Here is a 72089-nt window from a genome sequence, read left to right on the forward strand (position 1 = left end):
GTCCCTGTGCTCAGTACATCCAATCTAATTGTGCTGAATAAAAATTCTTAAGTATACTGATTCTGGTGCTAATGGTCACATGGGATGTAATACTTTCCCTTCATAGGCAATGTTCTTTGACATTTCTAGGAATTGTGCTTTCTACAGTTACAGCATTAATGAAGAAGAGGAATGGAACACACAGAAAGATTTATATTACTAATTCCATAGAGTTGGGATGGACTTTATCATTATACAGTAGGATCCTGGTTTATGACAAGAATTACTATGATATACTATAACGCTAATAAAATTCACATGCGTTATAGAATTTCAGAAGTAATCAAAATACCAAGAAATACCTCCTCCATTGCTGCTTTATGAATGAATCATCATGCTGCATTGCCAGATGCATAATAACAAAATTCTGGTAACTAAATGCATGATAATTTTGTTTAGCCAGCTAATGCTTTCCAGTTTATAAATCAAGTGACAGCAGGAGGCAACAACACATTCCAGAGAAAATGAAATTGCCGTAGATAATGTTCTCCTGAAGAGATGACCTTTACCTATAATGCCAAGACTACATCTGTAAATGGTGACAGCTTAATGAAAAAAGGTTGGAGTTGAAGCCCACTGCAAACTTACATTTTGCCTGTTAACTCAGTGGTGCCTTCCACAGGAGTCAATAGACATTTTACATATAAAAGCTTTTCGCAACATGAACCCAAGTCTCACAGAACACCACAGAAACTCAGGTGTAAACACTGCCTCCACCTATGGTGTGCTTTCAGCTCTGCACCTCAGGCCCAGATGTGAGTCACACTATTTACACCCTTTTTCTGAAGTAAACCTGTGATAAGGCAACCATAACCTGGCCTGCATGGGTAGCTGCAGACTTCTTTTTGCCTTAGCAGTGATACAATACTATTAAGCAAGAGGAATCAAAATGGAAACCTCTGATACCAGGAAAACCACATATTTTTTTCCATGATACTACAGTTATGTTTGTCCGAAAGATCTTTGGACACCAAGGATCAGGTTTTCTCCTCTTGAGAGATGAGATTTAGATTTCCATATCAGGTTCTGGCAAAACTAAAAGAAGTTTCTTCTTAAAGTTAAAACAGATCTGCTCGATTTTTCCCTTAAAGGAATTTTGCATAGTCTAGGAAATTTGATTGCTTCTTTTTTGAATGGCTCAGCAATGTGGCCTGCAGCCTTCACTAAGGCTTTTAAAATAATCTCTAAGTAAATTGTAGGGCACCAGAAAAATAAGTATCAACTTCCAGAATGTGCACTTCACTCTAGGATCCAAGTTATCAATGAAAACACTGAGTAGCATTGGTTCCATCATTGGCCCCTCAGGAATGCTGCTAGTAGCCATGCTTCACTTAGACTTTTAACTACTGCTCTTAAGGTTGAGAGTCCAGCCTCTTTTTCACACACATTGCTGTCCACCCATCAAACCCATACCTCTCAAATTTGGATAAGGGGATACTCTGAAGGAAACTAGGTTGAGAACTTGCTAAAGTAGAGACAATAGCAACCATTGCTTTCCTGTCTTGTCTACAGAACAGGTTATCAGTACAAGAGGGACACTGAGTTGCTGGAGTGTGTCCAGGGAAGGGCAACAAAGCTGGTGAAGGGTCTGGAGAATAAATCTTACGAGGAACGGCTGAAGGAGCTGGGGTTGTTTAGCCTGGAGAAGAGAAGGGTGAGGGGAGACCTTATCGCTCTCTACAACTACCTGAAAGGAGGTTGTAGCAAGGTGGGTGTTTGTCTCTTCTCACAAGTAACAAGCAATAGGATGAGAAGAAATGGCCTCAAGGTGCACCAGGGGAGGTTTAGACTGGATAGTAGGGAAAATGTCTTTACTGAAAGAGTGTTCAGGCATTGGAACAGGCTGCCCAGAGAGGCGGTAGAGTCACGATCCCTAGCGATGTTCCAAAAACGTGTAGACATGGCACTTCCAGACATGGTTTAGGAGGCATGACGGTGTTGCGTTGATGGTTGGACTTGATGATCTTAGAGTTCTTTTCCAACCTTAATGATTCTATGATTCTATGATTCTAAGACTGATTTAAGTAAATTGAACAAAGACAAGTCTATGGAATGAGACAGATTCACCCAAGGGTACTAAGAGGACCGGCTAGTATCTCTGAAGATCTCTGTGAGGGTGTTGTCATCAGCTTTGAAAGGTCATGATGAGGTGGAGAGGTTCTTAGTGACTGGTAAAAGTAACTACAACCATCTTCAAGACAGGTAAGAAAGAATTATTATCTGCCTGTCTGCCTCACCTCAGTTCCTAGGAGGTTTATGAAATAAATATGCTTCAGAGCTATTTCCATGGAGGTGGTTAGGAACCACTGTATGGCTTTAGCAAGGATAAATCATACTTGACTGATCTGATTACCTTCTATGATGACAGAATCACAGAATCACAGAATGGTCGGGGTTGGAAGGGACCTCTGGAGATCATCTTGTCCAACCCCTTGCTTGAGCAGGCACACCCAGAGCAGGGGACACAGGAACACGTCCAGGCAGGGTTTGAATGTCTCCAGGGAAGGGACTCCACAGCCTCCCTGGGCAGCCTGTTCCACTGCTCTGGCACCATCACAGTGAAGAATTATCTTCTCATATTTAAGTGGAACTTCCTATGTTCCAGCTTGTACCCATTGCCCCCTGTCCTGTCATTGGGCACCACTAAAAAGAGTCTAGTCCCATCCTCTTGACACTCGCCCTTTATATATTTATAAGTATTGATAAGATCCCCCCTCAGTCTTCTCCTCTCCAGGCTGAACAGACCCAGGTCTCTCAGCCTTTCCTCATAAGGGAGATGCTCCAGCCCTCTGATCATCTTGCTTGCTCTAAGCTGGACTTGCTCCAGTAGTTCCCTGTCCTTCTTAAACTGGGGGCCCAAAACTGGACACAGTACTCTAGATGTGGTCTCACTAGGGTAGAGTAGAGGGGGAGGATAACCTCTCTCAGTCTGCTGGCCACACTCCTTTTAATGCACCACAGGATACCATTGGCCTTCTTGGCCACAAGGGCACAGTGCTGGTTCATGGTCACCTTGCTGCCCACCAGCACTCCCAGGGCCTTCTCAACAGAGCTGCTTTGCAGTAGTTCAGCCCCCAGCCTGTACTGGTGCATGGGGTCGTTCCTCACCAGGTGCATGACCTTGCACTTGCTCTTGTTGAATTTCATGAGGTTCTCCTCGGCCCAGCTCTCCAGCCTGTCCAGGTCTCGCTGGGTGGCAGCACAGCCTTCTGGTGTGTCAGTCACTCCTCCCAGCTTCGTATCATCAGCAAAATGGCTGAGGTTACACTCTGTCCCTTCATCCAAGTCATTGATGAATGTGTTGAACAGGACTGGACCCAGCACAGACCCCTGGGGAACACCACCAGTTACGGGCCTCCAACCAGACTCTGGTCCCCTGATCACAACCCTCTAAGTTCTGTTGTTGAGCCAGTTCTCTGTCCACCTCACTGTCCACTCATCCAACCCACACTTCCTTAGCTTGTCTATGGGGATGTTATGGGAGACAGTGTCAAACACCTTGTTGAAGTGAAGGTCAACAACATCCACTGCTCTTCCTTCATCTACCCAGCCAGTCACAGCATCATAGAAGGCTCTCATGTTGGTCAAGCATGATCTCCTCTTGGTGAATCCGTATTGACTAGTTCTGATAACTGTCTTTTCCTCTGCATGCCTGTAGATGACCTCCAGGATGAAATGTTCCACCACCTTTTTGGGGATGGAGACGAGGCTGACTGGCCTATAGTTTCCTGGCCTTGTTAAACCTCATACAATTGGCCATGGGCCATTGATCCAGCCTGTCCAGGTCCCTCTGCAAAGCCTTTCTACTCTCAAGCAGCTCAAGACTCCCACCCAACTTGATGTCATCTGTAAACTTACTGAGGGTGCACTCAATTCCCTTAAACAAGACTGGCCCCAAAACTGAGCCCTGGGGAGCTCTGCTCATGGCCAGCTGCTAAATGGATTTAACTCCATTCACCACAACTCTCTGGGGTTGGCCATCCAGCCATTTTTTTACCCAGTGAAGAGTACACCCATCCAAGCCATGAGCCTCCAGCTTCTCTAGGAAGGTGCTGTGGGAGACGGTGTCAAAGGCTTTGCTAAAGTCCAGGCAGACAACATCCACAGCCTTTCCTTCATCCACTAGGTGGGTCACCCTGTCCTAGAAGGAGATGAGGTTGGTCAGGCAGGACCTGCCTTTCATTAAGCCATGCTGGCTGGGTCTGATCCCCTGCTTGTCCTGCCCTTGCCTGGTGAGCTCACTCAATATGAAGTGCTTCATAATCTTCCCTGGTACCGAGGTCAAGCTACAGGCCTGTAGATCCCCAGATCCTCCTTCTCACCCTTCTTGTAGATGGGCGTCACATCGGCAAGCCTCCAGTTGTCTTGGACCTCTTCTGTTAACCAGGACTGCTGATAAATGATGGAGAGTGGCTCTGCAGCTCCCTCAGTACTCTTGAGTAGATCCCATTCGGCCCGGTGAACTTGTGAGTGTCCAGGTGGCACAGCAGGTCTTCTTCTACTGCGGGTTACAGCTCATCTGCCCAGACTCTGCTGCTTGTGTACCTAGGAAGCATGTGGGCAGAGTTTGGTAAAGATCAAGGCAAAGAAGGTACTGAGTGCATAAGCCTTTTCAATGGCTTCTGTCACCCCACACCATTCACCTGCAGACCCATTCCTAAGGAAACCTCACCCAGCAGACATGAAGACTCCCTGAACAGATTCCTTTAATATTATCATGAACTTCAAGTTTATCCAGTGTCCATGCCTGGCCCCTGGGCCCCTCTCCTAGCTGCCAGCTCAGAGGAGGTAGACTTCAGGTCTTCCCAGGTGCAGGTCTCCTACTCACCAGCTGGCCCAGTTTTAAGTTCACTAGGAAATCATATCTGCACAGAATAGAGAGCAAGGTCATGCAGGCAATGCAGTGACTTGGAACTATTTCCAGTAGGCAGTTTGACACCTCTACCCTGATTGAAAGATTAAGAGTGTAAGAGAATATGGACATATTGAGTCAATGCTTAAGGGCCAGAGAATGGGCCCAGGCACTGTTCAGACTCTATTAAAGACATAGACAGACAGAATCTGGCCCCAAGTACCAGGATATTTTATTTTATGTATTTCAGTCACATCTTTATAATTGTTCACTTTCCTTGGAAAAAAAGGCAGCTGACTGAGAGGAAACTATATTATCTCTTGTCCATTAAAAAAAAAACATTTTTATGAAGTGACAGCACTGCTCTCACAAATGAGGATTTATCTGAGTGCACACACTCCAGCTGTTGAAAAACTTTACATTTGCTGTTGTTTTGGAAACTGCCTAAATCTCCAGGGCAAGAAAAATCACAGCTGTATTATTAATTGTTTGCAATTAGAAAAATGATACATTTAATATTTCACAATGAATGGTATGTAACCTAATTCTGAAATATGACCTAAGTTATCAATGAACATAACCTAGCATAAATACAAGGAAGAAAATGGAGAAATTCAGCTTTACAGCAATAAAGCAGTTCCAGTTAACTAATTATTGTTAAAGTTTTTATTACATCGCAGCTATCATTTTCCCTCCATTCTTTCACCAACCTTGTATTTACAGTGGACTGTCTCTCCCTTTCATACTGAACATTGCTTTATTCACACTGCTTTTGCCTGCACCTACTGGAAAATATACCTCAAATCAAAATTAGCATGACAGTGTTTGCCTGTCCTTTGCCCAGGTAGGTGGACATGAAGGGTGTTGAATGTAAAAATTTCTTTTGCATTTATCTTCAAGGTTTGAATCAGTTATTTAATGTTTCAGATAAATTGAAGGACCATCTTATCCATATAATTCAGTTTTGTGGAAACCAATTTGATTCTACTCACTGACAGGTCCAAAAGTGCAGAGATCAGTGCAGTCATGTTTGTCTTCCAGAAACCTGTAGATGTGGCATACAGCAGGCTTAAAAACTCTCCCCATTTTGTTAGGTTTTCTGGGCATTGAAAACAATTTAGTTTTCTTTCTCTCTCCCTTCCCTTTTTTAAATTCTGAAACTTCAGGAGCACAATGTTGTCCAAAACACAACATCTGACACTTCATTTCTTTCATAAAACTTTAATATTAAAACACAAGAATTTTTTATTCATTCTGAACATTGCCTATCTATATTTATTACTTTTAATTAAAAAGAGGAGGAAAAATGCAGAGGTAATTTTATCTTGGGCTCTAATCTCTGCATCAGAGGTACATAATAAATTACTTTCATCTTCTACTATAAAAAAAATCACATTGTGTGTCAAAGTATATCACCCGAACAGCATATTCACAGGGAGTGTCAATTATTGTGAAATAGTCCATCTGCATAGGAGGGAAATGTTCCCTCACTGTTTAGACTGCATCACAGTGGAAGGCTGAAGTATTTGTTCTACATTGATATTAAAATTCAAAACACAACTACTAATGAAGTAGACAGTAAGGTAGCATGACTTAATTTCTAGAAAAAAAAATTGCAGATAGATCACAATAGATGCCGATTTCCTACATCTCTTATAAATCATTCAAGGAATATGCCTACAGAAATCCAATTACTTTCTATAAAATAGAAGCATCACTTTTATAACTGCAAATTAATGAGGTTTCTGTAAACAGAGATCAAATAAAATCCTCCCAGTGTAGGAGTCTTTGTAAGAAAATCCCACCTAGCAACTGCATTAAAAGGCATGAATAAAGTACTGGTGAAAGATGGGAAATGAACAGCCCTGCCAGCGAGCCCTCCTTTCATCACAGGTGCAACACAACTCCTACAGTATCTCAGTTGTAAAGAGATGGTTCAATACTAATAGAGAAAAAACATTTTAATACCATGTCAGCTAAAAGTCAAATATCCTACTTCCTGCAAAAGGGAAGTTGTGTCCCATGTCAGATATGTTATCATTTCAAGTAACTCAGAAATGTGGATTCATCTTATGATCCTGCTTTAGTGATGAAAGCGGAGGAAGAACTACCTCCCTTGTTAACCTCAATTCAAACTGTTTTCATGTCCCATGGTAATAGTAATCCAGACAGTCCCACTGACAACATTTTGCCTATAGATCATGGCACATGATACTTGCTTTAGAAATATTTTCTTCAAAATATAAAACACTGTCTAAAGCTACAAGAAAAAAACGCACAATGGCATGCAATTAATTCCAGTGTAGCTAGCTTAGATCTGGAGGCTTTCATACCTACTGTCTTAAGTAAAATGCACCATCAGAAGTGAAAATTTTGTAACTGAGATTGATCAGCTCACTGTTTACAGTGTACTGCTGTCACAGAATTTCTTGGTGCAACAATCTAAGATGTACTAACAGATTTTCTTTAAAGTCAGTGTCAGAGGTGCTGCCACTTAGTGTCTGTTGGAATTTCTCTATGCTATTTTATTTGTCATATCTCCCTCAGAGAGCTTCCCTCAGAATATCACTGCTTTTTTTTTTTACCATTTCACCCATTTGTTGAACAGGATTAACAATATTTTACCACAATATGCTCATATTGCCCAGAACTTCTTTTCAATTTCCAATATTCTTTTTCAGTAGGAGCTAAGATTTCAAAACATCTAGACCTAACACATGATTTATACAGCACAATACTCTATACTCCACTTGAAGAGAAAAATAATTAATCAAATTAAAACCACCATTGAATTGTGCTGCTGGACCTAAAATTGCTATAGTTGAACAAAATTATTTGGGTTATGGTATGCAGCTAATGGTGTCTTCTACATTTTTATTACTCCCAGTCTCACTTTCTTCACTAATGATCTGAGCAAGGGTCATGGAGAGAAGAGAAAGGAAACAAACAGGTCCTCTGGACGTGCTGCAACTGAGGAAAGGGGAATGAGGTATTAAGAAGAGGGAGGGAAGGAAGGAGCCAGGAGAAGGCTGGACATTTGAAATGAGGCTTAGAAACTTAAGGCAGCACTGATGTCCTACACTGGAGCTCAGCTGGATTGCTCCGAAGTCTGGGTTTGCTCTGGATTGCTTGTCCTGATTTGCTGCCTATATGTCTTTTCCAATGAGAGATTTAAACTATACATTGACAATTAAGTCACAAGTGGCTGAAATAGCCAATAAACCATACTGTAGACTGATATTCAATCACTGGGAGGTTCCATTAATGGTTTTTCCATCCTTCTTCTCCTGGGCTGGAAGAACATACTAATAGCAGAAGAAAGATCATATCTGTTCCTATATTCTTCCTTTTACTATTTGTTACTACCGTCTACTACTTGTTATAAATGCTTCTTCTGTCTGTCCCTCAGTGAAATTACCTCAGTGACATCCACGATACAAAGACTATTGTTCAAAGGCAAAAATACATACTATTCCTAAATGTCAGCCAATAGCCAGGTTCTGCTTTTACCTTAAACATTTCTTTTTCTAAATGCATATGGAACAAACATGTACTACTAGGGTAGAAAATTGAAGTGCCGATAGGACAGTTTACATCTCAAAATGTCTTGTCTGACAAGCTGGAGCCAAATTTGTCCTCAGTAAGACTTTTAGTGGGGATATTTGGAAGACTGGTTATTCTTTCTGTATTACAGGCACTAAACAATATTGCAGATTACTCTGAACAGCCACACTCCTGGCTTCCAGCACTAGTAATTTGTGACCATCTCAGAAGACACTGTCATTGGTCTAAGACTCTGAAGATTTGGTTCTTCAGATAGAATAAACTACTATAAAAGGCATTCTTCACAATTTAAGGAGGTCAACCCTGCAGTCCAGCAAAGAAAACAATTTATGAGAGAAAAAAAAATAGAAAAAACCATTCACCTTTCCTTAATTGAACTTTCTCAGCCAAACCCACACAAAATTCATAGCCTCCATTAACATTACACTGGTTTTTGACTGATTCCACTTAAGCGTATAATTTTATTTTCACTTCAGTTACAGCTTCTTTTGCTGACGTAGGATCATCTTTCTGCTTTCAATTTCTTCTGTAATTTCTCACTAGAAACCACACTTGATTCCTAGTCCTAAAGCAGGCTGTCTAATGCTACCACTACAGAATGAAAAGTCACTGAAGTTGTTTTGGGCTTTCTGTGCCAGTGTGATTCAGAACAGATTTGGACCTATAATACCCACCGGATTCTATCTTCAAGCACCTTGCTAACAGCTAAGAAGTGAGAACACTAGGTAAAGAGTCACTAAATCTCTACCCTGTACTAGCTGACTGGTCTTAGATACCTGTGACTTAAGAAGAACATTTCTTAGCAAATTATCTACATAACTCTTCTGTATTTATGGCTGGCCATACAAATTGGTTATCTGCTTCACAATAAACTGGGAGGTTTGGGCAGGGAAAGAGAGGTGGGTGCTGTTTTGCACATGAAGGAAACGAAGGTTTTTTTAAACATTTTCATAAGAATAATGAGGATAAAATATGCTTTTGCCTTGGAGTAGTCAACATGAACTTTATCTTCCATATCCCCTTAAATCATATCCCAGGTTCTTGTCCTTTTTTTTTCCCCTTACTATGAGGTCCTTCTTAGATGTAAAAAGCTCTGAGAGTATATTTCCAGTTGTGCCAGGGAAGGGAGACTTCCTCGCCAAAATAATTTTTGTCAAAATTCCTTTTAAGCTCACCTCAATTAAATTAGGGTATAACTTTGTTAATGCATACCAATCCCTTTTTTTTGTGTAGTTCTTTTTTTTTTTTTTCTGATTGATACCAAAGGACCAGAAATGTTTCTGATATGCAGTTCTATGAAGTAACTAGAACACAACCAAGGAGACCACTGATGTCTGACAGACAAGGTCCAAGGTTATATGACTATATATTCTGTAAATTAAATTTGTTAACTGCTCTAGGATGGTAAATTATCCTTTTTACCTAAAGAGTGCTTAATATTCTATTCAGGCTGTGTCAAATTGTTTATGAAACATAGGAAAGCTTTTCCTGCCACCCTCCAGGCTGTCCAGACATTTGTCTGTAACTCTGCTTTGTATTGTATTTTGCCCAAGTCAGTGACAAAATTCAGAACAATGATTTACACCAGCATTTGGAAAAAGTCCTTCAATACAACTTCAAAGAGATATTAGACTATAATTTTCACTTTTTGCAGAATAACATTTAAACTAAGTAATCTGTCACGACACAATACATTCAAAGCAAATTCAAACTCTTAATTATATTAAGATTTCGGGTAAGCTTGCCTCTGTTCTCCATTTCTGATGCCCCTTTTCACCTGGGGTTTGAACTGCTGATTCCAACCATTTCCCTAATCAGATCCCCCCATCTCAGGAGATCCCTGGTCTATTCCTCAGGCTTTTGCCATCCTTCCACTCAGGGCCTCAGAAAAAGACTTAAGTCATCTCATTCTTCAAGTTTCTTCTCTGCGGACATAGTAAAAGGTGTTGGAGCCAGAGTTCCTCCATTCTCCTATTACTTGCTTTGGCCTTTTTTTGCTATGTTTTAAGAGCCAGGATTGCTTAGTATGCTAACATAAGTAATTAAAGCAGAAGGGAACTTTGCTAAATACAACTGCAAGTTAGATTTGTTCATAAGGTGAGTAGGTTTTTATCCTGTTTGCTTTAAAAATGGCAATCATTAATTCTAGTTACCATAAAATTATATTCCTGAAAATTGAAGTCAAATAATTCTTTAATTTGAACTAAAGCATCCTTGTAAACCTCAGTGAAAATAAAATTGCAGTCATTCATTTCCTTCTCTCTGAGACATTATATTGCAATTAGGTGATCATCTTTGACTACAGAACAATGGTTAATTTAAATACTATTAAATCAAGGACACTTTGTGTAGTTAATGTTTTACAAAAGCAAAATCTATGCTAGCAAAGTCATTTACCTCAGAATCATTATCATTAAATGATCAAAGCATACAATCTCAAAGACTTTGTAGCTGATTGCAACGTCTGCTATATAGTTGAGGGGGTGTTATTTTATATGTGACTCCTAGCTGAAGTAAAAACACTGTCTGGTTTGGGTTTCTTATCCTCCTGATAAGTCAAGTCCAACCAAGAAATATTAATGAATATCTATTTTTTTTTCTTTTCTTCCCCTGTTATTTCAGCACATGTACATTAAAGTAGTCTGTAGATTAATGTCTAAATCACAACTGAACCCATAATTTTGAGCATCTGTGCAAAACACCACCAGTAACCGTCTGATAGAGCTACTAACAGAGTTTAATACTCTGGAGGATGCATAGGAGGTGAGGAAAAAGCATGACTAAATATAACTCTCTCTGGCACACAAGCCAGTGGAGTCTTCACATTGCGTTGTACTGCACTTGTCCTCTTGTCCTCTGATTTCACAGCTGGGACACTGTGATTCTCTTCTTCCCAAAAGTTTAGAGGTTTGTAGAGCTATAACTCAGTGTTTTTCAACCCCATATAGAAGATCCAGATCTTTAGCTGACAGAGAGCTGTGCTATTTGGGTGAGGTCTTTAGTGCCCCATCAGAGATACCACCAGAGGAAATGACTAGAAGGTCAACAGATTGAAAAGCTGGTGAGAATGTTGCCACTGTTTCAGAAGCCAGCGTGCCTCCTCACTGTGGTAATAGCCGTCGCTCCAGTGGGTCGCAAACAGCCACCCAGTGTAATGGGGTTTAATGCTGGCTTTGCAAACAAGTGAAAAGGCAAATTTGTTACTCTGTCTTTTTTTCTGAATGTACCAGGAACTAGCCCGAGTCTTTGTCCATGTCCTTAGACTGATGATGAGCTGTGAGCCACAAAAAGGTACAGACCCTTAAAAAATAGTTTACAAAGACAAGGCGATCCCCGTTTCTCCCAGGTACTCCTGAGTTTATGTTCCAGCCTCACTGCTGTCTCAAATTTCATGTTCCACTTTAAACTAATTAATTAAAAGGGTCTGGACTCAAAACAATAACTTATAACAGTTGCCTGTTCTTATACATAACACTTGGGTGTCTGAAAAGGTACTTGAAGATCTACAAATGAAAGAAGAGCAGTTTCATAAGTACAAATTAGATTTTACTTAATAATCATTCCGTTAAGAACCAGGTTGCTGGAGAGCCTAAATTATTGGGAAAAAAAAAGCCAAAACAAACCAGTGACAATATTTTCGCTTACCTCTCTTCATTCTGAGGCCTTAAGTCTTTTTTATTTTGCCATTTTTTATTTTGTACTTCTCTATGTTAAGCAACATCAATCCAGAAATGGCAGTGATGTTCAACTGTTAAATTGATGCTGGTCCCTGGCTTAATAATTATCAAGTAAAGCTGTACAGGGAGCTGGTATTGTCATCTCTAGAGGTTAATGATTTTCTGCAGAAGATTACCTTTCACTAAGCCAGGTTCAATAGCTGCTTCTAAATAAGTTACACAGTCTGAAGCACCACAGCAAGTCTCTGGCCTTCAGTAATTTTTAACATTTACACAATCTGCTGTTTTTTAGTAAGCTGAGGCTTTTTTAAAGAAGCATGTGAGCTTTTTAAATTTGTTTCTTGCTGTTGCCATTGATAGAGGAATGACCCTTCTAACTAGATTTCTGAAACAGAACTGCTGCAAAAAGCTTACCAGCATGCTGTTGCTGGCCATGTCATTAGAAATCTGGTAACAGGTTCAGCTGGACGTCAGTCAGCACCAAAGGCATAACTCATCCATCAGGCTGCATCCTGCAGCAGTTATAAGAAGTGAAAACATAATGTAAATGTCTGGAAATACAGACAGAGAGTGGGAAAACGCTCTGTTTTCATATTCCAGAGATGTTGACAGGGGAAGTGTGGTAGGAAAATTATGCATGCCATTGACAGGGGAGTGAAGACCTCCATGAAGTCACCTGCCTGTTTAAATAAATAAAAAGTCTGGAGGGTCCAGTTACCCTCCTGCTGAGCTCACGTTGCCTTGGCTTCATTGGAGCAGGGAAAGGAGATCCCACACCTCTATGACGCTCCAGTCCAATGTTTTGTTCCTTTATAAATTCTTCTGTCAAATACCAAAAACAATGGTTTTGGCATCAGGAAATCTACTGAAGCTGAGTAAGTTAGACTTTAGACTCTACCTGAGGAAAAATGTAAGGTGCCTACTCAGCCAGGTGGATAAATAATCTAAAATGACCAGTACTAGCAGCTAGTAAGAGAGTGTTACCTTCTCTCCAACAGGGCAGATGAGAAAATACGTGCTGTTAAAAGGACATATTTAGGTAAAGAGGAGACTCAAGCTATTCTCTTACTTATCACATTTGACTAACCCCGTGGGGGAAAAGCCTCATCCCTTGACTCTTTCGATGTCTCAATTCTGTGAGTCTTTAAGCTCTTACATCACACCTTCTTGTACGAAGTGGGCACAAGAATAAACGCTCTCTTCCTCAGTGAGGTGGGATGACATTGGACAGTACCGAATGGTACTGATTCTGTACTTGAAAAAAAGAGGTGTTTTCTACCCTTTTGAAGTATGTTTCAATACAGCTGAGAACCACACTGAATGAAAATTGGACATAGAAGAATAATTTCTACTTCAGCCTCTTCAAAATCTATCAGAGGTAAGGAGGAATCGTATCATGGCACCTGGGAGGTATCATTTCTACAAGGCTTTCACAGGACTTCCTCCATCTGACATCTCCAGGCTGACATCTTTATTATTCCAGGTGAACACAGCTTTGATTCTCATGTGAGAGTGCCTAGTATCAGCCTGTGGAGCTCCCAGGCTCTCAAAATCCTCAGCAGAGTTAATGGAAATTCACTGCAGCAAATCAAAGCAATTTGGCCTGAGGGAATTGGGTAACGTGCTGGCATATCTTGCCTTTTGAGGTAATTAAAAATCACACTTCTGAGAATCCATTAATGACACAACAGAGATCCCAAAGGACAGAAGTTGTTATGTGTATGAATCATACTCCGTCATCCTCAGTTTTAGCTATCATTAGTAAGACTTCTTGGATCTTCAGAAGATTCAGTCCACAATGTGAATCTCTTTAATCATGATTTGCTTCCTGGTTGTGTCCTCAGGAAGGACTTTCATGCATTGAACCAAACACTGAGCAAACTGTCAAGTGATTATTTTGTACCTTGAGAAGAAGCCAAAGACCACTTTGATTTACATCCTGTCAACACAAACTGGCTTCTCTCTGTTTTTAGTTTTCTAGGAAGACATCCTTATGGTAAAACCTGCTGCACACAAACAGAGACAGAAAATAAAGAGGTGATGAAAGGAAATCTTTTAAATTCTAGTGGAGATTTTTCCTGGGAAGAAAAAAAGAAGGAAAAAAAAGCCATCTGCCTTAGTAAACAAGATCTGCTTCTGAAAAAGTAGATGAAGGCTAGGTCAGTGATTAGGAGAATAGCTCAAGATCAGAGTCCAAAAGTCCATTCTGCACACCTAGCCAAGATGATTGTGCTCAGTTTAAATATTTAGAGGTAAATTATGAGCTAATGAAGTACTGCTTGTTGTGACAGGGAAAAGTAACACCTGTATTATCTAATTGTAGTGTGTTTCCTCTTCCCTTGTCCCTCCTCAAAGAATTTTATATCCAGTAGACAGAAAACCGGAGAATGTATGTTTGTTATGGCTTATTTAGGAGTTTTGTGACCTTCCATGGAAATTTGGAGAAGTTTGTGGAGCAGAAACCCACTTAAGTTACTATGGATATGGAAACCACATTTGGCTCAGAATGACCCTGAGCTATAAACGTTGGGAGATGGGGACAATATGGGGGATAATATATATGCTCAGTCTGTTCTTATATTCTTCCCTAGACAGGCACTTTGGCCATTATTACTGAGAAAACTTTTGAATGGATGGGTTTCTATCCTCATGTAGTAGAGCTCTTCTGGGATAACATTGAACTCAGATTCACTTTATTAATAAAGCTATGAACAATAGTGAATATCTAATCATTGGCACTGACAGGCAGCCTGCACAAGGTCTGTTACAAGCTATCAGCTCACTCCAGCTCCCTTTGAAATTTGTCTTTCACCTCACCATTCAGTCAGGCCGTACCTGAACATAGCCAGAAACAAGCTGTGCTCCAGAAACAGAGAGCAAGAATAATATGTTCCTTAAACCAGCATATATTTAATAATAATCTTTAAATCCATATACAGAAATATAACTTGAAAAGACTTTTAAGTATACATGCAGCTTATTACAGAATAAACACAGTTTGATGTAGCTGGGTTTATGCCACTTATCAACAGCACCTGTGCTGAAGAGGTCATAGTAGAGCTACAGTGGAAAGAAAAGGTAAAGCATTAGAAAAAGGAGTTTCACAAGCTCTCTCTCCTTACTTATACTCCTTTTACCTTGAGCCTCAGCTTACATGCACAGAGGCCGGTGCTGTGGCCATTCTCTAGCACCATGCACCCAAATGCTGGGTGTAGCCAGTCAATATAACTTCACATCTGGAGCCAGCCTGCATTTGCTTTATGATGTCCTTCATACGTGGCTGCCAGCGTGGTGAGGCAACATATTCTGCAGCCATAGCTATCTGTGTGACACTGGCTCCACCACTGCCTTATGACCCAGCAGGTCCTGTGTGACATGCTCAGGCGAGGGTCTGTTTCATACAATTACAGATGTGCTCTAGAAACATTGACAGTCCTATTTTGCTCCTTTTTGCTTTTGTACGCACACAGACTCACACAGCTTCAGTCAAGCTGTGTCAGAGGCCTTTGCATTTGCAGTCAGTCTAAAGGAAACCTCTCAACACATGTATGTCATTTGGATTTATCTCCTTGGCAGTAGCAGCCTACTGTGTCAGATACCACTACAAGGAAGAGAACATTTTGTTCTTATTTTGCATTCAGTTAGCCTGAAAAGACACGCACATTTGTTCACGCCTGTGTCTGTAGATCATGTCTGTGATGACAAATACAATGTTGGCTTTATAAGCCTAATCCAAGGGCCAAAGTGGGCTGCAACATTTCTGAAAATTGATCATTTCACTTTGTCTATGCTGATTTTCCTCCCGAGTATATGGGCCCAGGATGTGCGGTTGTTTATTTAATTGGAGCTGTGAACCATGCGTGACATGATTCAGGAAAGTTCAGTTTGCTGCACAAGCATTACCTTCACCTAGCAGCACCATGACAAGCCAAGAGTTTAATGGATGGCAAAGATGCCCTTTCTGCCCTCCCCACGGTTTGTGAGGCTCACTGAAGAAGAGCCCGTTCTCACACAGCTGCTGCTACCTCTTTCCTTGTTCTGAGAACGTGCAGAGAATTTCCATCTCCAGATCTTTCCAACTGGCACTAAAATTCAGGACTGAGGTAAACAACCCTTGCTGCAGTGTGCTTCTCAGGCATACAGACTGAGTTACACCTGCTAGGGAATCTGGACAGTCTGCAGCTATAATCATGGATTTTGGCTTTTCAGTGGCTGCAGCCTCAGTCAAAATAAAACAGGAGCTGGCCAGAAGGAGCAATTTTTGTTTTGCTGACTTGAGAACTTGTGATATAAATCCAAACATCCAGTACAGTAAGTCACCAGCTCATCAGTGTAATTAATAATATAATAATATAATAGATCTGGAACAATTCAGATACCAGAGTTCACTGGGGAAAATTATTAGCCATATTTATGCAATAGGTGTATCAGTGGCACAACTGTGCCAGTTATAAAGATTCAGCATTTGCCTTAAATAGTGATGCTGCCCAAGCTGAGTGCGGCACACATTGCTTCTACAGCAGGACCTGAGCTCACATTGCCATGCAGGAGTACTGCAGAAGCCTTGGTATTGCCTCACTTCTGCACAAGCGGTGAACAAAAGTGCATACTGATGAATTTTAAGATGAGCATGCAGGGTTCTTTTTCTTTTTGATGTGGAAAGGATGCACAGAAATGCAAAACTCCCTCATGAACAGGAAATGGCATTTAGAATAAAGCTCGAAAGTTTTACTTCAATGAGAGTCTTAAAATATTCTCCCAAAGTACACCAAGATGCATTCTGCTCAGAATCAATAAAAACAGAATAGGCATTTAGTACCTCTTACATAAGCCTGAGCTCATGTCTCCTTTAATTAATTAAAACGAAGGGCAAATGTAATGTGAGTAGAATTTTCTTATCACATTTTGAATTTGGATTTCTTCATCGAGGTTAGTATCTTCCTTGGCTTTCTGCTCAAAACTTATTAGCTACAATTAAACACGTTCTTCAGTCACAAACCTAAGCTGGACCTGAATGAAACAGAAAACTGAAATGCCATCAAGCATACTAATAGCACAGTTAAAAAGCATTAGATTTGCTATAGCTCAGCTGTATTCTGCTGCCCTCTCCTGTCACTTGTGCATCATAACAACAGTATGGGCTGATGGGTAAATGTAAGATTATGAAAATTCGCATCCAAATGCATAAAAATAAACCACCCCTCTAAACTGTTTATGGAGCTGTGCAACTTGTTCCAAAAGACCCTTTGAAATCTCCACTTCCTCAGTGCTATATTGCTTTGCATAATACATTAATTTAACATATGACTCTATGTTTCTGTATTTTGAAAAAAGAGCGTTAGATTCTAAAGTCTGTGAGCTACTTCAGGGTAAAAGCCTCTAGATGAACTCTTGTATCCATAGAAACAAAAGGAAGTTCTCCTAATGACGCCAATGAGTTCAGGGTTTTACTTTCTGACACTAAGGCATGATGCCTACCAGCAGCTGAACCCCACTTGAAATATCTTCTTGGCAAGAGGTTATAGTTTGCTTAACTTTGCCTGGGGTGGATTACACAGCCCGGCAGTTAAGCATCTCCAGTGTGCGTGACCAAGTAAACTCAGATGGGTCCAGCTTATTAAATTCAGCGCATTGCTACAGAAGCATAGGAGGTAATGACTCAGAGTTACTATTGGAATTCAGATTTTGGATCCCAAAAGGTCCGTGCTCAGATCACTGGATCAAATTGACTAATACAACTATTTCCCAGGCAAAATTTGGATAAGTAAATTCCTTCCCTCAACTTAAAAATTACTATCAATGCATTGTATTAAAGATGTTAAAGTAGAAAAAGTCTAAATTACTGCATGGAATTTAACATGCCTAGGAAAATAATTTCAATTTTTCATAGAGTGGGTTATTTCTCCTTAATGAAATTCTGTGAAAAACATACACACTTTAGAGTGATAAAGTTAATCCATTGAAGGTCTGGCAAGTAGAAATGCTCATCCTGAAAGAAGACCACACCATAAAGGCTGCATGTTTAATGAAAGACCACATGAATAATAAACTCTAACAGAAACAAGGAAAGAACAGAATTCATTTAGCTTTTAATTTTCTTAATCCTGCAAAGACATTCGAGACCATTCAAGGCTCACACCATGTTCAAGAAATGAAATTAAATGGGTTGGAGGGTTTACACAGTCACACAATGTGAGACCACCTTTGCCTCCTCATGTCATCCTGGACACTGACTTATTCTATCCATAACAAACCTTCCTCTCTATATTTTAAATCTCAGGTTCTGAATTTATTAGTGCTTTCCCACTGTGGAGTAGAGACAACTTCATGATTTGCTTGGTTTTCTCTGATAGACGCATCTGTTGCATGTTATGAAACTCCACCACAGTTTATGAAACAGGTGTTAATACATCTGAAATGGATAAATCTTTCTCACTGAATGCGCAGAAACCTGAGGAGCCTACATGATCTAGCTCTTTAGAGGTGAATCTCTCAAGATAACTTCTGGTACCAAAGGGTAAGTTTTGGGCCCACTTACACTGGGAAAAAATCCAAGAATTGCCTTGAGTTCAGTGGATTTGCTCCAGTTTTGTTTTCCACCTACCAAGTGATCAGTACAGAAAAGCAGAGACATTCCTCCTCCTCCTGTTTGCTTCCCATTGTAGAAAGCAGCTAGGGGGTTGCTGCCCTCTGGGTCAGCGTGCTTAGTCAATTCAAAGAAACAAAGCAGTGTCAGGACCCATCTTCCGGCCCCAAGTCTGACTTGCAGACTCTGGACTTGTCCACGCTGCTGACCTCTGCCACTTTCCAAGCGAACTGGTTGCATTCAAGCTAACAGGGAAGGGGTCTGGCCTTTGCTAACTTCCAACACGTGCCTTGAGTGGTTCGGAGAGCGCTAATGGGCCTGAGTTAAAAGTGAAGCCCAGAAGTACCCTAACCACCCAACTGTTTGGGCAGTCACACGCCACTGTTTGTGCTTGCATACCGGCAGTCTTTAATTTCTTTAGTAAAGAGTGTAATCCTACAGTCTAGAGGAAGAGCTCAAATAGGTGAAAATCAATGCTCAGTGTAGTGTGCAGAATAACATTTCGGGAGCCTTTGTTTCTGTTACCATTTCGGATCAAGGGAAGCCATGCAATGCACTGTATCGCCCTTTAATTCTTTTTGTATTCATGATTTGTGTCTTCTGAAGTACGACACTCTAAAACTTATTCTGGCTGAACCAAGCAAGTTATTAATCAGATATTCCTCTGCTTTCCTGCTGATTATTAGCGGGGTGAGAGAGGAGAAGGGCCAGTTTCCCAAATGGTAATATCTGAATTTTTGAGGAAAGCTGCCTTTCTTTCCTCCATGGACTGCCACCAGAATGGACTCTGTTGAATATAATCAAAATACTTCAGTGTGACATGGGAATCAGGTTTGTTAAGTTTCCACATTTTGTGGGGCACATCTGGAGGGGCACACTGCAACAGACAGTTTTATCATGAGAGATTACCATTCATTAAAATGGATTTTGCCTACACAAGAAAGTCTTACGAGTTATACCAGCACAGCTACACCAGTGTTACTAACGTAATGTAACGCATTATGCTATTGTTATGATATTACTGCTTGACTTACCCAGTGGCACAAGAATCCTGGGCACAAAGCGTGCCAAATCTTGAAAACACCACTAGATGGAGACGTTTTCTCACGTTGTCCTCATTCGCTGCCTCTAACTGACATGCTGGAGCTTCTAAGTATTTTCATTTTTGATGACTGCACATTAAGAAAGGAAAATGAGTTCAAGTAATTCTCATATATAAGCCAGCCTCGTGTGCTTGAAATGTTTGAACATGACAATGAATGTAAGAACTAAAGAAGTCTAGCAGGTAGTTGTTTAGACTGTGGAATGAATATACGTTGTTGTACAAGCAGGCAGAAAAGATTGGAAGAATATCTTGGGCTTCCATATTTTTGTTTAAAAAAATGGATTATTACTTAGCTTATGTCACACAGTGAAAATCAGCTTTTAGCAATATCTCTTATCCACAAAGCAGTTTTCAACTCCATAGTATTTAAATGCATTCGTCCCCAAGGAAACAACCCCAAGCACTACATGGTGTGTGCAGCCAATGCTAAAGTGACGGCATCGATTCCCCTTCTTCCCTCACCAGCATGCAGTCTAAAGGCAAGGACAGAGGACATCTAGAAACAGTTGAATAACTAAAGCAAATAAGGAGATCCAGAAGACATGCCATTCCTGTTAAGCTGGAGAAAACCTGGTCTCTCAAGAGTTGCAAAAACTTGTTACAGTAGATTTCTTTGATTGCATTTTGAGTCAAAACAATGTTATTTAAAAATACTAATATGTTTGCAAAGCACAAGCTTAATATTTTCTACACATATTATAATTTTTAATAAATATTGCATGATACAAATACTGATTTTCTGAACCAATTAATTTTTCAAAATTTTCATTAATGATATTCAAAAATAAGTTGTGGTTTATGTTTCCTAATAATGATGGTTGTGTTGAACACGTAGGTGTTCACACATATTTGCTTTCTCTTTTAATTTGTGTATCTGTGGGGAATAATTGCAATTATGATAGCTTTATATAAAACAATTACAATTAGAGTTGTCATCCTATGACACCTTACAGCTGGGAGCTGTACGGGCATTCGTGCAAAGTGTTCTGTACCCCTTGCCCTTTTCTTGGATCCTGCTATAACTGCTGCCGCTGCTGCCACCCACACAGCGCTTGGGCAATAAATAGTGATGACAGGCTCAAGCAGCCTGAGGAGGTCAGGGGCAGGGCCCATTTTTCTGATACCTCTAGGTCTTCTGAATCCTTTACTGTTACCTGCATCCAACAAAATTATTCTGGTTAGCTGTACTGCTGCCCTGGCCACCCATTCCTGCTCAGAGACTGTCCACAAGTGCATCACAAAGGGAATGTGGACAGATTCGGGAATACAATGAAAATTTTAAAAAATCACAGCGTAACTGTGATATAATAATGGGACTACTTTCTTATGGGTTTTGGGGGGGATTTTTTTTCCTCTCCACATATCAGTGACCTAAAATTCTGGCTTTTAAGTTTGAGGAATAAGAATACTTCTAAAAGGTTCATGAAATCTACTCCTCAAAAGCTGTTTTGGCCATTCGTATTACAGGCCATATCAAACTATAAGCAGTTTCTAAAGATTTAAATATTCTACTTAGTTAACAGAATGAGAAATAGGTAATTCGTGTCATACATAAATATATTTGTACCTTTGTGTTGACAGGCAGAAGGACAGAGAACATGGTATTACCTCTACTCTGTGCAAATTTTTACTATTTCTTCTAAACCAGTTAACATAAATGTACATCCCAGACCTCTCTGGCAGGGCCTTTTTGTGCCAGTAATGAGAAATAAGGGTGTGTATCTAACCCCAGTTGGAGAAATCATCTGCAAACTGTTGATGGCTCAGAAGAAAATTTGAAGTGTAGACAGTGAATGTGTTTGAATACATACAGAAAAAGGTTTTATTCAGTATCTGAGGCAAAAAGTACTATTTCCTCATATAGTTAGGTGATTTAGAAGCCTACTTTCACTGACATTCAAAAACCCAGAAACTCTGATTACTGAAGGACTTGGTTAACTTTACTTTTTGACATTCTCTCATTCTCATAGTGATTTTTTTTCTTAGATTTTCTATTATATTAAATGCTCTGAAATAGAAAACCGAAACAAAACAGAAACAAGAACTATGTATTTGCTCATTTGTAATTTCTTTGAATTCAGTTAAATAGTATGCTACTAAAAAACTTCGTTGTAATGTGTTGTCCTAAATCAAAGATTCCTGCTGAGTCAGAAGGCACACAGTTTATAAATCAGACCCTAAACATGGGTAAGTAAATCTGGGCAATATATAAAAACTCTGGAGTTAGCACATTTGAAACAGAAGCTTTAAAAGTAAACCTTTATAAATCAAGTCCCTAAATCAAAGAGAAAACAATGATTTTTCTTGTCTTATAGACCAGGGAAAGTTACTCCCCAAGCAACTTGTGCAGATAAAGGCTCTGTTTTTAATATAGGTTGATGTATTTATGTATAGAGAAACTACAGACCAAAGTTAAGCAAGAAACATAAAATCTCTAAGTACCAATCCAGAAACATTTTGACACCAAATAGTTTAACAGTTGAATAATTCAGAAGAATGTTTGGACAAATACAAGGTAGGGAATGACCACACATCAAATGACAGTCAGCAAGGGGGCTTTCATCTGCTATAAATTATGCAATATTTAATTAGAGAAAAATCATTAGGCCTAATGTGAGTATTAAAGTAAGCACTAAAGTGAGCATTTCCTGCCAGTTTATACAACGTAGCTTTTAGAGGCTTATTAAACTTTCAGCATCAAGGGCTACACATTCATCCCTCATTGGGAAACTTGTTTGTAAGTATTTATTTAAGTACACATGTGTACTGTCAGCTAAGCTTTTGCTTTGCAGAGTCTGGTATGGCTTTTATTCCATTAGAGTCTGGACAGCAGTTCAGGGACCGCGCTGGCAAATGAGGTGTTAGTGTTCAGGCGGAACATGAAGGTGAACATTTTACACATAACCATAACTTTATTTTGTAAACAATTTTCTTCTCCAATTTCAATAATATTTTTGAAACTTTCTGTTCCTAAAGGCCAGAAATTTCTCCTTAAAGTAGCCAGACTTCCAGCCGTTATTAGAGTCAATACCTAATGAGGGTATTTGCACAGTGAATAAGGAGGGATTACCATAAAATGTTACAGCTAGTAGTCAGTAACAGGGCAAAACATACTATTTTTAAAAAATCTAACAAAAGAAAATCCTTCAATATTCCTTTATATTTTACAGTGGGAAGCTGGGCAAAAATACTTCTTTTTAATTTGGATTTCCCATCCATGGATTGACTCTGTCATTCTGGGAGCTTCGCTATTTGTAACAAGTGTATGTATATACATATCTATGTGCATATATGTATATACATATATTTATATATAGCTGGCTACACCAGGCCTTATATTAATAGACCAACCTGTTGAAACAACACATACTTTTCAATTCCATTTATGCTATACATCAAGCTTTATCTTGTGTGAATTACAGCCTTTCTGCAATTTCCAGATGTATCTTCTTTCTTTCAAAACTAATGATGAACCAGGTCTAAGCTTTATTTAAGACTGCATTTTCATCAAGGACCTGCCAAGACTGTTGTGCTTGTCAGAGACCAGGCACATAATGGAGCCCAGAAGGAGCCATACGAAACCTGACGACAGGGTGTACTTAGTTGAGTGGATCTGGAAGCTGCATGAACTTGCAGAGAAGTTTAATTGAATCTGGAATCTGACTGTCTTTTGGAAAAAAAAAAAACAGACACAAAATAAAACAAAAAAAAAACACACCAAAAAACGTCCCTGCAAACCCTTCCTCTTTGATAACAATTTTGCTATAACCAGTGCTACATGCACAATATAAATCACTTCTCCTCTCTACGTTTTCTTTTTTAAATCCCATTCCAACAGAGAATTCTATAACCTAGTAAGGGATAAGAGCAAGTGTCCAAGAAATCCCTTAGATGCTTTGCTATTACCCTGTTTTATATGGAAGATTCTGAGTAGAAAGTACACATCTATATATTAGAAACTATATTTCTCTGTGTGAGCATATGGGCACATATACAATGGTTTATGTGAGTCAGAACTTAAGCTATGTGTTTGAACTTTATATAGAATAATTTGATATGTGGATTGCATTTGAAGGCATGTCAGACAAAAGTGAATGTATGTATTAAATCATTAAGTGGTTTGATAATATAAACATTTACTTAATTATCCCTAAACTGAAGCACATGAAATACAGATTTTGGAATAAAGGTAAACTATGAAACATGCAACTACACTTTTAAAATATAAAACCAGAAACTGATAATTAATATGTTTTTTTTCCTAAGGAATTGTTATTTTCAGTCTCTGCCAAAGAACTGTATATCCTATGTAGAAATGACCAGCACGGGACTCCTGAATCAGACAAGAATTTCCTCATGGCATATCCAGCTCACTGCTCCTCTTTGGACATCAGGTGACAAAATTTTGGCTGATTATTTCAAATTGTTGATTCAATCAGCAGATCCGAAGATGTTGAGCTAGCCAGCTGATACCAGGATTGTGTCAAATCTCTTGTAGGTGAAGGAAAAGACAGTTCTGACCAACAACTTGAAGTACTCCAAAGAAAGTGCTTTGGCACAAAGGTATAACAGAAAACTAGCAAAATCAGATGAAAAAGGTTTTTTGCTATGATCCATTGGGATTTTTAAAAATCTGTATGACACCAAATATTAGTGCCCATTTTAGTGAAAATGCACGTCCTTCTGACTTGTTCCCTCACTTGGAGCTGCCCACACTGACTAACATAAACAAGGCCAGCTCACCCATCAGCATGCCATGGATCTGGACAGCTATCTATTAAATCTTTCCTCTGCAGTGCAGGTGATTTTACTATTCCTATCATTCATCACTTATTCCTTGCATTTATTTTATATACATTTTTTGTGTTGTTTTTTTGGACCATAGGCCATGTTTTCTCATGTGTTTAAAAATGTGCATAGCGCAGTATGTTTCAGGTCTGACAGAAGATTTTGGCCCCCTTCTTCATATATCTAATACTGATCAATTAGTTGTTTGTGATACAAGACTACTAGGTTGTAAATTAGCCTTTGATCTCTGCATTTGCTTGTGCACTTTCTCCTGTGTAATATGATATATAGTTATTCTCACAGCTATATAAGAAGTCTCTCTTTTTGTACTTATTCTGAATAAATACAAAACCAGATAAATTCTAAACTTTGAGTGAAGAAACATTGGCAACCCCTGAGAAACAGAAAGAAAACATCCTTTAAATCAGGACCTCAGCCTCTGTCATTGAATGATTTATGGCAACGGGAATTCATTTCTGGAAACTGTGAACCCATTTAAATTTTCTAAGTTTCCACTATCCCACTGGAACGGGCCTATTAATGTTCCTGCTCTTCTGAAGTCCTTTGGAGCAGTCTCCAGAGGAAGTCTGAATGACTCTTCTCTCACCTAGGTCAAGTCCTCCTCTCCAACTGTACTGGATGGACTGTTGTTATGTGTCAAGAAAAAATGGTGGATGATGGGGGTGGGGGAGTGGAAAGACAAAATCAAGCTAAAGCAGCAGAATGATGTAGAAACTTCATGTCATGCTGGTGAATAAAAGGTCCATCTACAGTTTGAAGAAGTGTACATGGTGTGTCTGGAACATCATTCTTATGAAAAAATACTTTTGTGTTTTGTCCATTATTAACAGGATCCAAATTGTTCCCTGCAGATGTGGTCCAAGCCTTGGTTTTCCCTAGGAACATATGGGAAAGATCACCTTTTAACAAGACTTTACAGCTCCAGACTGGTATTTAAGCCCCGTGCTTCTGGTGGAGCTGAATTACAAAGGACTTATTTTGTTTGAAGTTGTTTTTGGACCTGCCTTAGAAACGAGTTAATTCCAAAATGGATTGGTCTACATAAAAATTAGTGTGATAATATGCCATCTCATAATGAGATGGCAACCTACAAAGAGCCTCTATCAATGGGTTTCTGAGGACAATAAAGTTTCTGATGAAATGGTTAATTCCTCTTCTGCTTAGGATGAATAAGAATTTGAAAGAAGGGATTCTTCTCATACAGATTTTAAGATCACAATTGGGCCTGAGTTTTAAAGTTTTGAGCAGAGAAAGATTCCCCTTCCCCTCATCAGCCTTCATCCAAAAAAGCAGCTGCAGAGTCCTAAATCCAACCTGAAGGCAAAGAAAAGGCATGAAAAGATGAAGAGGAGAAAACAATAACTGCATAAATCCAGCTAGAAGTGCAATGTACTAGAGATCTCATGTAAACATTGCTGACATCATATTTACACTTGTATTATTTTATAGAATGAAATGGACTTAGCAGGTATGTCAGGCAGCCAGATTTCTGAGTGTTTATCTGAGAACATTCAAACATTTTGGGTTCCATGTTTCATCACCTAATGTTCAAAGTCTGTTGGATGCTATTACAACCAGACAAATATATATAGTAACATTGAAAACAAATGCAGCTGAAATTAGACCTGGGTATTTCTGCTTAGTTAATTTATCTTTATGAAGAACAACCTATTTTAATGGAAGCCAGTGGAAAAAATATTACCGATATACACAGGTCAGGCCCTTCTAATAATTTTTAGCATCTGAAAGAGAATATGGGATATATTACTCCTATCAGCTTTAGAAGTTGAGATAAGATAGAGTACTATATAATACAACACAATAAGATGCAAAAAGATACTTGATATGCTTAATTTTTCCCTTTCTCTTCATCATGAAGAGAAGCTTCCAACAATAGATGAGTTCATAAGACATTCAGGTTGCTAAAGGTTTATTGTTCATCAAAGAATGCTCATAACAGCCAAAGGGAAAGTAATCAGCCAAGCTCCCAATAGGAGGCTGGCACGATGATGCTGGCAAATGCAACTGAAACATAATTTTACCTTGCAGTCAATCCTTTTCAAAATGTTCTGTTCCAAGGTGAGGTTTTTTTCCCCCTCAAAACTTTCTTCAACAGACAAGGGTGCTTTTTATGAGTGCACCCATGTTATCCATTGTGTCTGATGTTCATATGGTCCCAGGCATCACAATGTTGAGACATGACATCTTAAGCAGGCACAAAAATGTGGACTTTTTCATGATTCTGATTTTCATGATTGCTTGTCCAGACGTGTGCAGTGGGGAAGAATGGAAGATGATCACAGCTCCTTCACTGTGGATTGGCTTATGTGGGAGCTAGAGTTCTGTGGTGGTGGTGGTGGTGATTTTGTAGTGGTTTTTATAGGCAACCAGCTTTTCTGGTGGGTCTTCTGCCAAAATTTGATAGATCTGATCTATATCAGTCATGTTCTTGTCTGTTAGTAAGCAGGGGAAATTTAGATATCAAGGCTACAGAAGAAGAGCTATGGAAGAGTGGGAATTGAGTAGGAAGCCAGGATGGGACAGTGTAGACAGTGACTTGCTCATCATCTCAGAAACAAAAGTGGGAGTCTTGAGACTCTGAACTTGGTCTTATAACTTTTGGTGTGTTTTGTTATCTTGGGGTCAAGAACAACAGGCTAAAGTTGTTTCAGTTTATTAATGATGCTAAAGGTCATTGACCTGAACTGGATGGGATATAGGATGAGAAAACATGGGAGGACAAAACGCATCAGTGATGCATATAGTACATAGTATATATATGCTTTTTAATAGAGATGAAGAAATCTCAGAAGACTTGGATAAACATCACTAAAAAGTTTGGATTGTTATCCTGATCTTATCTGAATCTTAAGACTGAGCTGGAAATCTCACAAGAATGGGCTTTCTCACAGTATTTCAGAAAGTTCCAGACAGATCGTAAATACTTGTGGTATTTCAACAATTCTAGTTCCAGCCCTGGCTTTAACCTGGTAGCGTAGAGAGGCACAACATGAAAATTAAGGGGAGGGGGAGAAAGAAAAGTTAACCTTTTAAATATAAAGAATCCTAACATGTCTAACTAAGGGAAGCAGTGGAAGAAGGGTCCATTCCAAGGATGAACATAGTTCATGAAAGGGGAGTTATTTAGTAGAGTAATAAAAAATAAAGAAAGGAAAAAGAAAAAGTATTTGGTTAGGAAAAGCAAAATTTAAGAGAAAGATGAGTGAAAGAAAAAGGACTTCCTGATAACATTTTCTGTTTATTTAAAGAGCTGTGTCCCAAAGGAAATAGCAAAGGTCTTATAGATTAGGACTTTTAGGGCATAAACCCAAATCCTTTGAAGTTAACAAGGATACCGTGATATGTAAATACAATACATACTGGTTGCTGAGCACAATCAGTGTTGTTTAGTACTAGGGAAACTAGACAGATGGCTTCCTTTAGAACAGACATAATCATATTGCATATTTCTTCCACAACTTTTAGCAACAAAAGGTATGCTTTTAATGGCTTCCATTCTAACCTCTTGCCTGGTGTCACTGACAGCTCTTTTGAGCTGAAGGTTACTGTGTTGATCTCTAGTGGAATAAAGTTACTTGGTTACTAGCTGCTAGTTATACACTGCTTAACATCTGAGCACAAAAAAGGTAGAAAGAGCTTTTCCCCAAACCTTTAATACAGAAGGACTTGAACAGTCTGCAGGACCAGAAAGATTTTGAGACTCTCAGTTTAACACCTCTGAAATACTGTGGCTTTGACCTCTGCTCTGATCTGTGATTTGTGAGCCTCTAATCCCATGGAGTTGAAGAGCTCAGCAGGATTTACACTGCACTTCAGAAAAGCCCAGACCAAGCTGGACCTGGGTTTGCCAACACAAACGGATGCGATGGTTAGCATTAAAACTGTGCAGATGTCTGTAAATATTACTGCAAACACATGCTTTTCTTGACCCTCAGAAAAGCTAATTTCTGATCAGTTAACTGTGTGAAAGACACCGCAGTTTCAGTAGTTTATTTCCTTCACCCTTTCAAAGCTTCTGTAGGTTAGTAATAGCTCACTAGCATGTGTGTGTGTTATGCAAGGATATTCGTTCCGTTAGAGGCATAGCTGAATGGCAGCCGATTTACTGTTCACGCAACTCAACTCTATCTCATCATAAGTCAAACGAATTGCTTATGGTGTGTTCTGCACATGAATCAGCACTAGTGATCTTACAACTGGTTTGTATTCGACATACAGGTACAGCATGTTTGCATGTAATTGCTAGCTAGCCAGCCAGCAATGTATTTTTGGCGGGATCCTCAGGCAGATGTTTTACAGTCAGATAGTGGTCTTCATAAATTTAGCTGTCCACATTGTGTTCCAGGTAATTCTTATCTGCTATGTGTAACTATGAGGGGCAGAGATATACTTGAGATACTATACCTATTATGACTATATTCCTATGAGAAAAAATAACAATCCAAGAAGCTATATTCATAAGGGCTCTGTGTCTTGTATCATGCCACTGCTGGAACTGTAGCCCTTAGATGATAGTGTAGGTGATGGCTAATAAACATAGGAATAAGTGCTTTCCTTTAAAGCATTAATTCCATTTCAAGTAAAGATCTACTTGCACATTAAGTAAAACCTGAATTTAAAAAAAAGGCAGCTTCTTGTAAAATGTGACAATAACCAGATTCCTCAGTAAGATTACGTAGTGAAGATAATGGGATAGCTTAGACTAACAAGGGCCTGGGGACATTATACTGCCAATTTTGCATTGTTCTAGAGTTGTAAAAATATACATTTTTATACTTCTAGACTGACCTTCAAGGGACCTCAGAGAGGGGATCTAGAATAAACCAGAAACAGGCTTTATCTTATGTATCTTAAAATGCCTAGAAGCAACATATCTATATTAGCTTAGATAACTAGTTCCTTTCTATAACCCACAGAGAGAAAAGAATTTTCAAAGTGAGATTCACCCCACCTGTATCAGATATTTCCTTCAGAAAAGACGAAAATATCTAGAGCTGCCTACATCTCTTTGTTCACATGTATAATTTGGTTAGATGAGCTTAGAGAAAGCACCTAATTTTTTAGGCATCTAAGGATGCCCATCAAATGTCTTCAGACACAGTGTGTAACTCAGCAGGTGGGGAGGAAGGTTGTGTGAGAACACCAGTCTCTAAGCTTCATACAACCATCAGATTTGCTTTGCCTTTTAGTCACTGTAGTTTTTTCACTGACTTTAAGTAATGGCATTGCTGCAGCACAGAAGTGGAGTCAGAGACCGATAAATACAAATCAGACTCCTACTGTTAGTTCAAAACCAAAGATATACAGAGGGTTTTTTTCCCAATGTATATTCTCTTTCAAACAACTTCTTTCCAAACCTGATTTTGCAAATAACTTACAGAACAACAAGAATCATACCTTTGTGACAGTAGTGGTTTCTTTAGAAGACACTGAAGCAGAGAAATTCTTAAGTTCTGCCACAATAAATCCTCATGCTTCTGTTGTTCCTGTCCTCCCCAGTAATTGATTTTCCCTGAAGTTGAAATGGGATAACTGGTGCACAGCATGTTTCCAATTTGTCTCATGCAAGAGTTTTGTGAGCATCAAGGTCAGTAGAAACTACGTGTTTCTGTCCTATATTTCCTATAGTGCTTCAGATCACTACCAGTATTTGCAAGCGTGAATCCTTTGTTCAGAGTTAAAGCAAACCCCAAATCGTTGCTCAGTCTCTGGCAGTGTGTCATTTTACCTTGCTTTTTATTAAATCTTTCAGACAGACTTTTTGTGTCTTTCCTTCTTTTGTTAGTTTCTTTTGGCAATCTGGCAGCAATCTGAAAGATTTCCAAAGGCAATGTGATGGACATGCAATCAGCCATTAAAGCAGCGCTTTGCATATCTGTGGTAGCAAGAGCATGACCCTGTATTTGTTGGCCTGTTTTAGATCATGCATCATTTTGCTGTGCAAAAATTCAGAGGTCAAAATAGTTTACTGAGGTTGGTTTTTTTTTAAAAGTGGTCAGTTAAATACATGAATTTGGAAAGAAATCTCTTTACCTCTCCAAACCGTAATGCTAATAGACAAATAAATTCTGACATATTCTTATTTCACGCAGTTATATGTTCTCTGATATACTATTTTTATTTTTATTAGCTGCTCTTGCCAAGGTTCAAATAAACTACAGACATTTAAAATGTGAATATTGTATGTTGGTCACCTCTGAAACGCTCTTATCGTTTTGGAAGTTCATGGAAATATTTTCCAGAGAGACAAGACCAATAGCATTGGTATTTCACATAGATGGGAACCAATTGAACATTCATATTGCTGATGTCCTCTGTGCTAGAAGTTTCAGACAGCTCTGAAAATAGTCAGACCCCTCTGAAAGTGGAAAAAACTTTTCTTTTTTGTATGTGTGAAAAAATTGAATAAATTAATGTAGGGAATAAAAAAGTAATCTACAGAAAAGATGTAAACTGGCAGAGAAACAAACATTGCATTATTCTTGCAGCCAGTTCATAATACTTATAATGGAAAAGACAGTCTTTTTGAAAAACTGGTAGACTTTATTTAAAAAAATTTTTTTTCAGGAGCCCTTTTCATCTTTTTATGCCTTCTTCCTTTATTTTTAGAATGTAGAAAAGAGGTGTGAAATGTATCTCTCTATACCCATAAGACAAGAGGCACATCTTTACCTTTAAAATGTAAAAAAGTGAAATTTAAAATGCTTCCTATCTCATTAATTTGGGTGCCACCTTTATTCATGTTGTAAGTTCTTTTCCCTCCTGCGTAATGGTATTGAACCCTCAGAAATTCCTAATCCTGTAGCATCAATAACCAATATAGTAATACAAGTACCAATGTACCTACAGGACTTCCTGAAATAGAAGCAACAGTAAAGTTAAGGATTATCTGTGACCCTGTACAAATCAGTGTTGACTTGTAATGACAATAAATGTCAGGAACTTTGCAGTTCTGCTACTGATACTGTACATCTTCTTTGTATAGTACATTGCAGAACACTGTAACTCCTATAGAAAATTAAGCTTCTAGAAAAATAGCAGCAGCCTATAAAATCCAAAAAGGAAAAACAATTAATGTAAATTATATGGTTCTATAATTATCGCTTCAGCATTTTAGTGGGCAGGCTTCCAGTTTGGAAGGCAAGTCAGATTACCTCTTCTGAGGATTTGCTTTTATTAGTACAAGAATACAGCTACATCTCAATGCAACTTATGCCCACCCACCATTTTGACACAATCAAGGTAAGACACATCTGATTTACTACTAAATGGTACAAGAAAGGTTACTTGCATATATTCAGGGCATTCAGGTACTAACAGTCAGCACCTTGTCTTTAATGCCTGCTTTTACTCCAGACTTTCACGTATGTTTTAGTTAATCCAAGTAAAATATTCATAATTTTTAGCACTGAAGACAAGACCTAAATTATTGTTTGAAAAGCTACATTAAATAGCTAATTAATGTAGGTATTCCTTGGCGTTGTCTAAGCACCCTAAGTAAAAGTTTCATCAAGAAGCAAATGCTGCAGGAGTCTGACTTCACAATCTGACTACTGTTACAGTAGTTTAAATGGAATTCCAGCAGGTCAAAGTTTCCTCCAGTATCTCTGGTTTTTTCATGTTCTAATTTCAACAATATACCTTAAGAGACTTTTCTTTAACTATCCTCACGGACCAATTCATCTGCAATTTGCTATACTTTGTAGGTTTAAAAGCCCCCACATGTCTAAGCTGCAAGAAAAAAATTCTGGACACATCAATAAAAAGGTAATATAATTCAAAACAGCTGCATATAACTTGCCATTATACAAACTGATACCATATTTTACCCCAGTTTCATGGTATTAAGCTATGTTAATCTTCAATTCTGACTGTAAATGTTTTATCCCAAGAGCAAATAAAGAGTAAAATTAATTGTATTCAGGAATAAAACTACTTCTAACTATACTAAAATATCACAACTGTTGCACTATTGTTTTATCATATACCTATTACTTGCATTCTAAAATACTCTATTACTGTTGAAAGTATGTTACCCAACAAGCATTATGATTGCACATTTACATTTAAATGTGGTTATTTATATTCTGTGATGATGTATCAGATATAGAGCTAGGAAAAACATTGTAAATCATTTAAGTCAAATATTTGGTGTACAATGTTTACATTGTCTGTAAATCATTTAAGTAAAATATTTGGTGTAGAAAAGATTGATTTTAGCCATTCAAATTACAGCATCTTTCCTAAATTATTAGTTCTTAAAAATTATCCATGTCTCTGCAATATGAGCTATGATTTGCCCAAAGAGTTATGGGTTAATTACTTGACATAAGGAAAGTACTATTTTAACTTTGTGATTTGTCTTTTCCATGATTATTCAACCACAAAATTGTACGCTACATCTTTAGGAAAGACCTCTTCATGTTCTGCAAAATTGCTATTGGCTTCAGTGCTTCAGAATTATATCAATTTAATCCCAAAATGAACTTTCTCTCTTGAACAAATGAACTGTGGCTTCTGGACTGAAACTAGGTTTTCATAAACCTTTGACTGCAGAAGTACTCAAGAGCAGTGAATAAAAACCTCTAACAGACTGAATTTATTTTTCTAATTGATCACATCCTTTATAGAAGTAATTTGGATTGTTTCTATAACTAGTTTTTGAGTCAAAGCAGGAGTTGTTTGTTCAATACAATTACAATTTTACGGCTGGCCTAAGCATTTATTACTGCATTTCCTGACACCAGCATACCTTTATGACATCAGTGATAAGGACTGAAAGCTGCAGTTTGCTTAAGAAAGTAGAATTTATTATATTTACTCATTTTGCTAGATCTGGTGGAATTAAGAGATAGAAGACCTCTTCCTTGAGGAGCCACAGTGCAGAGCTGGTGAGGGAACTCTCAAGAAACTATACTAATTGGAGACCAAGTTATTCTGCTGCTAGCTCAATCTCCCTTTTAGACCTTCCTTCTCAGCAGAATCTCTCACAGTCTCAGTGAGCATTGCAGCAGGCATAGTTTAACCATAGGGTCTTAATGGTCTTCAGTGCTCTGGTGTAAAGCCTGTACTCCTCAAGCCCCGTGGCTCATAAAGGGTTCTCACAGTGCATCAGGTTTCCTCCTGTATCTTGATCCCACATCAGACACAGGGAGAAAGGTGAGATATTGTGCCAAACCTGGATTTTTCCCCCATCTGCATCCCCATCTGAGAGGAATCTTTTCCCGTCTTTCTCCTGTCTCTAACGCAACTGCAAATCTCCCTTCACGTGCTGAAACACAGGCATGTGGTCTCAGCATGTGCCAAGCTGTAAACGGCCCTTGTGATGCAAGATGGACTTGCAGATAATCTGTATATTATCCCACAGAGGACTGTGAGCAGGGGGCTGAGTTTTTCTCTGCTCCCCTCTCCTCTACTGGTATCAAGGAAGTATTTCTACCTACATTACCCAACCAAACATGGCAGAACAAGTCTTCATTCTGCTGAATACTTGGTTATATGCCAGGAGAAAGACTATTTGTACTTGGAAGACTATTTGCAACAGACCATCTGTTGACTCTTGCCATAACATTATTAAAAATGCAATCTAAATAAATATTTAACAAAAAAACCTCAAAAACCTCCAACCAACCAACCAACCAAACAAACAAAACCACATAAAAAATCTGTTTAGCTAAATATATCATCATTTTCCCCTCTAAAAGTTTTATTTACTATTTGGGGTGGAAGGACTGTATACACATCTATATGTTAAGCACACCTAAAGGAAAAGAGTCCACAACTTTAAATCATAATATAGACAAACCTTGCACTCAAGTTAATCATCACAAACTGGCACAGAAATGCATCCTTTTGTTCTCTGCTCTCACATTCCAAAATGGATCCTGTATGGATTTTCCTCACAAGAAATATTAAAGCAGTAAACTTTTTTCCCCTCCACATTCCTACAGACCCATAAATAGGGTGGCAAGTAAAAGAAGCGTATGTCAGAAATGCTCCAGCTGTTCCCCACGCTCAGTGCTCATTCCTTTTCCAGTGTATTCGTCACCCAATTTTCTTTATCCAAAACACATAATAAAAATACCAGCTAAAGTGAAGAAAATTTCTCACGGAGGCTTATATGCCTTCATCTCACACTCTTCTTGCTGCCACACCCTTACGCAGCCCTTTTGTACTTCAGCTGTAAAACACACCCAATACCAGTGTATAGGGAGCTGCTCTCTTTCAAACATTGCCCAGCTTCGCTGCCAGTCTGTCTTCTGGCCCTCGCAACCAACCAAAGTCTAGCTTTAAGTGGTTAGTTGCTCTTGCCAATGTTGTTTTCATCTTTTAATTCAGTTAGATCTTTGAGACCCCTGGCTTCATTTTCCCTCACCCTTGATAAGTGTTTTTTCTACCAGCTAGCCCCTGTTTTTCTGAGTGCCTCCTCCTCTGCATATATCAGCATTTATGCAAACTGAAAGATGTCCAGAAGGAGGAGTGCCAGCTGACAAATATTTATTTGAAATATTCATGTACAGCACAGGCTTAACCTAAACTTCTGCATCCTAAAGGCATGTCTTTCTTTTCTACACACTTTTGAAACCTGGGGCTTGTCCCAGTGAGGCACATCATAACGACTGCAAAGTACTACGCTTTTGAATGGCCCAGCTCAGAGTTTTCTTTTTCACCCTTGGTAATAAGGGTGGATAGGCTGTATAAGCTCAGGTCACATGAAGTTGTTGGTTATCTACCAACATGTGGGGTAGCAACAGGTGGGGAAAAAACAGTAAATATGACGAAGAAGCTGGATCTCTTCGTGACAGATTTCTGCACTGGTTTATTGTAGCCTGGAAGGTTGTATAGACTCAAGCAGTTGGCACAGCCTGACAGACTGCTGACCTAGATGTCTGACTGGTGCAGATGCTGCTCTTTGCTGTTCCTTCAGGGATCTGTGCTCAGGGAACATGTATACATGTATTTACCCTGTGGATTCCTTTCATGAGCCAAGTTTATAAATATTCTCCTCCTTGCAGGAAGACCAAAGGTCTGGCCTGGAATCAGAGCTGACCAGCATCCAGGGATGTGACTCAATCTGTCAGGAGAAGCAGAGACTCCTCCTCAGGCCTGTGTGCAGCAGAAGTGGTGGAGGGGGAGATTTTGCAATTAAAAGCTATTCTTAGAGCACTCAATCAGAGGCAAAGTTATGAAAACATGTTGTCACAGCAACCATCAAAGCTGTTACAGTTGTCCAAGACAAACACTTTTGCTTCCCTAGCTACTCCAGGCTGTGGGCAAGTGACAGTATCCAGCAGTCAGCTTCTGAAGACCTGGATTCACAGTACTAATTCACAAGTCACTGGCAGCACTAAGCAGAGCTTAAAACTGGGAATACAACAAAAACCTAGGTTGTGGCTGCCCCAGCCATCAGCTGAAGCCTTCATGACAATTCTTGTCCATTGCTGGCCACCATAGAAGCCCACTGAATTGAGACCTCCAGCACAGATGGTATAGCCCAATCTAATAGTTTATGCTGACTCAAATTTAAGATTTATGGCTGGCTGGGTTGGTAGTTTTGACAAATGACCTGAATAAAACAACATTAAACACACTACTCCCTAAAACATATCTCCAGAAGAAAAGCAAGTATAGACAGTGTTTCTAAACTTTTTCCTCAGAGACATGTTTGGCTTCTAGTTTTGTCTTTGAACTAGCCCGTTGAATGAGCTGCATTCAAAATGCTCCAGAGAAGCCTTGAAGGGTCTTCCTAGGGACATGAGAGACAAAGTATGACAAACACTGGACATATCCCAAAACCTCTGAACTCAGTTTACTTCAAATGGAAGTGATGCTGCCCCCAGACTCCTCTTAAGGCCAAAGATATCCCTCATGATTAAGTCATTTCCACAGCCTTCATCCTCTGGAAAGTCATAGAGACACCATCAGAAGTCTGTCAGTCTCCAGCAAGTCAACCCAAGCAGCACTTTGCCTCTCAGTGGGTCAGTTTGCGATAAGATACCATTAACATTTATCCAGAACATTAAGATGACCAAAGGGCCTCTTCCTGACATGGAGACTGGGGAGTGAGGAAGGGTAAGGAGGGGCAACCCCAAACCTACCTGTCTGTAAAAGTAATAGTCAGGGACACCTCTGTTTGTTTAGCCCCTCAGGTATCATATGCATTAAGTTACAGGATAATTTGAAAAGCAGTTCTGTCCCAATATAGTAGATGAGTGGTGAAGATACAGAATATTTCTGTGTTACATGACAGTCTCCTTTTCTCCTCAGGCTTCACATCTGTTATTAGTGTTATTAGTACAGTCCTTGATGTTTCACTCTCCCTAAAAGAGAGTGACTACAGGAGTATATTACAGATATCTCTATATAGTAGTCAGGAAAAACGTGGAAGACTGAGGACACAGCATATGGCATAGTGCTGTATTGGGTTATGATACATGGCTGCAGTGCTCCCTGAGGAAGGGTTGCTAGCAGGACTCTTGAGTAGGGGTCATTCTAATTTGAATTTTGATGGTGTGTCAGGAGCCAGGTGATCCTGAGTTTGCTGCCTTTCTCCTTTGCCGTTTGCATTAAACTGAGCTCAGTGTTTCCCCCAAAGGCTCAGTGTGCCAGGGTAAGTTATGCAGGCAGTGAAATTGGCCCACAAATGCTGCACAGAGGTACTGAACTAGCACAGACCTGTTTCCTGTGCCAGGTCAATGTTCTGTAACCCTGAGGCCAGCTGGCACCGTCCTGCCACAGCCATACTCTTAAACGCGCGGTCCAAAGAGAGTGGCTGCATCCAAACTGCCTATGCAGAATTGTTGCTGGGCCAGGTTTAACTCCCACACTACATCCAGGTATTGTTCTGGAAAACTTTTAGTAGACCTGCAAGAAAATGGTTCTGAAAATTTAACCATATGGATGAATGATGACCAGGGCCTGTGTTTCTAACCTTAATTTGCTAACTTTGACATAAACAGGTGCTGGGAACACAGTGATGTGTTAATGTTCACTTATTCTCCTGGCACTCCCGTGTGGCAGAGAAATACTATTCAACCATTTTCTTAATTAGGGTCTGAGGCCAAGAAGTTAGGACTGATGTACACAAGCACATTGGTTGAAGGCACAGTCTTTGCTTTGCTTCTTACTATGCTATTTGCTCTCTCAAAGGCCCTCTCTCCTTTTTGTTTTGACCAGAAACTGTTTAAAACTTTTTCTCATACCTATCATTTCTGCAGTGCTTCTGAAAGGTCAGCCTTTATTCTCACCAAAATATTCATGATTTCTCACATCTCATAAGTTGTGCAATACACCAGCAAGCAGCTTAAGGTCACTTCATAATACTCCAGATTTCTCCTGAACCTGTCCTCCACTGACAAAAAAAAATGTAAAAACTAAGTGCTAAATAGGGAAGCAGTATATTGAGATATTTCTTGTCACTGATGTGTATTTTCCTTGATCTTCTGAGTGTTGCTTTTGCTTTTTGTCCTACTAGTATAATGAACATTTTTTTCAAGAAGCAGGGCACTCCTTTTCTTCCACATAGCATTTACAGTAAAAGTACATGTCTGTCACCAGGATATTTCAAAATAGTAATGCAAATAATATTATTTTGATCCCATTTTTATGTTGGTCAATTCACACACAAAAAGAATAGCTTACAGCATTTACAGATTAACTCTTACTTTAAAATCCCATATGAAAGACAGAAGAAGGAAAAAGAACTGAAAGTACGTAAAAGTTATTATGAAGTACTGAAAGAAATTCTTTTTCCACATCCCCATTGTTCATTACTCTCATTAATTTGTCTTTTCTAAGATATTCAAAGTTACACAAAGAACATTATATATACTTCTTTCTCTGCAGCTCATTTGTATTTTTCATGTGTATTCAAGACAGTGATTTCTGAAAGTGCAATTGAAAATATGCATTTTTTTCTCTTAGAGGTTACTGGGAGTTTAACATGGTGTAAAATAGAAAACTCAGATCTAACTCATGTTCTCTTCACCTCACTCCACCCTCCCAAAAGTTAGGATAAAGTGAGTTTAGTTTGACATCTCAGCTGGTTTGTTACTGCTTATGTTAAATTTGGGGAAGAAAATGCTGAATTCACAGTTTTTGATAAAACAGTCATTTATTTTCCTGTCAGATATAATGAAAGTCAAATGAAATAGTCAGCTACAAACATACACAAAAGTACACTCTAAAGCTCAACATGAACACTCACATCACAGAGTGTCTGAATAGCGGTAAAGTCACGTAAAGTTACTGAAAAAAGTGCTTTAATTTGCAACAGATTTTTGTTTTCACCAACAGCTGAGGACATATCAATGGGCAACTTACAGGCTGGGTGCTTTTAGGTCTGAAGAACTTCAAACCTGTTGAAGTGCCTGGAAAACATGTCAGATACTACCCATCCTCTTATCCCCTGAAGGATCCAGACAACTACATGTTGTGGCTGCACTAAAAACTTTGAAATTTCTTGAATAATCTCAGGGTAGTCAAGGAAAGAGAGTGCTTTTCTATGTGCATACTGAACTACTGAAGAACAAATGTCCTGTCTGAACTGTAGTTTGATGAAGAGAAAAAGGCTGTCTGCACAAAACCTGCCAATTTATAATTTTTGTTCATAAGTATTCAGTATTCAAAATACTAGCAAGCTCACTGTAGCAGCAAGCATTAAATGTACTACATAATGATAATGGGACCACTGGAGTTGTTGTAGGAAACTGTGTGGTATCATACAGCCCACATAATGTGATGATTGTCATTTCAGGCTTTATAGTGGTGTTGTCTCTGTGGTGATATGTATGTATAGGTATATTTATGTGCAGTTTTAAATCCAGCACACGTGTATATGTACACATGTATGTTTCCCTGTACGTATGGCAGAATCTTCCACCATCTGTTCCACCAGTGACAGTGGGTGAAGCATTCTCCTGAATCACAGGAACTATCTGCTGCCAGAAAGCAGCAAAAAGGGCCTTCATTCTTGCACCAAGGCAACAGCAGGGGTGAAGTAGAGAAGGGAGTGTACAGTGCAGTAGGTGATTGCTGCTCCTTGACCTCCCCATTCACAAATGAGATGTTCACCCAGGATTTATAATCTGTGTATTCTTGAGCTACTCCTTGTTTGCATTTAGGTAGATGATTACAAATTAAGGCCTCGGTTCAACCTTTCCTTGGACAATTTGGTACCTTTTCACTTTGTGCAATGAAGGTTCCATTAGAATAATGGAGCAAGAGAGTAATCTTTCATACATAGTGGTATGCAGGAATTTGAATGGAAGTATTTATATACAACATAATGAACAAATTTAGAACTCAACAAGTAATATCTTAATGTTTAAAATAATATAAAGTGTTTTTTAAAGTGTTCTTTTCTTTTTTTTTTTTTTCTTTAAACCACTAATCCTTTTAAGGAAAACCACCCAATATTTCCATTTGGATACAACTTCACTATGCAAACTTAATCTCTTCTGTTGGGCCAACATAATCCAAAATGACTTGTGAGAAAGTTCACAATATTCCTTAGGCAGAGCAATGAAAGTCCCAAGATTTAAGTTGCATAAGATTTCACTGATAATAGCATCTTTGGTATTTGGTAATGAAAAAAAAATCTGAGGCATAAATCGCTGACTTTGTCAACATCTAGTACAGCCTGATGATTGCAAGAAAAGATAAAACCTCTGATAAATGTTTTGTTATTTATAAATGTAGTAGGCATGGTTAGGAGTTCTTTAATTAAAGATTTAGTGCTCTACGTCCAAGGCCTCTTGCCCTTCTCTCCAGAGATGCAGATGCTTCTAAAACCCATATAAAGTCAAACATCCCTGCCTGGTTTTAAATTTAACATAGCTGCCTAGCCAGGCTGTTGGTGTTTGTCAGATAGTGGGTTACATCCACATTTGCTGAGCTTCCAGATAAAGCAAGAATACAGTGTTGAAGCCTCCTTAACTACAAAGAATTAGTACACATTAACATTGTTATTTTTAGAACTGGGCAAATACTGGAAACGATTACTGCCTTAAATTGCTTATTATAAATAGCAGAGTCTAGTTTCTTTCCAACATAGATAGGAAACCGCAAGCAACTGTAAATATCATCATAGAGCACCCTCAGAAAGGGGAAAACTCTTGTACTTTAGTACTGAGGATTTGGGAAGCAGGATTACATTTCTAGTTCTGCCATTTTTTTCTTGTGTGACATCAACAAAGCGATTTCACCTTGTCCCCAGGACAAATACAATTTCTCATTAGTAATTAAGCAGTCTGGAATATCAGGGGATGGGGACTGCAGAGTATCTTGAGACCTCTGGGTCTCACAGCAGAAGTGGCTCCTCTGGAGACGGCGTACCAGGAGGCCTCTAAGTAGCACTCAGGAGTGTTCCCCCACTGCAGGCCAAAGCTATTGAGATCTCTCTCATAAAACCTCCAGGTTGCTTTTGGAGGCTCAGCAATCCTTGTACTAGGCTTCCTATCATCCAGGCATAGATGTTACCAAGAAGAGCTGAAAGCATTCAAGATCCCCTCTGCCACTCCTGACAATAAAGGAGTAGCTTCAGGAATTTCACTCACAGCGCAGTACAGGTCCAAATCCTGAGAACCAGTAACAGCTTTGCTGTGACCCCAGCTTTCTATCAGCACAACACATCAAACACCTTCAATGCAGCTACTCCAAGTGTAGATGTAACAGTTCCTAATTACCAAAGCATTGCCGATACCCCAACATCAAACATGTAGCTCAAGGCATCCTATAGCAAATCCAGTTGTAGCTCATGACAGAGACTTGCCGTGGAGCTGGTATCTAGTCCTGCCTTTCTGATAGACAGGACCAGGCATGAAGACCCTGATGAGAAATGCAATTGCCTGTCTCTACTTCAGCAGCACCTAATTACTCGTATCAATTCATAAGCACAAAGCTCCCTGATCCATCAGCACATCCACATTGCCAGCAGAAAGTTCCCGCCTTACCCAAGAGATGCTGGATTTCATTTTATCCTGCCTTTAAACAAGTCTTTTCACAAAAATAATTGCTCCTTTTGACTGTTTTTTGCCTTATCTGTCTCCTCAGAAATGGCTGCTGCCACTACAGTGCCCAGAGCACAAGGAGTCATGACATTTCCCCTCAAGGACTTATCTTCTGCTGAAGCTCCCTTTTGCCCTCCTTCAAGGGGTGATAGGACTCCACAGTTTATAGCAGGAGTCAGAACTGATTTTAAAACTTGTTTAACAGTTGATTCCTCTTTTCAAAAGACAAGTTATCAGCCCTTCCATACACAAATACTGTGAGCTGACGACTGAGCGCAGGTACTGCTGGGATGGAGAGTCTAGCATGTTTTGGCTTCCTGCCCACCATGGTCAAGAGAAAATATTAAAGCTAAAGGCTCTACTGGCAGTATACAGTCTGAAAGTAAGACCTCTCATTTTAGATATCATCGTGTACCATTAATCAGTGAGTACCTATGTTCTTATTATAGTCTGTGGAGATTAAGTCAATACAGTGATTGCAGTGTAGAGAAAAAAAAATCTCATCCAAAGTAGACACCTGATGTAGATACACACCTATGGCAAGATTCAGAACTCTAAGCAGAAGTGCCATTCAAGATACCCTGACTTAACCAAGCTATCTGCATAGTGCTAGCAGAAACATGGTGCTTATAGAAGACCCGTATTCTTTTAAAGAACCAGTTAGAGAATAGGTGCAATACTGTATAGTACCCAAATTAAAGAAATATATACCTACTATAAGATCAAAACCTATGTTTCATACTTATACGAAGAAATATATACTAATGTATTAAGTGCACTTAACCCTAGCTCTAAATCTAAGCATCTTAATTTCAAATAAAATCCTGTCCAAAGGGCCAGTTCTGCTCTCCAAGCAGAAAGATGCTTTGATTGCAGTCACACAGTTCTGTAGTATTGATCTATTGCACTGTGCAGGAGAAATTCAGGAACTAAAAAATTTCCTTGATATAAATGAAGTGTGCTGCAGTTATGTCAAAACGTAGAAACTGTCCCAGAAAGACTTTGTGAAGAAGTGCATTGGTTAGAAGGGGATGGAGGGGCGGGGGTGGAGGAGAAAGGATATTTTTGTTCAATTAGATTACTTGGATAGTTTGCAAAGCTGTTTATGGTTAGCAATGAAGCAAAAGGGTAACCATGCCAACATTTTAAATGTTGCTGCAAATGTGACAAAAATGATCTGTCACTGTAGCCAGTAAAAATTACATTTTAATTTCTTAATGTACTTAAAATGGTAGAAAATGAATATGTTAATTTGAAAAGTAAAGTGTAAAAGAAGATAAAGACTGATTCTTCTAAGCTGTCCTCAGCTGTTCCTGAAAGTCCTGTCACCATATTTGTCACAGGCGATGCTGGAATAAATCAGTAAAGCTGTGTCTGATGTTAGCAATAAAAAGTGCCCTGATGCCTAAGAAAATCTCTGACTTTCTGAAATAATTTTAGCATTACTGGTCAGAAATCAACCAAGTAAAGATAATAGTTCCCAATCAGGCCTTGACTAACTTCAGTTTAATTTGATGGTCAACACCATGATCCATCTGATCCCAGAGGTTTTACTCAGGTAAGGCAGGAATGAGCCAGCATGAATTGTCTGGGCAGTTCAGAAATCTGGGTCTCTCCTGCCTGAGCAGCTGGAGACCTCTGTCTCCTTCTTCACCAACTTTCAATTCTGGGGCTGCAGTTGTGATTTGTTAACAGTTTGCCAGAACGTTTATATCAGTTCCTCTCACATCAGGAAGATGTCTCTTCAGATTCTTCCCTAATATTATATATTGAGGCACTCAGGTTTTCCTTTAATTAGAAAATTAACTAATTCATTTTTTAAAAGCCTTATTTCTTGTTTGACTGGTGGGTTCACCAAAGGGAGAGCAGTGGATGTTGTCTATCTCAACTTCAGTAAGGCATTCGACACTGTCTCCCATAGCCTCCTCACAGGCAAGCTAAGGAACTGTGGGTTGGACGAGTGGACAGTGAGGTGGACAGAGAACTGGCTCAACAACAGAACTTAGAGGGTTGTGATCAGGGGACCAGAGTCTGGTTGGAGGCCCATAACCAACAGTGTTCCCCAGGGGTCTGTGCTGGGTCCAGCCCTGTTCAACATATTCATCAACGACCTGGATGATGGGACAGAGTGTAACCTCAGCCAGTTTGCTGATGATACAAAGCTGGGAGGAGTGGCTGACACACCAGAAGGCTGTGCTGCCACCCAGTGAGACCTGGACAGGCTGGAGAGCTGGGCCGAGGAGAACCTCATGAAATTCAACAAGAGCAAGTGCAAGGTCGTGCACCTGGTGAGGAACGACCCCATGCACCAGTACAGGCTGGGGGCTGAACTACTGGAAAGCAGCTCTGTTGAGAAGGCCCTGGGAGTGCTGGTGGGCAGCAAGGTGACCCTGAGCCAGCACCGTGCCCTTGTGGCCAAGAAGGCCAATGGTATCCTGTGGTGCATTAAAAGGAGTGTGGCCAGCAGATTGAGAGAGGTTATCCTCCCCCTCTACTCTACCCTAGTGAGACCACATCTAGAGTACTGTGTCCAGTTTTGGGCCCCCAGTTTAAGAAGGACAGGGAACTACTGGAGCAAGTCCAGCTTAGAGCAAGCAAGATGATCAGAGGGCTGGAGCATCTCCCTTATGAGGAAAGGCTGAGAGACCTGGGTCTGTTCAGCCTGGAGAGGAGAAGACTGAGGGGGGATCTTATCAATACTTATAAATATCTAAGGGTGGGTGTCAGGATGATGGAACTGGACTCAGACTGGACTGAACAGTGCCCAATGACAGGACAAGGGGCAATGAGCACAAGCTGGAACACAGGAAGTTCCACTTAAATATAAGAAAATCTTTTTTCCTGTGATGGTGCCAGAGCAGTGGAACAGGCTGCCCAGGGAGGCTGTGGAGTCCCTTCCCTGGAGACATTCAAACCCGCCTGGACACGTTCCTGTGTCCCCTGCTCTGGGTGTGCCTGCTCAAGCAAAGGGGTTGGATGAGATGATCTCCAGAGGTCCCTTCCAACCCCGACCATTCTGTGATTCTGTGATTAAGATGTTCTTCATAACTACAGCGTCTTAGAATTATTTCTTTTGGCAGAACACTTAGGGGCTGATCTTTGTGATCTCAGATTCAGCAGAACAACCATTTTCTAGAAGAGATAGCAGAGAAAGAACAACCGGCTGTGATTAATTAATTAGCTGGTCCATTGTAATTAAACCAGTTTTGCCTGCTGTAGGACTGTTGTTTACAAAGCTTCATTCTGCCATGTGGACTAGGCAAATCCAAGTGTCAAGAACTGTTTCCACCTCTGATACCTTAATAAGACCTGGTATGCTTTTGCACAGGGGTCCATGCATGGTGCTGCACACCTGGTTGCTGACTCTCTGCAGGAATTCAAAACCCAGCTCCAGGTAAACCATGTTACTACCAGAATCACCCACAGGGTGCTTTTTGACAGATTTATCACTTTAGCACAGACAGTAAGATTATCAACAAATAGGAGTATGATCCATATGTTGAACCTCCCACTCTTCTTCCCTCTCTCACTGGTACCTCAGAATCTGCCCCTGAAAGACCAGAGATAAGCAAGACATCCTATCTACTCATGTGCAGCATTGCAGACGGTAGGGAGCATTTCCTTCAATCACAGGTGAGAAGATCTAATAAGTGAATGGACATAAGGACAATACTTTTCAGAAAAGTGCAGTTATTGAGAAGTAAGATCATCTGCATTAATTTCTGCTTTGGGACAATGGAAATAGCTACCTGCAACATAATCATGTTTCTATTTCTTTTTTAAGGCACTAACTCATTAAACACTAGATGACTTAGAAATTATAAATAGTTTTCAGTTATTGGTGTTCCAATCTGTTTTAAAAAGGTATTTCAAAAGGAGAAGGAGGACAATGAAGTGAAAAGTTACCTCAGGAACAGTGATAGCTGTCCCTGAAATATTCAGATATAATTTTATTCACCTTAGGCCACATCTGAGCTGTGGTGGGAGTATAATCTCCCTTTGACTTGACATCAGTATGAAACCAAAACTATGCAGTCACTTTAGGTTCAGTGGTTCAAAATCAGTTTCCACTAATAAACTCCCTGAAATTTTAGGAAACTCTAGAGACTTCTGTTCAGGCTCATTCTTAGCTTGAACAGAGAGGTGGGTTCAACTTCAATTCAATCAATTTATTCAGAGAGTTACATTAGAATCTGACAGTTAAAATTATCCAGATTCATTAACAGAGACAATAATGGTCAGTAATTCAAAGGGGGAGAAAGCAAAATATATGGCTTTCCAACTCAGCTACATTAAGATCTAATAAACACTGCCAAGAAGGTATCCAGATTGCTAATCAAAATAAATCTGAGGATTACTCTGTTCTACGATGTTTTAAAGGAAATAAGTCTTTTCAATTCCAAGCCCACATTAAAGCAGTATTTTGTGCTACAACTCACTGCCCTTTACTTTAACAGGACATCTCTTTAGTGGCCTTCCATGCTATAGCCTGATGGTAAGGGCCATTGACAATTCCTGGCATTGGCAGAGACAGTTGTTGTGGGTTCCCTTGAAGCAGGTCCAGCTGGGGGGCATGTATAATCCCCATCTCTCCTCCAGAACTTCATGCCATGGGCCTCCGTAGAGCAGCATGTTACTTTGTGTTTATATTTTATAACCTCCTCCCTTCCAGCCCCCAAGAAGGGAGGTCTTGGGACTAGCACATTACCCTGTGGCTCAGGAGAGTTGGATTTAATTTGCTTGATTCACTACAGGCTTTCTGTTTGACCTGGGGCTAATCACTTTGGACCAAGGCCACAAGGGGATTTAGGTAGAACCCAGATCCTCACCACTCTTGCTTATCCAATACCTAGTTTTCTGCTGGTTGGCATGTACAAAATTGCCTCAGCCCTGATTAGAGCCAGGCAATTTTTATGGAAGAATTCTCTGCTCAAAAATGCACTTTCGTGTTGATGGAAACTATCTGCAAATTTGTACCAGATTTGGCCAATTGTTTCAGCCAAAAAAAAAATATTGGAAATGTCAAGATGATTTGTTTGAACATTTTTAAGGAAAATATTTTTGAAGCCGTTCCATTTTGAATAAATAATCAAATATTCAGTGAAATAAAACTAAAGCCTGACTTGCCCTCATCTTAGGTAAGAACCCCCAAAAGAGTTCATTTCTTGCTTACTCTCAGTAACATCTAAAGGAAAATAAAAAGGAACAGTTTCTAGAAGGGAGTCTGAACATACCTAACGGTGTGGTGACTTAGAGTTTTCTATGAATAAGAGCAAAATTTAATCTCTATTTATGATAAGACAGATAGAAGGTGTTAAAACTGACACCTTTCACACAAAAGCCTAAAGTGTTGGTCCATTAGCCGCAAAAATGATGCTCTTTCACATACACAAGATGACCTAGGGACATTATTTCCAGTTAATAATCCATAGTAGATTTTAGCATCTATTTGTTTTTTAAAGGTAAGACTTACGGGCAAAGGCCTATTTTTTTTTCTGGCAGTATTTCTTATTGGCTACTTATTGTTCTCTCTTGAACCAGTTGATTAGATTAAGATCATTCAGATCGTTTCCAGTCATGCACTTTATCACTTTTATACACAGTATGGGTGCCTAATTCGGAGCTGGAAAGTCCATTGGATGGAAGGAAATGTGAAAAGTAACTACTGTAGTTTGTGAAGTCCCTCTGGATATTTATGAAGTTTCCTCTTTGCCACAGTTTTCTGCAGAGATTTCTTCCCCATCTCTCAAAGGTGCTGTATGCTGTTCTGAAGCTTAAGGAGAATCATAACTGAGTTGTTGAATGCCAGTATATTTAAGGCACAACTCATTCACATAAACCTAGGTTCCCAACGCTATTTGAGATGACCAGGCACATCTTCCTGGCTTCTAGCTTCTGTTGGGAAGGATAAGGATTTCCTGTGGGAACTACCCATCTGCCATTCCTATACAGAGGTACAGCATTTCCACGCACATCTCAAATACAACTGAACTGAACTCTGAAAATATTCAGGGTTTTCCTTCACTGGGATACAGGCATTCAAACAAAAAGTTCTTGCTAGCACTGTGTAACTTCTAAAGTAAAAATAATATCCGTAAATGCTCTGGAGGTCTGCAAACAATCTATGTGTTAGACAATCTAAGCTCTGTTCATCAAATAGTTTTAACTCATTGTAAAAGCAGGAAGTTCATTGCTTTACTCTGAAAAGACTAACAGGCGATAAAGGGGCAGGGGGAAGGCAGACAAAGAGGAAAGTGGAATTATTGCCTTCAGTTTATGAACTATCAGAAAAGTTTGGGGCTGACTCCTGGGCAAAATCATAGCAGTTTTTTTTCCTTTCTGATAGCTGGTTCTCCCACCTCTATCAGTTTAGAAATTTTACTGTGTAGGATTATGTTTAGAATTTGTGTAGCTCTTGGTCAATGTAAGAAACATATTTCTTAAGCTGACAAATAAGATAAAGACTTAGCCTGAAATTCAAACTTTCTATAGTACAGTGGAAACTGAGAAATTGTGTTGCATAAAACTAAACTGTCTTTAAGGTCTTAATTCCTTGTTTTTTTCATTTTCTCACATTTTTTCCTCTTTCACATTTTTTGATGGCTGGAAGTGTAAGATTGCTTCCTGTTTAAGCATGACCACAGTCCTAGAATGCATGGTTATATGTATACATGTATGTGTGCGTGTGTGTGTATGCATACATGTGTGATATCACCCCTCTGTGCATGGCTCCTGATGAAGTAAAAGGATGGTATGTCCACTCATAGGTAGAAGAATCCTTAGAAGTTGCAGAATCTGACTTCCCATCCCTGCCTTTGAGTGATTTATATTCTAATCATGTCTGTTGTCTCCAGCACATGGATTCAATGAAGTGTGAGATGCTTTGCCTGTAAAAATGTAGGAGTAAAAACATACAGTACATTTTTCCATTTGTTAATAAAGTTCAACAGGCATCTGCACAGAGAACATGCTATAGTCGGGCTACTTATGTGTAAATGTGATCTCTCTCAGTGGCTTCTGTAAGCTCATAAACTTCATTTATCTACACCCAGTAAGCTATTTTCAATGAAAGCGTCATTCTGAATGAACCTGTTATAGGATGGTTTTATGTAGCTGACAAATTCATAATTTCTTTCCTAATTTTAAAAGCATTCAAAACTCCATAAGTTAATCACAGCTTTCTGACTTAAGATAAGGCTTGATGGATACCTTTTTTCCACTAAATAGTAACAATCCTTTAAAATTCAGTTAACTTACTTTGGATTCACTGAATCATTTAGTTTGTCATAACACAGTCTTTTATAACCTTTTGTGTATAAATAGGGAAAATTAATTGCTTCTGGCAACATCAAAGTGTTGTTTCACTATACATTTAATCATTAGCTTTAAATGCTCCCAAACTAATGTTCCAAGACATTGCGAAGAGGTAATAAGTTCAAAGCAATATGAAACATAAAGCAGGACTCCAGAGTGAGTTGAAAGGATTTTCTTTAAATGTGTAAGAGCTTTCAAACTCATTGTACAAATCTTTGTAGGAATTTTGGCCAGAACTAAAAGACGAGCCTTACTCCCATATTTGAATGAATTACCAGATCTGCTAGATACTGTATGCCCTTCTGAACTCAAACAATCTGTCTCCAAGAAATAAAAAGTACAAAAATAAGCTTAATTGGTTCTGATACATGTCAGAAGTTGTGTTTGTGACTTATTAGTGAAGCTGATGAATGGCACACATGCTTAATGTAAGGTCTCACAAAACTAATGAGTCTCACAGTATCATTAATAGCAGGAACTTAAAATGGTGAGTTTTCTTTCACATGGTCAACTTGTTTTCCTTTTAACAAATGTTTATGTTCTATTGTTTATGAAGACACATATTTCAGTAAAAAATTTATTTTGAAGGGGTTATTTCTCCAAACCATGTTGTCAACCCTCAAAATATCTGTACATTTGGATCCCAGGCACTCTGAATGTCTTGGAGGCAAGCCTTTGTCCTGGGGAGAGTCACAAGAAGATGCAATGCAGTTATAAGTCATTCAGTAAACTTAAGAGGCAACAGTACAACAAAGGTGAGGCGTAAGGAAGTCTTGTGCACTTACTTTGAGGAGATATAATGCCTGCTACACAAGCCCATTGTAACTATATGGGATTTGGATCATGACCATGATGTTGTGCCACACTGCCTTCAATCTTTATCCATAATTGGTAAACTGAGAGCAGCAAGACCAAGGCTGTCACTTGTTTTCAAATTCCCATACAAAACTGCACATGCATGAGTTTCATGCTGAAAACATTTAGTACTATTGCATAAAATGGAAATTTGTGAGTATATGTGACTGCCAGTACGGGGCTGAACACAAGTGCACATTGCACATGCATGCAATAGGTAGGTTTTTGTTAGCACTTTGCCTAAGAGCATTGTGGTACTGGACAAAGCACTGGACCAGGACCTCAGGTAACAGACCTCTGAGCTTTGCTCTAACATGGGTTTACACTGTGAGAGTGAGGACTCTGAGACCCAGTTTCTCTACGTAGAAGGCATCACTGCACATACTCATCCTTCACAGAGGCCTTTACATGTAGCAATAACCAAAGGATTTTTTGAGAGCATCCCTTAATCAAGTCTGCAAGATACAGCTGACTTATAGTAAATATGGGCATCTGCAGCACCCAGTTCCTTGGAGATGTAAAATCATACTCATCAATTCAGCCTAATATACTGTAAAGTATATTTCCTTTTTTTTTTTTTTTAAAAATGTGATCTCCACCAGGTTATCACAATTTTATCTAGACTGAAAATGGAGGCATGTTCAGCATCCCAAACTCTTGTTCTTACTGTCGAGATGTACAGAAGGGGATGACAGTGAGGTACAGGTTTATAGACTGGCTCCAGCTGTCAACAGCCTTATTCAATGCCATCCAAGTATAGAAGCTCAGCTTGTCCCCAGAAAACACGGGACACTATTTCCCTGTGCAATTTTCCCAAATGCTGTTCACCTTTTGGAAGCTGAATAGCACCTGTTCTTTCACTAGTCATCCTTTGGAGTTGCGGAGAAGAAATAATTTGCCTATTGATTTTAGCTCTTTTATCTTTGATGCATAATGAATACATGCCATAAGCCCTTTAAAGAAACAGCCTATTATTAATTAAAAAGTAATCAAGAGTTAAAGGAAATTCTCTTTCCCTTGGCTTAGGCAGTTCAGTTCATATTGTTTTAAATCAAGAAATAAATCTAAAACTAAAACGTTCTCTATATAAATCTGCAGAAGATCATCTGAGATAGACAGCACCACATATGTTTATAGTTGAGAATCTGGCAGCCAGAAGATGTAACAACTGATGGTCAAGATGTTCTGGTTCAGAGTTGGAAAGTAAATAATTCCTGAGAGGAAGGATTCTACAGTTCTGGGCAGCTGATCCGGTAATAAAATAAATAAGCAATAAAATCCACTTCCTGTTTTGAGAGTTCACATTTCATACTGGTGAAATTCTCCTATTAAATTCAATTTCATGCTTCCATAAATAAACCTGGCACCTTTTTAAACACTTTTCCATCTGTTTTACAACTAGAAGTGTATTATTTAATGCACTCTTGGGATTCACACCAATGGGAAAAGGACTACTTGTGAAGAACACAACATTTTAGTTGGAGAGAGTACAGAAAAATAATCACTAGCTTCCCTAAATTCTCAAACAGTTGTAACAGGACTCTGATGTAATCATTTTTATCAGGAAGGAGAAAGAGATATTTTTTCTTTTGTGTGTAAATGTTATTTTTTATTAAACATGAAGTGGATTTTGAACCAGAACAAGTTGTCTACTTTTTTGTTTATGAACAGATATTTGTCCTTCTTCTTCAAGATATGGAAAGTGGCTCCAATAAGTGCTAACAGTCTAAGGAACTAATCAGTTAATCCCAGAAACTCATTCAGTCAGAAGCTATCTTTTTTGACAAAAGAACTATAACGGCAATGTAAGTAGTCATCTTTAACTTTTAGTGCCATTTACATTTATAGATCCCAAATTGCTGTACAAAAGCTCCTTTATCTTTATTTCATATATGATAATAGATACATATCATATAATAAAACAAAAATATGAAATAGTTCGCCCCAAACATCAGCAAGCCAGAGGCAGTCAGGTATCCTGAGACACAGAAGAGAGGACTAGATGTTTGACACTCCTGTATCTCCATCTAAGAGCAGTGCGAAGAAGGACATCTTAAAATCCTCAGGGTTTTTCCAGTTGTCCTTGGTCTTGGACTTAATGCAGTGGTGAAATACAATGAAATCACTTGAAATTCATGCCTCCATTCATGGCTTACCGCTTTTTCTGCTATTATTTCCAGTAAGTAATTCAAAAGATCTGTGCCTTAGCTGCTTATCTTTAAGTGTGAAATGCAACGATGTCAACACTTAGGGAAGAGAACTTCTTAACATACCCAGCACTCCAATAAACACCAAAACATCTACCGAGTATACAAAGCCCCAGCACATACAACTTCCACTGGTTAGAGAGAACAACATCTGGGAGAAAAACATGTATCTTTGCAAGGACATGGCAGTGTGTCTTATGAGGGAACACAAAAGCATTGCCAGAGACAAAGGAGGAGTCCTGAAGCCATAGCAGAAATTAATACTGAATGATTGTTCTCAGGAAAAAGGAAAAAATATGGGCCGTGACAAAGGAAAAACTGTCTCAGCATAGATGGATCTTTGCCTTGTTTTCTCAAGACTGTACTTAAATTTAACTAAAGCCTTTGACACATTCTTCATGCAGAGAGGAATACAATAATGTTCACTCTTCTTGAGATAGCAAACTGAAACCACAGATACAGCGCTCACAACAAAAGGCAGCAGCTCTGATGGCAACTAAACAAGTCAGATTGAACACTAGGGAAATGACAAAGAAATGACAAAGAATATTTTTTTTTTTGTTTTCTAGCTGCCCTTGTACCCGCTGCACGGGAAGGGTGTACACAGGCAAAGGGCATCTGCAGCAGGATGAAGACTTACAGGTGAGCATCCTATGACTCCCTTTGCCATTGCCACTACTGCTGTGGTCACAGCCATCTGCTGGCACCAATACATGGGGGCTTGTCCAAGTCTAGGAAGTGTTTTGTTAGTTGTGCTTCTTTACCTTCTTTCGTGGAAAATAAAAAAGGCTTGTCAATCCTATTTCATTACTTTTCTGCTTGGGTGCCCACCCTAACTACTCATGTAGTTAGACCCCTCCAAAATCCTAACATAAGCCACAGAAGGCACGCAAGGGTCCTCAGCTCTAACATGTGCTGTGGATATTCTCATCAGTCAAAGGCCCTAATCCACGCGCAATAGGCTTTGAATGAGTTTGACCCCTTTTGGTCAGACATCTGTAAAGAGGCCTCTTGAAGTTTCAAATATGATGCATTTCCTTGGCATGCTGGATCCAGATGATATTCTTATTGCTGCACTGTAGAAAAAATTTACCTTTTTAAGTAATAGGAAAATTATTTAATGCTGCATTTCTGATTTGGCCTCCACATTGTCTTTGTTGCTGGGGCAGATTTACTAGGGGATCAAGGGAACAAGGGACAACAGTACCCCTTGATTATATCTGTACTCATAAATTAAACAGCTCCAGAGAGCATTCCTGGGGTACTGGAAGTCAGTCAGTCATATATATTGTGAAATTGTTAGCAGAGTCCTTGGCATGGTTTTGACGCAGGTAAATGAGCACTCTCCCAGACAATTCATGGGGAGGTGTGGGAGTCAGGGTGGGCCAGGCAGCCCTCTGAAGAGTCACTTTGGGTGCCACCACACTGTTTTGGAGGGTAAGAGAGTTCAGTGGTATGGATAGGGGCTGTTCCATGCTAGTTGATTTCATTGGCAGAGAATAACATTGGGAGTGAATTTAACAGACTCGCACTACCTTTATAATTCCTACTTTACACATGGCAGTACTAGGATCAAACAGAAAAAGCATTGCTGACCTGATTTCCCCTATATCAACACTGCAGCTGCATCCAGTTGAGTGCAGAATGACTTTTAGCTTAAGAGCAGGACAAATAGACTGGTTTTTTTCATTTCCCCTTTTGTTCCTTCTATTTAGATTTTCATGTTTCCTATAGTGTCAGTAGCTGGTTTTAATAGATAATATATAAAGTTCGAAAGCTTTGGGTCTAGTTTGTTTCAAAGCAGCAGCTTGGTTGCCTAAAGGCAATGTGCAATTTTGAATTAAGACAGCATCTCCCATCAGCATTTCCTTTTTTGTCATTTAGGGACTAACAAGAGCCCCAAAGTATTTCCTGCATTCACAGCTGGCAACCGCTCCCTAGGGATTTCAAGCACATAAATCTTTCTAGATTTTCACAAGCAGAAATTGCCTTGTGGTAATCCCAATAATCATCTTATTGATTCATGTAATTTTCCTGGGTTTTGATGAAATGTAGTAAATAGAGGAATTGCCTTGGAGTTTTGTGAATGTGTGTGTGTGTATATGTGAAGATGCATATATATATATGCATACGCACATGCACACATATGTATATGAATATACACATATATAACAGGATGATAAACACCATGTAGACATGATCTGCTGAGCAGGCCACCTGACTGGTAATCTTATATGCAAATAAAGTGCCAGTGCACCTCATATAAAGCTCCAGACTCTAGTTCAAGAGCATTTGGTTATCTGCTCCCACAGCTGTGGTTGCAAAGCTGTTCCAGGATCTAACTGCTGTAACAGATAAGAATCTTCTGATTTCCAGACTGAATTTATTCAGGGACAATGTACACCTTTCTGTTGTTGTGCCAGCATCATCCTTTGGTTTAAATCACTGTTCTTTTTCCGTGGTATTTATCTTTCTGATGTATTTATAGAATGTAATCATATTAGTTCTTGGTTTTGATTTGCCAGGATAAACTAGCTCTCATGACAAATTAAATAAACCCTTTATTCTCTGATCATACCAGTAGTCATTTTCTGCATCCACCTTTTCTTAGTACGGGTTACCAGAATTGAATGCAAGATTACACCTAACATCTCATCAGTGTTTTGTAAAATACCGCTAAACCTTACCTACCTCTGCATAATTTTGGCAGTAACCTTGCAAACAATTTGTATGGTGAAATTCTTCATCACCGTAGCAATTTCCAGCTGATACAGTCTTCAGATCAGTACCCCCTTCCTACCCTCACCTCAAAGTGTAATTTGTATCTTGTTGAATCCCGGCCTAATCTTACCATTCTCAACATCACTCAGTTCCTCCATATTCACTGTCTTCTAATTCTGTGCCTCTGACAGGCTTCAGGGCAGATCTTGTGTATCAAAGCCATTAATGGGAACATTAATGCTCTGTCTCCAAAATTATCATTAAGCAACAAAGCCATTTTCTCCCAACCTGGAGTTCCTCTAATGCCAGCTGCTCTAGTGCGCTTCCTAGCCAAATCCTAGAGATCTTTGCAGTTTCTCTACTGATCCCCATCTTCTTTGGCTTTGCAGATAATACCTCAATGGTCACATGAAAAGTTTTCATCGAAGTCCAGAAAGTTTGTATTTGCCTCATTCCTCTTTCTGGAAATTCATTCATTTTAGAAGAAAATTGGTTTTTAGCTTCTCATGACCTGCCTTAGATAAACTCTTTCAGTAATTGACCTCCATGCCTTTAATAATTATTTTATTCAAAAATGGTTTCCAAGACATCAGATTATTGAACTAAAATCTAGGTGGCCTCTAGTTGCTCAGACCACTTTCTCACTCCAGCTTCTTTGCTCTGTGTGTGATGTGTCTCCAAACATTAGGCACCAGCTAGGCTTTATGCATTTATTAAAAGTAACTGCGGCTCCACTTGAAATTTTGTGTGCCAATTCCCTCTTGAGATTATACTTTTTTCTCACTTTTTCCCTCCTGGAGTACGTTATACATCTCAAATTGTGCTTCTGCGTGGACAGCGCTGGTTTCCATTTCTACACCTTTTTTATCCCATTCTTGCATTTTTCCCTATGTTCAAAATCTTTGCTTATTTCCTTGAAATCTGAGCTAAAGCATAATTCAGTTTTCAGCCTATACTTGATTTATTCTTAATTTCTACTCTATCTTCACTACATTCTGGCCCTACTTATTTTTTCCATCCTTGTTCTTTTTATTCACATGGCTGAAGAATCTTCTGCTATGTGTTTTAATATCCTTTGCAAGGTCTAACTCAGCTTGACTCTTTGCTATTCTCACTTTATCTCCACATTTTTTGGCCTCTAAAGTAGTTTTCTTTGATGATCAGTCATTTTTCCCCTAATCAGTTTAGGCACTCTGCTTATTTCTAATATCCTTTTTTTTTTTTTCTTTGTTACTATTCATCTGGTCAGATCTGGAATCACTTCCTGCAAGTTTCCTTTTTTTTATTTTCCTCCCTGCGACAGAGATTCATGATAAGTTCTGCACCCTTGCCTTTAAGGCTTATTCTACATTCAAGTATCAAATTCAAGTCCAGCTGAGTTAACTGTCTAGTTACCACTGTTTACCAGAATTTGGAAATTAAGAACGTCTTGTTTATGACTTAAATTTCCATTTAATTTAAAAACATTATCTTGTGGTGTCTCAAGTCCAGTGTCTTTTTCCATGAAAAAGATCCACTCATCTCTGAGGTCTTTGATATTTATCAACACCAAATTTAAGTTTGCTTCATCATGAATTGAATCAGTAGCTAGCTGCTTAAGAGGTAGGCTACAAACTTAAGGATATTGTGCACTATTGTTTTTTTCTGTGCTTTTGACCTAGACATTGTTGATTACTTATCTGAGCATTGATATTTATGGCTATAGCTATGCTTGTAGAGGCTTCTCTCAGACCCAGCAGGCACACTCTGACCACATCTATACCTGCTAAGATGTCTTCGCCTTCAGAATATGGTGGCCACATCCAAACTCTCTGTCAAGGATTTCTGTGCCCACTCAAACTCCTAACGTGAGAACTTCTCCTACCCTGCTGACCTCAGGCCAGAACCATGTGGGCACCATTTTAACAATTTAAGACTACAATGAGACAATGTCCATACCTAGGCAGTGTTTAATTTACAACGTAGACTAATTTGTCTGGTCTGCTCAGCACTCAGAGACTGTGAATTAGGACATGGGATGAAGATTTCAGCATCCCTGTTTGCCTATCAGGAAGATAGCATAAAGTTGAGTTGCCATACTCTTCAAGTACGCCGGTCTTTAGTGGGCAAGGAGACAGTGAACTTGAAGAGATCCAAATGCTGTTGCTTTAAGAAGAACAGTAGGGTCTCTGATGTCTTATGGCAAGTCCTACCTCATCAGTAGGTTACAGGCTGCTCACCTTTGATGTTAGACAGAAACCATATGGGGAAGGACACAACCACTTTACCAGTGGGTTTAGCAGAAGTTTGTTGGGAAATAAAACAGCTCAAGTGCCTGAGTCCCACTCCAGCACCGAACATGAGATGTTTTTCAAGAGCTAAGAGAGTTATCATACCCCCAAAACTAAATTGTTGGCTTCTTGGATATGAATTTCAGTTCCTTCAGACTTGCTGGAGATGTTTTGTAAAAAAAAGTAGTAAGCATTTTACACTAGTGAAAAAATCACTCAGTTTCAAATTCTTACCAAGGAAATTTAACTCCACTTAATCTGATATTATACTGCAATGCAAAATGGAAACTTCTCAAGTCAGTTTAGGCAAAATTATTATCTACTATATAATCAGGAGGAAGTCTGACAAGAGGATTTTTGCCTTCCTTTTTTTAAAATCTAAAGTTCTGGGGTAAAACTCAGTGGAAAACATTACGGTAATACTTTGTCTTCTGAATGGTATAGATGTATTTTTCAGAAAGCCTCAATCTGTTTAAATTTCAGATTGTTCACTCATCTGAGATTTGGTTTTCTCTGAATGCAAGAACATAGGTTTTGACATACTGCATCACACTATGAGTCAAAACATGCCTGACGGTCTCTGAGAAGCCGTGAACCATAAATAGCAAATTCTGAAAGAGGGACAGGTTATGAACAATGGATAAGCTCAAAGGTTTTTCCTAAAAACTAGACATATTTCTATAAACTATTCCATTTGTGAACAACATATTAATTTCACAGAAGTAAAGATCACTTTCTGGAACACAATTCTGATGAAAATACAAAGCTTGCCAGATATCTCATTCATAATTTATATTTTGGGGAGTTTTTCATATACCCTTTTTTGTTGAAATATTTCACGTTTACAAGATCTTGAAAGTTCTTGAAAATGGAAAAACTAAGTTTTTGAGATTCAAAATGTTTACAATTTTCACCAAAACACAAGGTTGATGCAGGAGTTAACAAAGTCTGTTTTGCCTGTATTGGTCCCTCGGGCTGCTGTGATATCAGGAGTAGGCATCTGTAATATATTGTGTAAAAAGGATGCATCATCCAGTTAAGGGACATATAAAGTAATTAATCAGAAAGAAACAACTGTCTTCCTAAAATGTTATCACCTCTGTGAGAGAAACAGGACTGATATGAACTGAAATTCTTTTATAGAAAGAATAACTGAGCTGTTTTTACAACCATTGATTAGACCTAATCTTAAGAATGAGTTTTATGTAGTTTGCATCAGCTTATATTTCCTTCCAGTGGCAATATTATCTCAATGCAGCTCAGAAGTAAGTGAGAATTAATTTATATCAATTCTGAATTAACAGAGATGCCTTCTTCAGAAAGAGGAAGTGGACACTAGCTTTGATCTAATTACATATTTCAGGTTCTGAAGAATTAAGCAGTCTCATGTTTGTGGAGTTTCACATTCACTTTTCACATGGATCCCTTGACTACAAATTGGCACACAGAATCAGAATCAGAACCTTGCAGTAATTTATAAATCGTTTCTGCGAAATACTAGGTGCCATGGCAATGTGATGTTTGCAATAGGTTGCACAGTGATACATGAAATTGTTTACAACAATCTGGAGAGAGAAATGGCTTCTTCAGACAATAAAAGCCTAGAAAATTAAAAAGCAAAAAAAGAATGGTCATAGAAGTTTTGAGTCAGCATAACTGATTTTGGGGGTAATACTGTAGGTTACTCTTTTTTGTGGTTGCTTTGCATCTGCTTTTAAACTGTTATGCAACGTCCCTCTGACTGTGTTGTGCCATTAGAAAATATTTAAGCTCCGACACTAAGTGTGGGTACTAGAAGTGACAAGTTTTATGATCTTCTGCAGGACATACACAGTAATATTTACCCAAATTAATCCCTGTTTCTATCCTCATAAGTGCAGTTGACCTACAGTACTGAGATGAATGTCAGTTTAAAGACTTATTTTGATGAAGAATCTATACAATTTCTAAATGTCCAGCCAATTACCTGAAATTATGTTAAAATATACGTACCAATTAGTCACCTCATCCTGTAGAGGTAACATTGAATCTACGCATTTCCCCTTCTGCTTTTCTTTGAGAATTTGAAACTTGAAAGACATATCAACACATTCACACTATTCAGGACCTGAGCATCTGAGATGTACTCGCTATCTCTTCTTTGTTTTCTTTTTTCTTTTTTTTAAAAGCTCACAAGCAGTGCAGGTCTCAAATCACAGATATCATGGGACCCCTAGAAGCATCACACGTACATCAGACATCCAACTTCTGAAATGTTTTCGAAATATGAAATTACTTTTCAGGTAGTATCTGCAGGCAAACATCCCCTAGCAGTATCTCAGGTACATCTTCAGACATTTTATTAACAGGAGAAACTGCTGTCCAAGACTCAGATTCTTTCTGAAACAGCTCACATAAAGTGTAAACTCCACTTTGACAGCCACCAGAAAATGAGCATGATCAGAAAGGAGGAGGAAGCGTATATAATGTCCCCTCTGAGGACATACGGCACATAAGTATTAAATTCTCGTCAGACAGTTGATGAATTTTAAAAGCATTCTGTTTTTTTAGGACATGTGTCTTTCCTGGCCGGTATTCTCAGCAGGAATGGTACATGTTGCTTCTGCGAATGCCACCACAGCTGGCCTTGCTCTAAGAGTTTCCTACTTCCATTGAAATGAGTTTGCCTTTTTGTTCATATTTAATAAAATTTGTTTTTCCCTTCTCCCTCCTGAGTTCTTTTTCTTCTGTGTTGTTTTTTCTAATCTGCCTCCAAATCTCGCTTGGCTTCTCTCATATCTTTCAACCCTTATTTCTCTCATTTAATAATTTGTGTTGCTCTGCAGGTTAGCTTTTTTTCTTTACGTCATTCTTTATATCAAATCCTCGTCTTCATTTCTGGTAACCTTGATATATCAATCATCTGCTTCCTCCAGTTTCCCCAGCTGTTCTAACAATGCCACCTATAATGTTTCCTAATACTGTTCATTGTCATACTTAGGAGCTCATTTTTTTCTAACAGCCTGGAAATCTTATGTTTTCTATTTGTCTCTGATCTGAGTGTTATTTAACTTGTCACTGCAACAAGAGTAAGACTTTTGTCTGCGAAAGTTGCTTGGCTTTAGATAATCTCGTTTGAAGTTTCTCAATTACAAGCTTTTTAATGGTTACTGCTGTGATATCACTGATTTGATGACTGGCACAGCATAGGGCTTTTTAAATTAAAAGGAGCTGTACAAACAAACTTAGCCTTTTCACTTCTACCTCAAGACTACATATATCTTTTCTATTATGCTATCTAGTTCCTATTTATTAACTGTACTGAACTGAATGGGCACACTGACTTTTAAAATGTTATTCTAATACAATTTAATTCCATCTTGCACGAGCTGCAAGTGTATCATGAATGGTTTGATTCTTCCCTTTTTTAGGTTTTTATATACACATAGAGCATTGTCAGTAGAGTTTTCCCCTTCCTATGTGGTCTACACATAAAATATTTTTACAACTTCCTCTTTCATCACTAATGCTTAATTTTTTTTAAATAAAACATATTCTTGCAAACTGTGAAAGGGAGGAGAGAAAGTTCAGTAGTTTTTCTGTTGGCACTGCTGTGATTCACATGTTTCTTATATGGTGTTGGAATTTCGCTAAACAGGAGATTGAGGCTACGAATTGGAAGAAGCAGCTATCATGTTTTTGGATTTTCCAAGAATCATGTGGCAATGCAACAATGGGAAGGGATAAAGAATCAAGCCTTGGGATTGTGACCCGTGGCTGTCATTGACAACGGCACCATGATGAAATGATGTGATCTTTTGTAATAGGGCACAGATCAAGGCACTACATGATTGTGCAAAACGGCATCTTTCTCAACAAACCAACTGAACATTGGTGGGGAGCATGTGCGCATGTGTGTGTGTAGGTAGATACACGTATACACATACATTTCTTTTTTCTTTTCTTCTTATGAGGTTATAATTTGTCATGTGCCAAGAGACATTTCTATTAGGCATGTCTTCCCTGGAAATGTTACCTTCTTGTTTGTTTCTTGTCAAGATGTGATGGTGTGCAGTTAAATTTCTTTTAATGTCAATGGAGATTTGAGTGAGGCTTCCTTCTGAACACATTTTATGCTGAATATCATTAAGGTAGCACTCTATTCATTTCTGTAATTTCCAGTAAAAACGTAGAAGAAAAAAAGGCTTAGTGACTTAAAAATACCCAACAAGGTAAGCCATTTGGATGTTCACCTATTAATGCAAAAGTATTTTCTGGAGGCATTTTTATGAGCTTTAGAATTGTCCTGTCTGAAAGGAATTCAGAATGGAGCTGGGTTTCATCAGATTTTTCAGGCTTTTTCCTAAACCATCCCTCCCTGTAAGGGCACAATTCTAACAAGAGGTCTGTTTGTTTCCTACAGATGGAGCTAAGCTACTCCTTTCCCTCAACAGGTCAGATTTTGCTTTACGTCAGTGTGCTGGTTTTGGTTGTGTTAGAGTTAATTTTCTTCATAGTGGCTAGTATGGAGCTCTGCTTTGGATTTGTGCTGAAAACAGTGCTGATAACACAGAGATATTTTAGTTACTGCTGAGCGGGGCTTACACAGCCCCTCACCCCACCCCACCAGCCAGTGGGCTGGGGGTGCACAAGGAGCGGGGAGGGGACATGTCTGGGACAGCTGACCAAAGGGATATTCCATATCATATGACTTCATGCTCAGTATATAACACCGGGGGAAGAAGAAGGAGGGGGGGACTTTCAGAGTGATGGCGTTTGTCTTCCCAAGTAACTGTTACGCGTGATGGAGCCCTGCTCTCCTGGGGACGGCTGAACCCCTGCCTGCCCATGGGAAGGAGTGAATGAATTCCTTGTTTTGCTTTGCATCCATGTGCAGCTTTTGCTTTACCTGTTAAACTGTCTTTATCTCAACCCACGAGTTTTCTCATTTTTACTCTTCTGATTCTCTCCCCCATCCCACTGAGGGGCAGTGAGCGGGCGGCTGCGCGGGGCTTAGTTGCCAGCTGGGGTTAAACCACAACATTCAGGCATATTTGGCAGAGACAGCCCTTTCAGTACTGGACTTTATTTATTTAGAAAATATGAAGTTATTCCATCTGAGATGTGAGATTCTCTAAGTTTCATGGATTATCATAATTTTACATTAAACTTTGTGATCTCTCAGAGTTTTCTGAAAGCCATACTTATTGCAAGTGTAGAGTCTCCTCTTTCCCTTAATTAGGAGTAATGATTTGTTTTCCCTCGCTCACGTACTATACTTACTGGAGGAGAAGTGTCTCTTTGTCTCAGCCTTTCACCCTGAAGTTGTTTTGGATGGAATTAACTCTGAATGAAGTCAGAAATAGGATGATTCTTTTGGGGCATGCATGTGGAACAAAAGAATTGTGTGAGGAAAACTTTAAATAGTGCTCCTAATCAAGCGGGGAATATAACTGAACCTAGGTTGTCATAGCCGAGGTGTTATGATCCTCTCATCACCAGTGTGTGGGCACACTCTCTACAATCCCTTTTGTAAAAGGCATTTGAATTACTTTAGGAAACCAGTGAATTAACCATTTAAAGAATTTTTAAAGTTTTTTTTTTTCTGTCCAGACTAGTCACCTACTTTGACTCAGCTAATGAACTGGTTTCTGAAGTTTCAGATCAACCGGAACAATTTTTGCTGCACATGAACTTCTCACACGCACACACAAAATTGCTCAGCATTTCATCCTCCATGCATAGACCAAAAAACTGGGAGCAAAAGGAGATGGGAGAGTATTTGATTGCATCATTTGCAGCAGCCTCTGCACAACTGCACGTAGACCTTGCACAGAACAGACAACCTTTGCTGTACTTTGTGCTCATGAGATTGTGTCATGGGAAAGAAAGTGTAGAACAGACTTGCAGAAGGATAAAGGAAGGACTTTATGTGAGCAATCCTGGGGAGCACAAGGCAGCATGTAGAAAATCATCCAAAGTGGTTTGCTTAACAATATCCCAATAGGCACAGACATAACGAAATGACTCAGTGGTCTGCCTGAAAAGCTTGGTAGTGAACAGAAAGATAGGCCAGCAAGGACCTTCAAAATAAAAATGTATGTAGCTGAGAAATACAGTGTTGTAAACAGTGGAACACAAGCAACAAGCAACTGGTGTTTGCAGAAATATGCTGAAGAGCAAAGTTGTCACAACCCAAAAAGATAATTGGTTTTTGAACTGAGGTGCAAGATCCTGAGAACCGGGCAAGAGATTTAGCTGTGTGGGTGGAAAGGGAAAGATCTCTTGAAGAACTTATATAGAAAGAACACACACAACTTAGACCTACACTGAGGCTTGGGAATAAAAAGTGGCTCAGGGTTCAAGGCCTGATCATGGTCTGTAAGGTGATGTTCTAGCAGTGTTGAGGGGATGGAAAACTGAATCGTAAATCACCAAAGCAGTGAAGTTTCTAAGAGGAAAAGATTTGAGGAATATATTGAGAGCTGGCAAACCTCTTTTATCTAACTTTAGTCTTACAAAAAAGACCCCAAAACAAACAAACAAAAAAACCCCACAAAAATCACGCAACCGTTTTTGCTAAGCTAGTCAAAATGAAGATCTAGTTTGAGAGAAACATGAGATATTTTATGCCCATATAGTTACAGCTCAGAAAAATCTATAAGCAACTGGAAATAGTATTACAGTGTAGAAGATTCTTGGCAACCTTAGCTCTAGGTATTGCTAACTGTGTAACCTGTAATATACCATTTTGGCAAAGGCACAGACTGAGTGTACATAAAGAGGTTAAAATGATATTAAAAATAGCACAGAGAATTAGAGAAAAATATGGCTGACAGACGTTATCTAACATGTACAAAAGGTTTCCACAGAGACATATGTCATGAACTATTCATATTGAAACAGCAAATATACTAGCCTTCTAATTATTTCAGAATTAGAATTGGTTTTATGCTAGCCAAGCGAATGGACCCTGTAATGGTACAGGGTAGGATAATAAAAGAAAAATGTCTAACCTTCCCTCCAAACTCATTCAGCCAGATTCCATTCTAGCAAAACTCAGTTGGCTCCAGAAGGGCTGCACCAGAGAGAAATTCCTTGCAATGTGAAATTCAGCTCACCCTGTGCTCACTTCTGTGCTTTCATTCAATCTGAAAAACAATGACACGTCGCAGCCTACCCTTCTGCTGAGGAAGAACGATTCCCCAACACCCATAGCTGGCCCCTAGGCTGTCAGGGACTGTCGTATATGGAAGATTCGTCCACCTGCTGCCATCTCATTCCTGGCAGCACGCTCTGGTTTTGTTCTCCATCAGCATCCTGCCCTGCTGTGTGTGAGGCTCCCTGGTAACATCTGTCATTACCAGCATTGTGAAGCACAGCAACCTCCCTGCTGAAATCTTTTGCATTCCCATGCCGATTGTATTGTTTTCTTTTGCCATTAAATAACAGTCAAAATCCAATTTTTTAAATATTTCACAACTTCTGTAATTCCAGCACAACTCCAACTACCTCATGAGTCTGGCAGACAGCCAGTTCATATTAAATACTGCTATAAACAGCCAGGGTAGCGATGCTAGCTTCCTCGGTGTGGGATGTACAGTTACACACAGATGCTGGCTTAAGAAATTCCAATTCCTTACAAAACAGATAAAATATCAGTGGGGGGAGGAAACACTATATTCCTTACTTCTGAGACAGAATATATAAGGTAGGGATTTTAACAGAAAATAGCCGTGCATAAATAAAACCTTTCATCTTTTCTGAGATTCAGAACTACATAGAAATTTAATATTTTTAGAAGAGTCTTATGACAGATAGCTGAAAATTCTCTGTCTGCAATATGAAAATATAAAATAATTATTTTCAACAATTATTTTCCATCAAGGATGGAAGGAGTCGGGGGCGGGGTAGGGGGAAGATACTACTTTCTCAGTTTTGGGAGCAGAAAAATTTTTAGTTCTTGGAGTTTTGGTTTGTCAGCAAGGAAAATGAAAGTTTGAGAAAATGTGTCTATTCTTTTTGACATTTTGGGATGGGGAAAGAGCATAAGTTATTATTAGCTGTTACTTGCATGCTGATAGGATAGCAATCACCAAAAACTTATAAAATAAGAAACTTGTCATGCTTTTCCAAAGTAAATTAGCATTAAACTGGGACATAGACAGGTATTTTCTTGTCTCATTTTAATGACTATTTTCAGGATACATTATTCATTCATACAAGTTCATTTAAAGGAGGATTCTTATTATATAGTTGTTTGTTTATATTCTTATTGCAGATCTTTGTAAAGATGTCCATGAACATTTTAGATGCAACCAAAGAAATATTCAGGCTGTTTGAGACTTCATACGTACTTTGGCTTGGGATAGACCCCAAACCTTTGAAAGACTATAGTGAAACAAGAATGAAAATGCATGCCCAGAATCTCAGACCAACAAACAGCAGAAAAGGCTCATATTTTCTAGATTTCATAAATTACAGATTCCCGTCTGACATGTTTCTACAGTTCTAAGCTTCTGCTGTCTGCTAAACACCCTCATATATAGAGAATAATTCTCGGACAGTATAAACATTTGTTAAAGTTTTACAGTTTTAAGCTAATTTTTCCACCAGATGTCAGCAACGTACTCTCTAAACTTAAGCTGCCAGAGGCCTCAAGCTTCCCCCGGTGTTACAGAAATCATATAACATACTATACCGTATTTAAGCAACCAGAGAAAAACAAAATGACCATCATTGCTTCTGAAGAGACTCATGACATTACTAAGCTTGTCCAGCTAATAATGTGATTCTTTACTTAGTTTCCTTTGGGAAGGAGGTTTTATTACATATTGGCCCACTAACGTGCTCATTGTTTTTCTTCTCACAGTTCCTGTACAATGCTGACTTTCTTATTTCTGTGTATGTTTTCCTCTATTAGACTATCAATAATAATGTATTTGGTTTTATTGTGTTTTATGTGAGACTACAGAGGAAAAAGAAGTAATTAATGTATGCTGGACACTAGTGCTGTAGTGTTTATTTACCTGACAATTTAAGGGCAAAACAGAAGTACATTGCACCATGGGGAGTAGTAGAAGCACTGGGGTCAGTAGTAGAAGTTGCTATCTTCATGGCTGCTTCTTCACTGGGAATTCAGTCATCCAGCTGTAACATCCAAACCAAATACAGAACATTGATGGGCTTTGGTCTTATTTCATAAGGATAGCTTTGCTGTTACTCATTAACTTAAACCTCTTAAAGCTCACTCAGATACAACAAAAAGCTGCAGAATGACCTTTACTGAGGCAGTAATGTGTGTGTGTGGTGGCAAAGCAGACATGACAGTTTTTATACTATAATGTCCCTGGCACTGCACTCCCAGGTTTCAGAACACTGGTTTTTTGGTGTTTTTGTTTGTTTGTTTTCCAATGGTTTCTAGAAATTGTTTCACAAATTCTTTTGGAACTACATTGATCTGTCAGAAGCTGAACTTTCAGATTTGGCCAAAACTGCATAAAAAGGATTCCTCATGTCAGGGATAAAATTTCTGGTTAAAACCACAAAAAAAGCAAGCCCCACTTCTGAGTGGGAAGGAAAGCCTGGGAATTCATTTAGTTCATGGTCAGCTTAACTCTCACTGGACTTCTAACAGTGCAGGGGAGTCTCCTGACTGCCAGACTAGAGACTAAGGTCTAGAACCATAAAAGCATTTGAGCATCAAGCTTCCTGAAAATAAGACACCAGATTATATTTGTTTATTGAGCTTTAGAGGCTTTCTCTGGATCAATAGGTAATATATATATACAAAGTAAAGCAGCTATATGAAGAAAAAAATAGAAATTAATGCGAAAACCTATAGTTAGGGCTCATCCCCTGGAAAGGGAGGGTGTAGGTGAACTCTCTGATCACCAGGTAAATAGGAATGGGTTTGTTCTCTCTTCTTCCAGGAAAACCTCAAAAGCTGTTGGGTTTGTGCCAATGCACAAGTGAAAGAAATGTTGGAGGCTATGGGAAAATTTTTTCCTGCCCAGTTCTAATTATAGCTCTGGCTGGTAGCACTCCGTGTTATTCAGGTCGTCTGATATGTGCCATTATACAATACAGTTTTCAGCTGCTTTAACTTTGCCAGAATATTAACTATTTGGACTGAACTTTTCCATGACTTTGCCTGCCTCAGGCTGATTTTTTGGTAACTGCCAATCAAATAATTCAGGCCTTTCAGAGTGTGAGCTGGGGGGGGAAACACAAAAACTGTGGGATCTTTAATGTTAATAACTTCAACTCATTGTTTTGTTTCAGTAGCATTAGCTTCCTTGTGCTCTGTGATATGGGAAGTCAGAACCAGTAGAAGCTCATGTGCATCTGTGCAGTGCTTGCTGACCTCTGGAGAATCAATCCACATTTTCCCAAGTGATAAGCTCTTGGAAAAAAAAAAAATAACAACAACAACAAAATCAGTTCAAAATTCTCAGTAGCAGTATCTTTAGTTTTAGCTTCTAGGGTCTCCTGAGATTGTATGCTCATTAATCATGCTTGAACATTTTGGCTTATACTGACAAGAGGCAACCCTACAGACAACCAATTAGAAAGACATTGAAATATGTCAATGAAAGGTGCTTCTCCCACTCTGTTTTCTTGCCCAGCAAGAAAAACAAAACTGGATTCCACCTTCTGCCCCAACCTCCCATCCTCATGGCTGCTTTCAGATGGGGCACCGACCTCCAAAATTATGAAAGCCATGCTGAGCTCATCAAAGGCAATAAGGCAGAGTAGAAGAGAGAGCCTTCAGATGTGTGGTTTTGAGTCATGAGAAGATAGAAAACAGAATAAAGTGGTGAGGGGGGATATAAAAAAGTGAGACTGGGGAAATTGGGATGAGTTGTTGGGAACTATAAGTGGAATTGACACAGAAATCAGACTGAAATATGATGAAGGAATTGGAAATGGAGCTGAAAGCCAAGCAGATGGTAGGGAGAAATCAAAGATTAAAAGAAGGTGTGAGAAGGCAGAGAGAAAGTTGTACACCAGGAGAACAGTGAACTGAGCTCGAGACTGCAAAGAGGTTACTACAGGATAAACCTGGGTTTTGCTGGGCAAGAAAAGAGAGGGGGTAACCAGTGATCTGGTTAGAGAGGTGCATGCTGCAATGTGTTGTTAGTCCTGAGCCTGGTCTCGCCTGAGTAGGGTTTGGAGGGAGAGATGATGCACACCGAGGGTTCATTCTTTTGTGGAGTCCGGGCAGAACCAGGGCAGGCTCATGCTGTCAGTTTTGGTATGGGTGTTGAAATGAGTTGAAAACAGAGCTCCTAGGAGGTTCAGTTTACAGCCCAGTTCTCAGAATTTCTGAGTGTTTTAATTCAGAATTAAGAGGAACACAGTTACTGATCAGCTGTGAGAAGGTGGCAAAAATTGTTTTCCCCGGCATCACTGGAAGTGAGAGCAGAGATAGGGGAAATTTTAGCTCTGAAAGAAAATGCTCAGTTGCTTTAATAAGTCCATTCTGTGTGAAAAAGCATCCCATTCACTACACTTCTTTCAATGCCTAAAAAAAATGCAGAAAGCCCAGCAGAAAATACCTTCATTAATTACATAGTACTTATCTGTGCCCAGAGCAGTCCTGACACTGAATGAAGAAGCTTTGTGAGAAAAAAAAAAAACATTCACTATTTCATTACAGACCTTCTTATGATGTGTAGACCAGATTGGGAAAAGAGTCAGAATTTGGTCTTTCACTAGTTTTTGAACACAATTTTCTTTAACTTGTCTGTGTTTAATACATATTAGTGGAGATAGATTTATTCAAGCTCTTAAAAATAAACTGTATAAATTCAAGCTACTGTACCAAAGTCCAAAATCTGACTCAGTTTTTGTTTTCTCCCTACTCAGTCAAATCTCCCTCTAACTTTAGTAGGATTAGGCTGGGTAAGGATTTAGCAAAACTCATCAACGACTTCATGATTTGGCTCAGAGCTCAGTGAAAAATGAACTCTTTAAAAGGACTGTCATGGAACTTACATAAATTTACCAAGTCAAACTACGGAATATTCAATGATTCATGGCAGTGTGGTTTTTATTAGAACGTCTCTGAAACACAGCGGGCTTGCTTAACAAGGGTTCACGCAAACATTTTCTTTGGTTTCAAGCTGCAAAGGTTCACACGCTCCAAGTTTCACTTTAAGTTTTGGGTTCAAGTCTTGGAAATGCCCTACTTTCACTCAATTTTTGTATCCAAACCATAGTAAAATAAATCTGGCATGAACATGAACCAAATTCAGGCTGGCCAAAGACCACCCAAAGCTGTGAATGCCGTTTAGAGGCTTGTTGTGCTAAATGGCATTCTGTTGTTCTTAACCATACCACTGACGTCATGTTGATATTCACCTTCCTTCTCTTAATGTGGCCCAGATTGCATGACACCTTTGTGAAACTGCAGATTATGACAAAATGAATGTTGAAGCCATGAAGAAGGGAAAAGGACACCATGACATTTGAAGGTTTGCATTAGCAATAGGTTTCAAAAGAAACATTTGAAGTGATTTTTCAGTGGTATAATTCCTTACATGCAAAAAGTTGCAAAAAATCGCCAAAAAAGTATGGTGTTATTATACTGCATTATACAAACCATCCCTTTCCCTACAACACCCTTGCTATGTTAGGAGTTCTCCAGAAGCATCTATGATGTGATCTTACTGACCACCCTTGAGTTCCCAAATTAAAAAACCTTTTTGCTATGTGCCCGTCAGGCATCTTGTATATTAAGATCAGTGCTTACTAAGCTGCCCAGTGCCATTTCACCTCTTCTTTCTTTCTCCTTTACATGCATTTGTTATCATATTGGTTCCACAGTTTCTAAAAGTTCACACTCTGTCTTTTTTTATTCTATTACTATATAAGTAATTATTAAGGCTCTTCTTTTTCCCATTTTCTTTCCCGTGAATTAAGGTTTTCACCTCCCTGCTCCTACTGTTTTCCTAGTTTCTCAGATATGCTTTTCAACCTAATCTTGCTGAATGCTAGCATCCCGCTGTGCTTTCACCTCTCCACCTCTCCAGGAAAGCCAGGGAAAATTAGACTGACTTGGGGGTGGTTCTGATTTGATTGGGAAGATTTTTAAACAGTTATAGGCATAGTGAGGGCATTCACTGACATTGGCTGGAAGGAGGAGAGTACTAATACGGCTTGAAGAATGAGAGAAATGTACCAAGTACTTGCCAGCAAAGATGAGCTAGGCTGGAGAGCAATATAAGCTGAGTGCACTTTATAGCAGGAGACACTTATGTTAGCTCTGTATTTTAGATATCAGACTCCTATTAACATACAGTTTAAAACCAACTAAATGCACTTTTAATGTGACCCTTAATTCTGAGGATATAGACACCTACTTTAGAAAAAATCCTGGTGTTTTAGAACAATTTCATGCTAAACTTACTTTAATCTAAAAGTAGAAATTAGTGCTTAGTAAATTTGAAGCTAATTTCTTAGATCAACAGAAGTAGGCAGTACAGAAAGGGACCTACGTAGTAAAATGCTTTAGAGAAATACTAGATGATTAGTATGAAATTCAGCCTCCCGACTTAGACGCCAACTTATCTTTTCACATGGTCAGGACAGAGCAGAAGGGAATGATACCAGTTATTTTTCTTGCTCTGTTTTCTCTCTGCCTAGCCTGGCTGTTCTGGCAATGTTCAAACCACTGTTGACCAGCCCTTTACCGATGCAAGTCTTTGCAATTGCCCCAAGAGATCTGAGCTGGTCGAGTATTTGTAGACACATTTCTTTTTCTGAAGTGGAGTTTTCTCTCTTTGCCCAAAAGGAGTCTGAAAAGCAGAGAGTTCTATGCCATTTCTTACTGCAGAAAATAACCAAGAGTTCAATTTTTTTTGTGTCACCTGAGTTGGTTTGGCCATCCACCTGCCATTATAGAAGAGTTTCCTGTAGATCTCGGGTCATAATAGCCAGCTCCATAGTGACGTCTTCAGTATCCCTGAGGATATAAAATGGCAGTAGACAGTTGCACTTAAGCCATTTCCACCCTCCAGCTATGGGTAGGATGTTTTTCTTTGCCTATTTAAAGCAGTTGACAAGAAGTTTCTTTAACCCTTGAAGGTTCTTAGCCCATGATAGTAGTGATATGTCCTCTTAAATAGTCGATGTATAGCAAACCCACCTGCTAACATGCCTAAAGCAGATCTTCAGATAGATACAGGAAAAATTACTTTGAAAACCTCTGTGGGGACATTTTATTTGCCTAAAATTAGGGCACCTAGGCAGAGATCTCCTTCATTGGGCGCTCAGAAGCACATAACTGTTCTTGGTGATTAGGTTCATTTTATGTTCATTGCCTTCATTATGTGTCTGAGGTAGATGGATGTCTTGTTAGCTTTGTTAAAAGCTGAGAGAATAGTTCCTATGTCCTTAGAGCCAGTTCTGAGCAGTAATAGGCTGAAGCCAGTTATGAAGCAAACGAGGGAAAGAACGATTAAGTGCAATTGCTTGCCACACTTGGGCTAACAGGAAAATTAATACATAAGACTTGAAGGCTGAAATATGTTTTGTTAGTGAGGACAATATTATAAGAAGTAGTCAAGGATTAATGAACTCATGGAACACTGACACAAATAAATAAAGTTTATGCAGTGCTGGTACAATAAATGTTTCAAGTGCTCACAGCCTGGTTTTACTACAGGTAAGTAAAATAATTCAAATGTTTAAAAGTAAGGCCTAATTGAGCAAAGGGAATTAGATATGAACTTAGGTATGAACTAATGCTGGAAAGACAGGTACCTAAGAATAGACTGCACAACACTGCAGTGAATAAGAAACACTGGAGAGAGAGATTTGTCTAAAATACTGCCTCTTCCCTTAACATTTTCATCATAATCACTTTTGTAGAAGCCTCATTTTTATAGGACTGCCTCACTGAGTATAGTTAAGTATTAGCTGATAGAAACCACCAGCACAATCTGCTTAGCAAAGAACCCAGTTGGGAGGAGGAGACCTGGTCTGAGAGTTTCAAGTCTTTTCTCCTTACATGGGAATAAATGAGAAGCTGGGTGAAGATATAGGGCCCTTCTGTTCATGTTGTTACAGTTGAAA

Source organism: Phalacrocorax carbo, chromosome 3 (genome assembly GCF_963921805.1).
Source record: "Phalacrocorax carbo chromosome 3, bPhaCar2.1, whole genome shotgun sequence".
NCBI classification, from domain to species: Eukaryota; Metazoa; Chordata; class Aves; order Suliformes; family Phalacrocoracidae; genus Phalacrocorax; species Phalacrocorax carbo.